This window comes from Cynara cardunculus, unplaced genomic scaffold, assembly GCF_001531365.2.
Source record: "Cynara cardunculus var. scolymus isolate 2C unplaced genomic scaffold, CcrdV1 Un_Scaffold_362, whole genome shotgun sequence".
Lineage (NCBI taxonomy): Eukaryota > Viridiplantae > Streptophyta > Magnoliopsida > Asterales > Asteraceae > Cynara > Cynara cardunculus.
Window position 1 is genome coordinate 45,473 of NW_020200574.1, and position 72,089 is coordinate 117,561.

Here is a 72,089-nt window from a genome sequence, read left to right on the forward strand (position 1 = left end):
AAAGAAGCTTGTTGAGCATGATTGTTTGTCTTGTCCTCATATACACAAAGGACAACCCCATACACTTTCTAAAAGGTGGTACGGTACGGTGCCGATTAGTTGACTCTATTACCCACCAACTTTGTGAAAGGATGTTTGCTCATGAATAGGCTTTTGTACTATTCACTGTAGCAAATGACAAGCCTTCCTCTAAAGGCTTGACACGCGTTCTAACCCTACCATGTTGCATTAAATGTGCATTTTATGCAATGGATATAAATAGATGTGTTCTATCTCCATGCAGAGATACTCCTTACCTCTACCCTGAACTTACTTACACTTAAGTAAAAGAACACACACATCTAAGAACAAATACGCTCATCTTCAAGAGCAAGTTAAAATCTCTTTGTTGTATTCTAAACAGTTGTCTCCTATATAGAACTTACTTTCTTCTAAATCTTTAACAACAAATCTTTTCTTTATTTGCTAAGAATTAGTGTGTAACTTTAGATTGTTTAGATAGGTTTCATTTACCTTATCTTTCCGCAAACAATCTTGTAAAATCTGTATTGATCCTTCTTTATCAATATATATTTTAAATTTGGAAAGTTTTATGTGTTTATATTCATCCCCCCCTACAAACTGTTGTACACATCTTGTAGACCCTAACGAGACCAACAAGTGGTATCAGAGTAGTGTTTTGTCTTCTCTAATTGTTTAGTTGTTTTATGCATTACATTATCTCCTTCTTTAGATAATCTTATTGCTTTTAAATGGCTTTATAAAACACAAACACACACTTTCAAGACAATATTCTCTTGCCAAACCTCCCCGATTTATCCAAGACAACTTTAGTCTCTGGAAAAATAGGATGTCCCTCTTTCTGAAATGTGTGGATCCTGAAATTTCACACTACATAGAAAATGGACCATATGTACCATTTGCTATTTCTCTTGTTGTTCTTGAAACAGCTACGACTGCTGCGATTCCTGAACGGCAGATTCCAAAGCTCCCTCATCAATGGAGCGATGAAGAGAAGAAGAAAATAGCTATAGACACTCGTGCTAGGTCTATAATAGCTATGTCTCTTCCTGATGAGGTTTATCACTCTGTGATGAAACTCAAAACCTCCAAATCCATGTGAGACAGTTTATGTGTTCAATATGAAGGAACCTCTCAGGTTCAAGAATCAAGGAAGATCAACTTAGTAAGACAATATGAAAGCTTTCTATGTGGAAAGACTGAGACATTGTCTGAAGTACATCAACGTTTTAATTATCTTCTTATTGATCTAAGGACTGTAGGCAGGGAATATTCTAATTCTGAAATTTTAACTAAGTTTCTAGAATGTCTTCCTGAATCTTGGGATACTTATTTCATGTGTCTCAAGACGTCCAATGACATATTCTCTCTCTCTCTCTCTCTCTCTCTTTCTACTCTTTACGGGATCTTGCTTAATCATGAGCAATCTCATCAGCTGAAAAGAAATTTGATCAAAGATTCCAGAGAAATGAAGAGCTCTCAGTTGGCTCTGATCTCTGAAGAAGCTTCAGCTGAAACCCCTCCTTCTTCTTCTTCTTTTTCTTCTTCTCTTCCTCTTGTTGTTATTACAGAGTTAGATTCTACTAACTCTGAGGATGTATTAGAATCCGATTTTGCAGATTTTGATGAACCACTGGCATTATTGACTAAATATTTTAGGAGATTCACCAACAAAAGTAACTTCCGCAGATCTCCCTCGCCGACCTTAAAAGAAAAGCCAAAGTCTAATAAAATAGATCAGGCTTCAGCGATCTGCTACAATTGTCACCACACAGGTCACTTTGCTGGTGGATGTAGATCCAAGAAGATTGCGACGCCATCTTCCAAAACCCCATCCTCCTTCAAATCCAGGATGACAAATACCTGAAGCTGAAGGAGAAGTACAATAAGATGAAGAACCACCAGCGAAAGGCCAAGGGTCTTGTCGCTTAAGAGCATGATTGGGCTGATTCATCTGATGAATCATCGTTTGATGAGGAAGATGCGGCCTATCTCTGCTTAATGCCAAGGATGTCAAAGAAGAAGCTTCAGAGACATCAACTTCAAATGATCCCTCATCATCTTCTCCTGCTCAGGTATGTATCCTGAATGAACCCTCTTCTTCTTCTTCTTCTTCTTCTAGCCTTTCTACACTAGACACGCTGACGGTGGACCTTTACAATGACCTTAATGGCAAGTCTAAAGCAGAAATGCTTAATCTTGATCTTCAAGAACAGTTGAAGATTTGCGATTCTAAGATCAAGGAGCTAACCAAAGTTGAAGAAAACCTCAAGGATCAGGTCATTGTAAACCAAGCCATTACTGTTAAACGCGAACAGGCTATAGTTGAGCGTGAGCGAGCAATCGCTGAACTCAAGGCTGAGAAGGCTACCATTGAAGGATGTTGCAAAGCCTCTGTCAAAGCCTCTGAGATCATTAACGCTCAGATCCCGGCCAAGATAAAAACTGGTCTAGGATTTTCCTATGATCAGGAAGAAAGTGTCACTTACAGGTCCATGCTCAAGTTTGGCACCTTTGTCTCTTCCATTCCTGACACTTCTTCCTCTTAGTCTTCTTTAACTGAGAGTCATCTTGATGGAACTCCTTCGAGTTCAGGTTGCAAAGACAAGGGTAATTGTCATAGCACCTCTTTCCAACAAGTCTAACAAGTCTAATAGATCTAAATATATTCCTTTAGCTTGTAAACCTTCTTCTTCTTCAGGGACTAAGAAATCTAAACCCTCTCAGAAGTCTAAGTCTCAGCTCAAGGTGAATGCTTCACCTAAGGACTCCAACGCCTCAAAAGTTCCTCCAAGAACTAATGAGAAGGGAATCCTTGGAGCTGGTCCCTCTTCTAATCTGATACTTCCTGACCCTAAAGCTACCTTCAGCTATAGGAAGTGTAAACAATGTGGTGAAAATACACACATTGCCAGTAAGTGTCCTTTTGCCACCAAGGCTGGTCAACCAGCTAAGGACAAGAAAGTAGCTAAGGCTGAGAAATCAACCAAAGCGAAATCTACCACTAAGGCTGCAAAAGTAACCAAAGTGAAGAAAACCATTGGAGCCTCTTCTTCGGGCTTAGTGAAGACAACAACTGATGCTAAGCCTTCAGCATCAAATGTTGTAGTTCCAACCACTGAAGCCTCTTCATCAGGCTCAGTGAAGACATCCACTGACTCTATCTTACTAGTGTTGGAGGTTGTTACCCTTTCCACTAAAACCTCTCCAGCTTAAGTGAAGCTGTTTGCTGACACTAGTTCTTCAGCATCAGTGGATGAAGCCTCTAACATTGCTAGACCCAAATAGATTGGTACCAAAAGCATTTTTAAACTGTTCTCTTGTGCAGGATGTCAAAGGCATATGGTATCTAGATAGTGGATGCTCAAGGTACATGACGGGAAACAAATCCCTGCCCATCAACTACAAGGAAGAAAGAGGACCTTTCGTAACCTTTGGGGGTAATGGAAAAGGATATACCAGAGGTTTTGGTATATTAACCAATGGTACAACCACATTCAAACGAGTTGCATACATTGAAGGACTGAAGCACAACCTCCTCAGCATCAGTCAGCTGTGTGAGAAAGACTACACGGTGAAATTCTCCAAGAATTCATGTTATGTCTATGACAAAGATGATAAGGTTTCTTGACCGGTTCTCAACTAGAGAATGTCTATATCATCAATATGGATTCTTCTATCACTGAGAACAACTGTTTCTTCTCTAAAGCCTCGTTAGACATCAACTGGCTATAGCACAAACGGCTTTCTCATCTTAACTTCAAGACACTCAGTGAGTTGTTTAGAAATGATCTTGTCACTACTCTTCCTCAACACTCCTTTGCAAAGGAATCTCTTTGCTCAGCGTGTGAGAAAGGAAAACAAACAAGAGCTAGCTTTAAATCAAAGTAAATCTCTTCAGTGACAGCGCCTCTTCAGCTACTGTACATGGATCTCCTTGGTCCAGTCAACGTGCAATCTATCACTGGAAAGAAGTATACATTCGTCATTGTTGATGAGTATTCCAGGTACACATGGGTCTTCTTTATTAGATCCAAAAGTGAAGCACCTGAAGACATTATATCGTTCATCAAGAAAATAAAAGTACTTAACAACATTAAAGTACGATCTATTAGAAGTGACCATGGTACTAAATAAGAAAAGGTTCAGTGATCATTTTTGTTTTAAGATAAGATAAGTATATCATAGAGAGATATACTTGCTTTAAAACGTTCAGCGATAGAAGGAATCACTAAAACAATCTTTTAAAACATTTTGATCACTGAAGATGAAAAGATTCAGTGATAGTTTTAAGTTTTAAAGAGAGAGAATAAGTATACATATCTTAGAGAAAGAAGATATATTTACTCAAGAGTTCAGTGATAGAATAAGAACACTGAATCATTTCACTTACTGAGTAACGTTTATAGCTGAAGAAAATTAATCCTCAGTGTTTAGCATTCCAGGTACATTGATCAAGATGTTGAATCTTGTCTCATCAAGAGGCTTTGTAAAAAGGTCAGTGAATTGGTAGTCATTTGGAATAAAGTGAAGTTCAGTATTACCATTCATAACATGATCTCTGATAAAATGATATCGGATCTCAATATCTTTGGTCTTGGAGTGAAGAATAGGGTTGTTTGCAATGGCAATAGTACTGGTGCTATCGCAATAAATTGGAATTTTAGAAAACTGATGATCATAATCGTTGAGCTGGTTTTCATCCAAAGGACTTGGGCACAACAGCTTCTAGCAGCAACATATTCAGGTTCAGCAGTTGATGTGGACACAAAAATTTGCTTTTTACTTGTCCAGCTTACCAACTTTCCACCTAGAAGTGACAGCCTCCAGTGGTACTTTTCCTATCAATTTTGCAACCTGCAGAATCACTATCTGAATAACCTATTAGGTCAAAACTTGAACCCTTAGGGTACCAGAGACCCAAGTTAGGAGTTCCCTTCAGGTATCTGAATATGCGTTTTACAGCAATCAGATGGGATTCCTTAGGTTCAGATTGATATCATTCACAAAGACAAGTAGAATACATGATATCTTGTTGACTTGCTGTGAGATACAGCAGGGATCCGATCATTCCTCTATAAGTAGTTACGTTTACAGGCTTCCCGTTTGGATCCATGTTTAGAGAGAGAGGAAGAGTCATTGAAGTTTTCATAGATGAGTTGTTGGATAGATCAAACTTTTTCAGCATATCTCGGACATACTTACTTTGGCTGATAAAGATACCTTTATCTGGAGACCTAGAAAATAGGTTAGTTCTCCCATCATACTCATCGAATATTCTTTCTTCATGTGATCAGCAAACCGAAAACACAAAGAGGGATTAGTGGAACCAAATATAATATCATCGACATAAATTTGGACTAGAATGATATGACCTTTAACTTTCCTAAGAAATAAGGTATGGTCAATTTTTCCACCGACAAATTTCTCAGAGATGAGAAATGAAAAGAGGGTATCATATCAGGCACGAGGGGCATGTTTTAACCCGTAAAGAGCTTTATCCACACGATAAACATGGTTTGGATACTTAGGGTCAAGAAACCCGGAGGTTGTTCAACATAAACTTCCTCTTGGATTTTTCCATTTAGGAAAGAACTCTTTACATCCATTTGGTAGACTTTAAAGTCTTTATGGGCAGCAAAGGCTAGGAAGAGTCGAATAACTTCGAGTCTAGCCACTGGTGCAAAGGTTTCGTTATAATCGATTCCTTCTTCTTGTCTATAACCCTGAGCAACAAGGCGAGCCTTGTTACAGGTTACCACACCTTCTTCATCTAACTTATTACGATAAACCCATTTGGTGCCTATCACAATTTTGTCAGACGGATGTGGACAAGGTACCAGATTTATTCCTATCAAACTCAATAAGCTCCTCTTGCATAGCAATGACCTATCTAGGGTCTAAGATAGCATCATTGATTTTATTGGGTTCAACTATAGAAAGAAAGTTCATAAAGAGACAGATATTACCTAGACCACATCATGTCTGAATACCTGCACTTGGACCATCAAGAATTTGATGAATAGGATGGTATTTTGTCCATCGTTGAGCTGGTAGAGGATTGTCATCTGAGCATTGATGTTCAGAAATAGAAGATGAGGCTTCAGCTGTAGATTCTTCAGCAATGGGTAGAATTGCTAAAGGAGCCTCAGTGAGAGATTTAGCGACTGATAGAAGTTCAGATGTTGAAGGCATTTCATTCACTAATTGGTCAGTGTTTGAAGTAGAGTGAGGAATGCAACTAATGGGCATTGCAACAATCTCTGAAGAAGATTCACTTTGGTTATTAGTTATAACTGGAATGATAAGTGGATCATCATCAGCTTCTAGAGTATCAGCATTGGGTTGATTGCTGAAGGAAGCTTCAGGTTGTCCAACATGAGAGAACATCCAGTTTTCTAATTCTTCGTCATCATTACTGATGGGTTTAGAATTAGCTGATTGAGATTCATCAAAGGTGACATGAATAGTTTCTTCTATGGTCTGTCGACGTTTGTTGAATACTCTGAAGGCTTTGGATACTGAAGAATATCCAAGAAATATTCTTTCATCAGCTTTGGGATCGAACTTTCCAAGTTGATCACTATTATTAAGAATAAAACATGTGCAACCAAAAATATGAAGAAAGCTGAGATAAGGCTTTCTGCTATGGAAGAGTTCATAAGCTGTCTTCTTGAATCTCTTAACGATCAGCGACCTGTTTGGAGTGAAACATGCAGTATTGATAGCTTTAGCCCAGAAATGAGTGGGAAGATGAGATTCGCTGAGCATTGATCGAGTAGCCTCAATGATTGTTCGATTTCTCCTTTTAGCAACCCCATTTTGCTGTGGAGTTCTCACAGAAGAGAAGTTGTGAGAGATTCCCTTGTTCTCAAAGAAGCTTTTCATAGTATTGTTTTTTACTTTAGTTCCATGGTCACTTCTAATAGATCGTACCTTATTATTGTTAAGTATTTCTATCCTTTTGATGAACGATATAATTTCTTTAGGTGCTTCACTTTTGGATATGAGAAAGAAGACCCAAGTGTACCTGGAGTACTCATCAACAATGACAAGTGTATATTTCTTTCCAGCTATGGATTGTACGTTAACAGTACCAAAGAGATCCATGTGTAATAGCTGAAGTGGAGATGTCACTAAAGAGATTTGCTTAGACTTGAAGCTAGCTCTTGTCTGTTTTCCTTTTTCACATGTTGAGCAAAGAGATACCTTTGCAAAGGTGTGTTGAGGAAGACCAGTGATGAGATCATTTCGAGATAGTTTACTGAGTGTCTTGAAGTTGAGATGAGAAAGTCGTTTGTGCCACAGCCAGTTGATATCTAACGAAGCTTTTGAGAGAAAATAGTTGTTCTCAGTAAGAGAAGAATCCATGTTGATGATATATACATTCTCTAGACGAGAACCGGTTAGAGCAACCTTATCATCCTAGTCAAAGACGTAACATGAATTATTAAAAAATTTCACTGTGAAATCTTTATCACACAGTTGACTGATACTGAGAAGATTGTGCTTCAGTCCTTCAACATATACAACACGTTTGAAAGTGGTTACACCATTGGTTAATACACCAAAACCTTTAGTATATCCTTTTCCATTTCCTCCAAAGGTTACGGAAGGGCCTCTTTCATCCTTGTAATCGATAAACAGGGATTTGTCTCCAGTCATATGTCTTGAGCATCCACTATCGAGATACCAAATGCCTTTGACTTTCTACACAAGGAAACAGTTTAATATTGCTTTGGTACCCATTTCTATTTGGGTCCAGCAGTGTCAGAGGCAACATCCACTGAAACTAAAGACTCAGTGTCAGCAAAAGGCTTCACTGAACCTGAAGAAGAGGCTTCAGTGGGATTAGGAACAACCTCTTACGCTGAAGGAATAGAGTCAGTAGGTGTCTTCGTTGAGCCTAAAGATGAGGCTTCAGTGGTAAGAGGAACAACAACACCTGACGCTGAAGACTTAGAGTCATTAGTTGTCTTCACTGTGCCTGAAGAAGAGGCTTCAGTGGTTTTCTCCACTTTAGTTGTTTTTACAACCTTAGTGGTAGATTTCACCTTGGTAGATTTCTCAGCCTTGGCTACTTTCTTTCCCTTGGCAGGAGGACCAGCCTTGGCGGCAGAATGACACTTGTTGGCAATATGTGTAGTTTCACCATTGTGTTTGTCTACACTTCCTATAGCTGAAACTAGCTTTAGGGCCAGGAAGTACCAGAGCAGAAGAGAGACAAGCTCCAAGGATTCCCTTATCATTTGTTCTAGAAGAACAACTAAGGATTTAAAGTCCTTAGGTGAAACATTCATTGTAAGCTTAAACTTAGATTTCTGAGAAGATTTAGATATCTTGATCCCTGGGGAAGAAGAAGGTGACTTCTCAGCCTTCTTGGGAAGAGGTGTTATGACAATGGACTTATCTTTGTCTTTGTGTCCTGAACTCAAAGGATTTCTTTCAAGATGACTCTTAGTGATAGAAGACTGAGAGGAAGAAGTGTCAGGAATAGAAGAGACGAAAGTACCAAACTTAAGCATGGACATGTCAGTGACACTATCTTCTTGATCATAGGAAAAGCCTAGACCAATCTTAATCTTGGCAGGGATTTGAGCATTGATGATCTTAGAGGCTTTAACAGAGGCTTTGCACTAGGGATGGTGATTTGTCCCGACCCGGTGGGGAACCCGGTTCACCCGACTCGAACGGGGACGGGGATTCCCTGCTAAAATGGGTCCCGGGGCCGGGGATCCTCGGTAGACTCAAACCGAGGACGGGGCCGGGGATGGGGGATGTTACTCAAACTGGGGCCAGGGTCGGGACCAGGGATCCCCGGTAGAATCAAACTAAAGCATACTTTTTACAATGTTTTGACCGGGGATTGACCGGGGTTTATCGGGTTTTGACCGGGGATTGCTAGAATTTGACCGGGGACGGGATGATAATCCCCGTACCAGCAGGGGACCGGGGCCGGGGCCGGGGGACGGTATTACAAATCGAGGCCGGGGCCGGGGATTACAAAACCCGCCCCATCTCTGCCCCGTTGCCATGCCTACTTTGCACCATCCTTCAATGGTAGCCTTCTCAGCCTTGAGTTCAGCAATAGCTTGCTCACGCTTAGCTATAGCATGTTCACGCTCGATAGTGATGGTCTGGTTCACAATGACATGATCTTTAAGATCTTCTTCGATCTTAGTTAACTCTTTGATCTTAGAATGACAAATCTTCAACTATTCTTGAAGATCAAGATTAAGCATTTCTACTTTTGATTTGCCATTCAGGGCATTGTAAAGGTCAACCATCAACGTATCTAATGATGATAGGCTATCAGGGACAGAAGAAGAAGAAGAAGAAGAAGAAGAAGAAGAAGGTTTATTCAGGGAACATACTTGAGCAAGAGAGGATGATGAGGGATCACTGGAGGTTGATGTATCAGAAGTTTCTTCCTTGACATTCTTGGCCATTAAGCAGAGGTAGGCCGTATCTTCCTCATCTGAGGATGATTCATCAGGAGAATCAGCCCAATCATGTTCTTCAGCGACAAGACCTTTGCCCTTACGATGAGAACTCTTCATGTTCTTATACTTCTCCTTCAGCTTTAGATATTTATCGTCTTTGGATCTGAAGAAGGATGGGGTTTTTAAAGATGGCGTCACAGTCTTCTTTGACCTGCATTCACTCGCAAAGTGACCTTTGCGTTGACAGTTGTAGCAGATCGTTGAAGCCTTGTCAATAAAATCTAACTTTGGCTTATCCTTGAGGGTCAGCGAAGGAGATCTGCGAAAGTTATTTTTCTGAAAAATCTTCTAAAAGACTTGGTTAGAAGAGCGAGTGACTCATCAAATTCTGCAAGATCAAACTCTGACAAATCCTCAGAGTTACTGGAATCTAACTCTGTTAAAGAAACAGAAGAGGCAAGAAGAATAGAAGAAGAATCTTCAGAGATCAAAGCTAACAGAGAGCTTTTCATTTCTCTGGAATCTTTGATGAGATTTCTCTTCATTTGATGAGACTGCTCATGATTAAGCAATATCCTATAGAGAGAACTTAGAGAGAGGGAGGACATATCGTTGGACATTTTGAGAAACATAGAATATGTATCCCATGATTCTGGTAAACATTCCAGAAACTTCGGCAAAGTTTCAGAATTGGAATATTTCTTTCCAACAGTCCTCAAATCAATAAGAAGACAATTAAATCTTTGATATATTTTAGACAATGTTTCATTCTTTCCACAGAGAAAGCTTTCATATTGTCTTACTAGATTAATATTCATTGATTCTTGTACTTGGGAAGTACCTTCATATTAAACACAAAGAGTGTCCCACATGGATTTTGAGGTCCTAAGCTTCATCACAGAATGATAGACCTCATCAGGAAAAGACATGGCTATTATAGATATCACTCGAGTATCTATAGCCACCTTCTTCTTGTCTTCATCACTCCATTGATGAGAGAGCTTAGGAATTTGTCGTTCAGGAATCGCAACAGTCGTAGCTGTTTCAGGAACAACCAAAGATATAGCGTATGGAACATAAGGTCCATTCTCTATATAATGTGGGATCTCAGGATCCACACCTTCCAAGAAAAGAGACATCCGATTTTTCCAGAGACTAAAGTTATCTATTATAAATCGGGGAGGTTTGACAAGAGAGTCATTGTCGTGAAAGTTTGTGTTTGTGTTTTGTAAAGCCATTTGTAAAAGCAGTAAATTATCTAGAGAAATAAGAGATAATAAAATGCAAATAAACAACTAAAAAAGACGATAAGAAAACACTGTTCTGATACAACTTATTGATCCCAGTCGGGTCTACAAGAGTTTAGAGGAACAGTTTGTAGAGGAGGGGATGAATACAAATACATAAAACTTTCTAATTTAAAAATATATATTGATATAGAAGGATCAATACAGATTTTTTACACATTGTTTGCAGAAATAAAAAAGGTAGATAACATATCTAAAACAATCTAAGATTACACAAAAAGATACTTAGTAAATATAAGAAAGTTTCTAAAAAGATAAAGACAGAAAGATGTTCTTCATGGGTAAGCACTTTAGAATTTAGAGAGAAATTCTAACTTGCTTGAAGATAAGCATATGTGTTCTTTTGTATGCTTTAGAGATATGTTTTGCATGAGGAGAGCACTCAGCTATTTATACACACTATATTAAATGCAAATCAGAAGGGTTAGAACACGCGTCAAGCTTTAAGAGAAAAGTTTGTCCTTTTCAACAGTGAATAATACATTTGTCTATTGATTAGCAGACATCCTTTCGTAGAGTGAGCACTAGAGTCGACTAGTCGACTCCGTGTAGTACTATACTCTTGAAAGGGTATGGATTTGTTCTTTGTGTATGGAAGGGCAAGACAAAAACAATCATGCATGGCAAGCTTCATTTGATCGCTGAATGTTGGAATAACGCTGGAGGTCTCTTCAGCATTCACTAAGGCTTGTGCAGTCTTCACACATATTGACCAAGTTGTAATCACTGAATACCGCTTTAATCACAAACGTGTCAGTCACTAATCTTCAGCTTCAGTCTTCAACATTCACTGAAGGTTCTTTGGTGTGAGTTTTGTCTTGAAGTATCGTTGTCGCTGTAAGATTACAATGCGTGTTCGCGATCATTGAACAGATGCAGTGATGATCGCTGGAACTGAAAAGACATAAACAATAATACTTCGAAAGGTAATTATCATCAAATCAATGAGAGAGAGGATCAACAGTTATGAGTAGCTAAATCTCTTAGGTTGGGTGTGAGACGGAAATGGTGAGTTTCTAAATGAAAAGAAAGTAGATTCTTATATGTAACAACAAAGTTTCATTATTTCATTTTAAGTTTCATAAAACCAATAACACTTCTCGACGAGTTGATCACCTGTAAAGTGTTAAAGTGTCATGGACTCTAAGTTGCGCCATTGATTCATTTGATTGCACGTCAATTTGGATGATATAGGAAGTAGACTTGAGAGAGTTGTTGACAAAGAAATTTGTTATCTATGTTTTCCAAATTGGTTAAATTCTCGATAGGTTGATCACTATGAAGTGTTAAAGTGGAATGAACTCATATATGAGGTATTCAAAACACGTCAATTTGAATGACGTGGGAGTGCACTGGAAAAAGTGATTTTTAATAAAGAAATTTGTTTATCCATATATTTTGAGAACATTTATCACTTTCACTGGTCTGGATACCACATACAGATGTGGGTTGAAATCTATAATATCAGTGCAATGGTGAAGTTCGAGAGGAATACCCTCAAAATAAATGATGAAAATAGTTGTTACTAATTGCATGTTGTAGCATTTTGACAACATTGGTCTATTGAAATTTGTATTTACATCTCACCTTAAGTCTTACACTTTGTCTTTCTTTTATCATCTGTTAATTTCTTCAATCACACAAATCAAAGTCTTCAAAGTCGCCGTCTGAAATCCTTCATATTACTTTTATTAAACTTTTACTCTCATCCCTGTAGACAATACTCGGTACTTGTATCATTTTATTACTTGAAAGACAATAGGACTAAATGTATACTTACTTTTGGTCCTGATTATTAAGTGTGTATATGTAAAAAGCTCCTGTCATATTTGTAAGAGAGAACTCCCATTAAGAATTCATTCCAGTCTTAGTTGGGTATAAGTAAAAAAATTAAAAAATAAATGCAATTTAATCCGACGATTTTTTTCATGTTGCAAATAGGGCTGAAAACGAACCGAACGTTCAGCGAACCGTTCATGAATCGTTTGGCGGGAAGTTCGTTTATGTTTGTTTATTTAATAAATGAACGAAAATGAACAAATTTTTTTGTTCGTTTAGTTAAACGAACGAACATGAACAAGAGTCATGTTTGTTCATTTATGTTCATGAACGTTCGTTTGTTTACCGTTCGTTTACGTTCGTTCATTTATGTTCGTTTATATACTAAATTTAATATATAATATTTTGTTTATTTACTTTAAATTCAAATAATATTTATTTATGTTCGTTTAGCTCGTTCGTTTATGTTCGTTCGTTTACGTTCGTTTAGCTTGCTAACGAACGAACATAAACGAACACGAACACACCTGATTTCTAAACGAACGAACACGAACAGAAAGATTTTCGTTCGTTTACTGTTCGTGTTCGTTCGTTTGTTCGGTTAAGTTAAACGAACGAACATGAACAAGCATCCGTTCGTGTTCGTTCGGTTCGTTTACAGCCCTAATTGCAAACCAAGATTGTAACTTTAATATATTAATAATAATGGATTTTTAGGATAACAGAATAGACTTGTGTCAAGTTCTAATTGGTTGATTTTAGATTTTATTAGGATAAAACTTATCTGATTAAAAAGATAATTTTAATAAAAAAATAAAAAATTAAAAAATATACCAAAACTCATATTTTCAATTCCCAACAAATAGAGACTAATATTAACATATTTTCAACACACTAATCTTTCTTTTCATTTCAATACTCTCATCATCTTGAAAATTCTTAATTTTTTTTAAGTTTGTGGTACGGATCCAAACCAGCCAAATTTTTCTTTAACTCTCAACATCCTGATAACTCTCAATATATTCCAAACACAATTTAAAAACTCTAAGTTTTCCCATTATGATAATCTAGTTTTATCCTTAAAAATATCCAAACCTCGCAAAAGGGCCCAAAAGTCAACCATCCATGGGAAAGTAAAGAAGATATGGCTTTAATGTTAGTATGGGACTTTGTTAGCAAAGATGCTACTCGTAGCAAAAACCAATAGAAATAAGCGCTTTTTGCACGAGTAAAAAAAAATACTATGATGCAACTCAAGAAGAAAATCCAGAAGGAATGTGCATCAGGAACGCAAATCAAATGAAAGGTCGTTGGCTTTGACTTAACGAAAATGAAAACAAGTGGATTGATGCGTATAAAGAAGCATATCATCAGAAAATGGAATGAGTATGGCAGATGTTGAGAAAGGAACTCATGCAATTTTATGAGGTGGGTGGAAAAAAGTTTTTGGACTTGCTTGTATTTAACAAAGTTATGTGTAAACATCCCAAGTAGAAATTACAATTAGATCGTAACACAATACGTTCTCGTTCGGAATATGAAGTGAGGGTTGAAAAAAGTGGTGGAAACACGAAAAGATCAAGAACTAAGGAAGAAGAAACCTATCAAGAATCTCCAATTATTGGTGGTTCAACAATTCAGCGTCCTATGAGGTAGAGATGCAACAAAATAAAGAGAAAAATGTAAGGCATCATAATATTCTTCAATTTCTAATGACTTTTTGCAAAACTTCTTGCAATGACGATTACAAGAAACAATGAAGTTGAAATCATGACATAAAAAACTGAACTTTGACAAATAAAAGTTTAAAGTCGAACAACACCACAAAAATCTACATATACTGATGGCGAAAGAACATCTGTCACCAAGAGAGGAAGCGCTGAAAGAACGCCTTTTGGCAATGTTGTATGGATAATGATATTATATATTACTAATTTAGTATTTTGCGTATCTGTTTTTAATTTATGTATTATGTATTAGTAATTTAGTATTCTGTGTATTTTGTTTGTAGTTTATGTTTTATGTATTAGTAATTTATGTTAAAATGAATGGTTATGATTGCTTTGGAAGTTAGCTAAAGTTCACATGTCATTGTCTCCTCATTACGTGTTCTTTCTTTCACTAAAGTTCACATGTTATTGTCTCCTCATTATATGTTGTCTTTATCAACTCAAAGTTGACATGCCATTGTCCCTCACTGACGATTTAAAGTTTTCTTATATATTTGTTGTCATTTAACAAATACTAATTCATACAACATTCCTCAAACAGCCTCAAACATCCTACTAAAATGTCTCTTAATGAAAAATATTCACCAAAGCCATTTGATGAATGGAAATCACGAGTTATTGAACAAAATCAACAACTTGTTTGGAACAAACATAATATGAGACAAATTATGATTACTTGTATCATCATGCACAATATGATAGTTGAAGACGAACGAGATACATACCTCAACTATTATGATCTTGTTGAATTTCTTAACGACATGTCTCCAAATCGACAACAAGGAAGCTCCAAAAGATGATAGTCAACTGCCTGAATTATCCACTGAACGGATTACAAACTTATCAAGTTATATGGCTAATAGGGAATAACTTCGCAATAGGAATACTCATAACGCTCTAAAAATTGATTTGATTGAGCATATACGGAAAAAATTCGGCACTGATAATTAACTATGTTATTTTACGTCTTTTGGTTATGTAATTTCACACTTTTTTTTCTGTAGTTTGTTTTATTTATTTTCAACTGTAAATATTTTATATTTATAGTTACGTTTTAAAATATGAAATTGTTTTTAATTTATTTTTTAATTTAAAATTAATATATATACATATATTGTAAAATATTAAATATATAATTTTTATAATTTTTTTTTAGATTGAGTTAGATTATGAATAATATATAAACAAAAATTAGATTATATTGGAGTTAAGACCATGTTTAACGGCGATCCCAACCACGGGATGTTGAATAGTACAAAGGTTTAAAAAAAACTATTGAAATGGCCAATCTCTTTTGATCTCTATCATCGTCCGAACCAAGATTGTTGGCTTTTCATCTCTTTTTATCTACTACATGAAAGATTCCTATTGGTTAATGTTAGATTTTTTGTGATAAAATTTATCTGATAAAGAAATGACTTTAATAAAAAAAATTAAAAATTGAAAAATACGCTAGAAATCAAGGTTTTCAATTCCTTACAAATATGGCTCAATATTGACATATTTTCACCACAACAATCTTTTTCTTCATCTCAATAACTCTCATTATCTTGCAAATTCCAAAACTTTCAGTTTCTTTCAATTTTAGCTATGATCCAAACTTCCAAAAAAAAATTCAAATTCTCAACATCGTGATAACTCCCAATATCACCCCAACACATAATAGAAAACTCCGAGTTTTTCATCTATAATAAGCAAGTTTCTATCCTTGAAAATGCTCAAACTCTACAAAAGAGTTCAAGAGCATGTAAATGGGAAACTAAAGAAGATATGGTGTTAATGTTAGCATGGATTTACGTCAGTGAGGAACCTACTCGAGGCAAAAACCATAAGAAATGGACGTTTTGATCATGAGTGAAAGAATACTATGATGAAACTCGAGCAGAAAATGCAGAAGGACTGAGAAAGAATACTATGATGAAACTCGAGCAGAAAATGCAGAAGGACTGAGCATCAGGAACCAAAATCAAATGAAAGGTTGTTTTACACGACTTAATGAAAGCACAAACGAATGGGTTGCTGCATACAGAGAAGCATATCAACAAAAAGGAAGTGGAATAAGTATGAAAGATGTTGAAAAAGGAGCTCATGCAATTTATGCAATGGGAGGGAGCAAGTTTAATAACTTGCTTGTATTTAACGAAGTTATGCGTAAACATGCCAAGTGAGATTTACAGTTACAACGTGACATAACACGTTTTCACCCAAAATATGAAGTGGGTAATTACGAAAGTGGTGGTAGAAGCACAAAATGATCAAGAACTATAGAAGAAAGAGATTATTCTGTCGAAACTAAACAAGAATCACCAACTATTGCTGGTTCAACAGTTCAGTGTCCTATGGGTAAAGATGCGACAATGAAAAAAGGAAAAGGTAAGACATCACAATATTCTTCAACTATTGACTATTCTGAAGAATTTCGTGCATTGAACATTACAAGAAACAGTGAAGTTGAAATCATGACTAAAAGACTCGAATTCGAAAAAGAAAAAGAACACCACCAGAATCTACGTGCACTGTTGGCAAAAGAACACCTGTTGTCACCAGGAGAGGAGGCGCTGAAAGAATGTCTTTTGGGAATGTCGTGTGGATAGTGGTTTGTTTGCAATTTAGAATTTTTTATATGTAATTTATTATTCGTGTATCTGTTTGTAACTTGTTTTTCAAGTGTACTATTTGAAATTTATTTTTATGTTATAATGAATGGTTATGATTATCTCCCAATAATGTGTTGTCACTTTTGCTCAGGTTCACATGCCATTGTCTCTCAATCATGTGTTGTCTCTTTCTCTCAGGTTTACATGACAATGTCTCCCAATAACATATTGTCTCTTTCCATCAGGTTCACATGTCATTTTCTCCCAATAATGAGTTGTTTCTTTCACTCAGGTTGACATGTCATTGTCTCCTAATAATATGTTGTATATTTTACTCAATTCACATGTCATTGTCTCCCAATAACGTGTTCTCTTTCACTAAGTTTCATATGTCATTGTCACCCAAATTATTGAAAATTTCCGTACATATTTGTTGTCTTTCAACAAAGACTTGTACACACAATTTTCCTCAAACTCCCATGAAAATGTCTCTCAATGAAAAAACGCCACAAAATCAGTTGAATAATTTGACGAATGACAATCATGAGTTGTTCAACAAAACTAATAACTTGATCCGTCATCAAGGATATTGCTCATAAACTCATCCAATCTGTATATAAGAGATCAATCTCGTGGTGGAGAGAAATTATAATCTTAATAAAAATTCAATTAAAAGAGATCATTGTTAAATGAATCTTTATAAATAATGAATTTGATTGGAGATGCTACTATTTTTGTCCATTTTCACAAACAATGTCGATTGCCTTTAAGAAAAAATGTCGCATCCCCAAAATGCACACTTGCATAAATTAGGGTCGCCCCTCAAATTTGATATCCAGATTGTTCGTAAGCAATGGTAGAGACTCCGGAAGTTCGGTTGAGCTCTAAAATCTCCAAAAACTCATCAAAACGATTTTTGTTTGATAAACGCTACGGCTATGTGTACTTCTCTGTCTCTCTGTCTGGATTCTCCAATTCTACCATTGCAGTGGCTATAAACATTTTTCTTTTTTGCAGATATGATGACTGGAGAGAACCTTCGGAAGTTGCTCTAGCCTATGGCCGTGGAATGTAATTGCTTTTGTCTTCTTCTTGTGATGTCATTCCTTCGTCAATAGTTCCGTAAAACCCACATTTTGAGTATAGAAATCGAACAAACTACCTTTTTGGCTTGAAAATTGATTATAATTATCGAAACTTTAGGTATTTAATAACTAGGTTCGATTGTGTATTGAGTGCTTCAACCACGTAGTATTTGGAAAATTCACATGAGATTTTGATTCTTAAAAGTCAATTACGCACTTGCTTTTACATTTTTTTTCTTGCTTTCCTAACCACGACCCATTTGAGCAGAATTGTTAATTTTCCAGAGAAGAAATTGAGTAATGCTATAACCTCTATGTAATTACTAAAACTTGAAGAAAATTGGTACGAATGAAAGGTAGTTTGCATAAATTTGAATCTTGGAGGTACTAAATTCTGGCATTAATAAAAGCGAAATTGAGTTTTTAAATTTAGGAAGTGTAGAGGCATGTGGGCTGACCAGTTGAGGATGGACATGGCAACTTTGGGCATCTCCGAGGACATGACCTCTTATAGGAGTTCTTGGAGACGCAGGACTAGGGACGAGAGTGGCCGATTTTTAGTAGTATATGGTAGTGGTGATGACAAGGATATTGAGATGCGGGTAAGGAGTAGTCAAATTGGCTCCTTGTGTGGGTTAGCTGCGCATGATGGGACCTTTCTTTCTTGTTTTTCTTAATGGTTACCTGCATGCTTAAGTTGCTATGTACATTCGTTTACTACATGCATTACATATCTTATATGATCACATTGTCTGCTTACCTTTGATTTTGTATTCTACCTATTGTATTTTCCCGATTATCTGTTATAGACTCCTAATACCTATCCTATTGTTTGCTTGCACACACATTTGTTTCATGCACAAGTCGGGAGTTTTCATGGAAACGACCTCTCGATTCTAGTTGTCGGGGGTAAGATCTGCTTACATCCTATCCCTCCCAGACCCTACTACTTTTGAGTGGGATATACCATCTCTATATGGTTTGATTTCAAAATTTGGAAGTGTAGGAATTATCAAAAAGATCATATTTTGTTGCTAGGAAAGTGAAAGGAAGTCATGATAATGTGCTGAAGTTAAAAAAAAATTCTTGTCTGAAGTCTTTTTTTCTTGTTTGAAGGTTTTGCATTGTGCCTCTTGGGAAAGCTTTGTTTAAAATGGTTTCAGAATCGGTATGATTGGCTTTCCTTATATAGTTATTAGTGCATGTATATTCCTTGCTTTTGCTGAATGAAATTTAAAATACCTATTAGTTTGATCTTCTATATTTATACATCTTTAGTTATTTTATCCAAACCAAATGAACTTCATGTGTTGAAATTGAACCATAATGCTAGTTTTTATGCACTTTTATGCCGTAATTCGTCTTGGATATATAATAATTTTTGTTATCATGCTATAGTAGCCTTGTTGAAATTCACCATTAGGATGTGTGTAATAGTTATTCCTTTAATTTACGTGAATAGATATCACAAGTTATTAGGTGATGAAGTGCTTAGTGTTTACTTCTATTACATACAATTTAAATATTGCAGTTGGGAGTCAAATTTTAGGGTCTTGATGCTAATCAAATCAAATGATCCAGAAGCATGGGTAAATCTACGCAAGATAGACGATTTTAACAAATCCAATAAATCCCAGCGAGGTTAGGGGGTTAGTATGTATGTAGACCTTGACTCAACCCCAAGGGGTAGAGAGATTGTTTCAGTGAAGGCACTTCACTTGTAAAACAAAAAATAGAAGAAACAAAAGAGCAATTAGAGATAAGAGTATGCAATCAAGCATTAGGTCAATTTAAAAAACAATGCAAGGTAAAGGGAAAAATAAGTTAAAACAATCAAGGAAGCACAAAAACGCAAACTAACAACTACTAATACAAGAATAAAAGCTAACACTAGAAGTAGGAAAAATAAGGCATCCCTCTATATGACGTAATACTCACGTAATGTAATGACCACCTCGCTACCCCCTTTGTCTCAACCTCTAACTTCTCCAAACTCCATCCTCTTGTCCAAGCTACAGGTCCTACCCATAGACTGTATTGTGTTACCGTGGTCCCACATCTCCAAGAAGTGCTATCAGAGGTCATGTTCTCTAAAACATCTAATGCCGCCAAGGCCATCCTCAATTGCTCATCACATGTTTTCCTCGCCTGCCTCCTCACCCCTTTGACAGTCATACTCTTTACCATCCTCGCTGGTGCCATAGCCGACATTCTGCACATGCCTAAACAAACATAATCTTTCCTCCCTCAATGTATTTGTGACGGGTGCAACACCTAGCTATGCCTGAAAGACATTGTTTGGTATCCCGTCCAACTGTCACACCCCTAATTCCCATTAGAGATATATGACACCTTACTTAACTCGTAAAGGAAAATACAACCTTCCTTTAGTTCAAGCTCACATCACTAGATGACCTTAGTTACACTTGAAAGCAAATACAACCATAGGCTTATTGGCTAAAGTACTACGCTTCACAACATAATTGAAAGTGTCAAGTTATATATGAAATAGTTAGCTAATGTTGTCTAAAGTCCGCTAGACGTGACTTTTCCCCTTATCAACTCATGCCAATCCCGATCCTACTTTGCACCATGCTAGTCAGCTTCATGGCTCAGTGAGACCACATTTATAACAATAATCTCAACGGTAAAGTAACATGCTATAAGATAATTCTCACTTATTAGCACTTACTTTGAGATAGAGGGAGTACTTGTTAAAAAAAATAATAATAAAATCTTTATATATTAATTACATATATTAAAAAAAATTTAGGCAACTGATGATGATTCTAAATATAATTTAAATATGTATTACATGTTTATAAATATTTTTATTTCTTTTTAGTTTCCGCCTCGAGGCGTAAGGAAAACGCCTCGAGGCCTGATTCTGCTTTTTAAAACCTAAAACCTTGGATTGACCTAGAAAGGGGTAGTAACAAGTAGTGCGTGCTAATATTGCAATGACCATTAAATACGATAATTTGATAGTGAAGTTGCTTTGTGACTTCACACTGCACTTATTCTAATCCTGTCTGCATGGAACGACCACCTCCTCAACAACAAAGCCGGATGGCTGAACCATTTATGGTTTCTTTGAGAAAGACATTCTTATTATCTAACCAATTAGTGGCGTATGATGAGTGATCAATGGAACACAAATGCAAGACATACACCATTTTGGCCACGGGTGCGGAAGTGTTTTCATAATCAATTCACTAAGCTTGAGGATAACCCTTATCCACTAGACGGGCTTTTATGTGATGTAAAGGAGGATGAGATCCCTACTTGTATTCAACATGTTGACTTGAAGGAAGAGATTCCAAGGCCCCTTATTTCTATGAAGGGAATTAATCTCTCTAATCTCTTGTATGGCTTTGTGCTATCTTGGATAAATTGCCTCTTCTAATTAATTAGAATTTGATTGAATCCATATCATATGTTGAGCATAAGGGAGAAAGGGTGATATAAGCCTTGTTATATAGTTTTATCATGGCAAAGGGAGCAACTGAAAGAGTCGTACACATGTCACTTATGGAGAAATGTTGATGGAGATACTTTACAAGGTTTCGGGCTGAGTAATGGTGAAGATTGAGGCTTAAGTGTAGTAGGGCAGCCATTGACCTCATGATGCAGAGATGGAGTGTTATTAGCTTGTACAAATGTCATATAATTGTCGAGCATAAACCTATGTGATTAGAGCGCTAGTGATTTCGTGGATTCTAGTGACTTTGTCGAAGGAAAGGAATTGGGAATACCCACTTAGACTCTTAAAGGGAGTTCAGTAATGACCAAATGAGAACTTTGAAAAGAAAACTACAACATGAATAATGAATTCATAAAAGGTGAAATCAAGGGAAGTAAAATATTTATGGGGAGAAGGATTATGGCATGTACATCATTTCTAAACACGGAATTAACCAAGGAACATACACTTTACCTATTGACGATCAAGCTTAGTGTCTCTAGGACAGGCACGTGTGGGGCATATGGCGACCAATGCCGTGGCTTCATGATTTTGTCATAGTGGAAAAAACTTATGTTTCTGAAGGGTGCCAACATATTGTTTTGTTATGTATGCTCTTATATTTCTTGAAACTTAACTTATGACAGAAGTTTGTGGTGGCTTAGTTAGTCTAAGGCGTTGGATTAATGTATCTTGTTTGAAAGGGTGTGGCTTCTAATTATGCTTTTAGCAAATTTTCAGTTCTTCAGCTATTATAGCGTTTGTTTTTTAAGCAAATTGTTTGGAGGAAAGGATATGAAAGGGGTCAAATCCATAACCCTTGCTAAAGCAGGCACCCAAACAACAAATGGTCAAATGATGCCGCTGCTTGAAAATTTTTATGGGTCAGGGCTGGGCCTACCTCCATCCCTAGAGGAGCCGTATGAGGCGGAAGCTCCACGTACGGTTTTGAAGCCGAGCCCTCTGCTTATGCTGTAGGACACAAATCTTGGAGGTAACAAACACAACAATGTTTTTAGCATAAACTAGGAACATGGATGCTTAAGGAAACAATAGGAAGAAGGGGATTTTCTTGTGTAGGACAATTTAGGGCATATAATTTAAGGTAATTGACAAACAATGAGGGACATGGCGATGAATTGACATTATGCATGCTATTAGACTGAATGTACTTCAAGTGTAATTAGTATAATGTAGAGGGCACTCCTATGTAATTAGTATCTCTATACCCACAGACCTATTGTAATTAGGTTACACATGAAAATCAATACCCAAAAATCCTTTTGGTTTATCTCGGTATCAAAGCCAAGTTACCAAAACCCTACCTGCTCTCTTTGTATTGTCTACCCCAACTCAAGTCTATCAATAAAATCGCTTTTGTTGTTAATCGTGCATCCTCTACCATTTGGCATAGGCGGCTTGGTCATCCACATCAACGTCTTTTTCATTTATTGCTTTCTAGATTTTCTATTCCTGCTACAACTAAGACATTACCTTTTTGTACGTCCTATCAAATGGGCAAATCATCAAAAAATTCATTACTTGTTTCTTCCTTTTGAACTAATAAAATTTTAGATTTGGTTTATTGTGATGTCTGGTCTTGCACCGTTATATCTTTTGAAGATCATCATTACTTTATGCTATGTGTTGATCATCATTCTCGTTATATGTGGATCTACCCATTAGCTCAAAAATAGATGTCTACAACACCTTCAAAGGTTTTCTTACCATGGTTGAAAGACAATTTACTACAAAGGTAAAAAACGTTCAAACTGACTGGGTGGTGAATTCCAAAATCTATCTTCTTCTCATCCCTTGGCATTGTTCATCGCCGTTCATGTCATCACACCAGTGAGCAAAACGGTTTCGTGGAACGACGTAATTGACATGCCATTGAAACTAGTCTCACTCTGCTTGCTCCATCAGTGTTCCTCAACGTTTTAGACATTACGCCTTCGATACAACTGTATACCTAATCAATTGCTCATGATACTAATGATGTAAGTGGGTTTACTGGATAAAACAGGACAAGGCAGGTGCCATTACTCGTTACAAAGCGAGACTCGTCGCAAAAGGTTTTCGGCAACAAACTTGGCATTGATTTTCACGAAATCTTCAGTCCTGTTGTCAAGACCACTACCATCAGGGTTGTTTTACCGCTTACAGTTTCTCAGAAATGGTTGCTTAGGCAACTTGATGTTCAAAATGCTTTTCTTCATGGCCACCTTACTGAAACAGTCTATATGAAGCACCCTCCAGGCTTTATTGACCCACAACGATCAGATCATATTTTTCTACTCCACAAGTCCATTTATGGCCTCAAGCAGCCCCCACGGGCTTGGTTTCACTGCCTTTCCAAGGCTCTTCATACCCTTGGCTTTATAGGCTCCAAGACTGATCCTTCACTGTTAATTTTCAGTCATGCTGGCACTCTTTTATACATCTTAGTGTATGTTGACGGCATCATCATCATGGGAAACAATACTTCTGCTATCGACGCCGTCGTTCAACAACTGGGCTCAACTTTTGCGATAAAGGATCTAGGCCCTCTAAACTACTTCTTGGGTATTGAGATCGTCCCTTAAGGACCATACGTCATCCTTTTCAAAAGAAGTACATTTTGGAGCTCTTACAACGAGCAGACCTCTCATACTCTAAGCCCATGCTTTCCCCCATGACCTCGTTCAGTTCCCTATCTTTAGCTGACAGTCTTGCTTTTTCTGACCCAGTTAAATACAGACAGGTCGTTGGTGTTGTTCATTATGTTACTCTTTCTCGGCCAGATATCGCTTTTGCAGTTAATAGAGTGTGTCGGTTCATGCATCCCCTACTGAATCACATTGGTGTGTGGTCAAACGGATTTCACACTATCTTCGGGGCACTGTTGACTGTGGCTTACTCATTCGCCAGGCATCTACTCTATCTCTCCAAGCCTTCTCCGATGCTGATCAGTCTCTCCAAGCGTTCTCTGATGCTGATTGGGCTAGGTGTCTAGATGATCGTCGGTCCACAGGGGGATTTGCCATCTATTTGGGTTCTAACCTTGTATCTTGGACCGCTCGCAAACAACGCACTGTTTCTCAAACCTCTATTGAGTGGAATACAAAGCTTTGGCTGATACTGTAGTTGAACTTACCTGGCTTCAAGCTCTCCTTCGTGAACTTGGCGTTCATGGCCAATCAACTCCAATGTTTTGGTGTGACAATCTAGGTGCAACCTATCTATCAGCCAACCCGATCTTTCATGCACGAACAAAGCATGTGGAAGTTGATTTTCATTTTGTCAGAGAAAAGGTTGCTCAAGGAGACCTTCGTGTATAATTCATTTCCACAAAAGAGCAGATTGCTGATATTTTCACGAAGCCGTTGTGGACTCCTAGATTTCTATTTGTACGATCCAAGCTATAGGTCGTTACCCTTCCTTAACTTGTGGGAGCGTATTAGACTGAATGTACTTAAGCGTAATTAGTATAATGTAGAGGGCACTCTTATGTAATTAGTATCTCTATATATAGAGACCTGTAATTAGGCTACACATGAAAATCAATGCACAAAAACCCTTTTGGTTTATCTCATGCCATATCTAGCAAATAATGGTTCACTTTCAGCGAGGACAAATTGCTGTGGTCTGTAAGCACATGTGGACTCATGCATCAATCAGAAATTTGTTAAAATGTGAAATAACTGAATTTATTTTGATAAATATTAAAAAATTATTATTAATATATACATGAAATTAAAAAAAGATGATTGTATTAGCAAATAACCCATGTTAATCGAGAGTGATCATCCACAAATGTTGTGAATTATTTTAATGTACATCGGTAAATATGCAGTGAAATTGGCACATATATAAATTTTATTTGGATGGAATCTAATCATTTAACAAGGGGTTTTCTAGCTTTTGAGAGACCACAACTCTCCACAAGACTCACGTCTAATTAGTGTCTACAAAATAGTATACCTTCTCCTGAACCCTTGTATTCTTATTTATACTAGACCCATGCATTACCATCTTGTATGCTTTATGCATTAATTACTTGTATGCTACTAGTATAAGGTATAACAATTCCTGCCCCAAACTTCCACCTTGTCCTCAAGGTGGAATGAACATAACTTGATTATGCCGCAATATCCTCTCTCTGACAGGCTTCCTTTATAAGTAAATCTCTCGAAACCGACATCTTCGTCCACTCGTTGAAGCCTATTGTGCATGTAGAAGCATGTTTGAGGGGACAGTAATACAACTCCAAACAGATGCTCAGGCCTAAAGGCTTCTAAAAAAACAAGACTTGGTCGGCCGAACTCCATAATCTCCCAAATGGTGTTCATTGATGCTCGGCCAAACTCCATATACATGCTCGGTCTTTGGAAGAAATCAATGGTCTTTGGTCGGCCGAGCTCCTCAAAACAAACTCCAAAGAGCATTGATTTCTTCCTGTTGTCTTTTGATGTGCGACCCCAACCAAAGCACGATAAATAATTAGAAGAACCTGTTGTTATTTACAATTATTTTCCCTTCTACGGTCAAAAAGGAAGCCATTTGGAATCTCTTCACCCCCTTGAAGCTTTCTTTGGAGAATTCTATCATTCGAAGATAGTGAATGAATTCTTCAAGTTCAACTTCCGCCTTGTATACACCCTTCATATCACTAAGACCAATATTATGCTATACATTCTAGAAGGGGGGATAGAAGGGGTATTGGTGTAATTATAAATAAACTGATAGTAAAAATAGGCGTGTGGCGGGAGAATAGAGGTATCCAAAAAATTGTCCATTGTCTTGTATAGGAGAGACTAGCCTCTCGAATGCTAGATGTTCCCTACTAACTTCCATTTAATCATACAATCGATTACTTCTTTCCTTTGATCTGATTGTTATTGAGAGCTTGGTTCATAACAAATTATTATTGAGAGCTTGGTTCATAACAAATTGGTATCAAAGCTGCCTGAGTCCCGAGCTCTTGATACTAGTTTCGAGAGGGTTGATTCTGCGAAGAAGGTGATCAAAATCAAATCCATAGTTTCCAATTTTCAACAACAGATCCGAGATCAAATGAGGATATTCAGTCAGGTCCTCAATCAGAATTGACAGAGATGGTGGTAGAAAATGCCCAATTACATGCGATTCTTCGTGAAGAGGTACGTAACACTCTATCCAAAACATTCCTCTACATTGCTCTTCCATCTAATTCAGGGCAGTCTTCCACCATCGGAGTTCATATCTGGTGCGAAAAAAATGGAGGAAAATAAGGCGAGGACTGAAATAATGGAGATTCAGTCGATCATTGTGGAAGCTGTTCCATTCGGTTTGAATAAAGACTACGGTCAGAACCGATTCAGTCGGTTGTTTATCCACAGCCACCACTGATTTCTCCAAACAGTGAATCGAGCAAATCAATCATTGGGATAGGCCACAACATATCTCAAACCTAGCCTGCTGTTACGTTTTCCTCCACCATTGATGAGAGCAAAAGCCGCAAAGAAATGATCAAGCGCTGGATTTGGATTCCAGTCCATTATAAGATGTGGGTCCAGTTGAAGAAAGAAAAAGGGGAGAAATTTAGAAAACCCATGTTAATGATTCTTTTGCTGGTTATATTAAATTGGCCCAAGGCTGAACCAATTATTATATATTGGCCCAAGTCTACGCCCAACTTAGTACGTATTTTCACTTTACCAACATACTCCATAAAGTTGACGACCTATAGGAAAGATGGTTGGAGCAACGATCAATGGAAGCCGCTGCCACTGCTACCACCACCACCATCATCCATGGAAGGCGAAGCTAGGTTTAAGACACGAATCAACATTAGAGTTTATTTGGATCAGTTCGTGCTGATTTTCGAAGAAAAATAGAGCGCGAACACAGTGTATGAAGATTTGGGGGATAGTATGGTGTTGGCAAGGTATAAATGGTTATGGCCAAGACATTGGGATGGAAATTCACAGGTTGATGCCCCCCCCCCCCCCTCTCCTTTGTCAGCCTGTTGGAGAATGGTGAACTTCCATATCCAAATTACGGGCATGTCAGCTTAATCGATCATTCAACCATCCTATTTTATCCGATCAATAGCACTCAAAATTTGTTCTCTGGTTACTAATGGGAAAATGGCTATCATACTCTCTAATATGGGTGTGTTACAATATGGATGTGTTATAGCTCTTGCGTGATTTGATTGCACTCTCCAAGTATCTAGAACCATTCTCCATCTTAGGTAAGGCAATGGCATCTATCATATATATGTTAGTAGGGGATTTATACAAGATTCTTTGTGCTTCTGATGAAACAATGGAGGAAATGTAGGAAGCTTGCTTCGACTATTTACGCTTTGGAGGTGGTTGTGCAACTGGGCCTGTTCCTCTCCTCTCTAGGCAAAACCCGAATCCACTTAGCTTAATTCTTCATTTTGCAGTGGTTATAGATGGTGTTGGACATCGATTTCTTTTTGGGTCAGCATATCACCATACTACCGACTTGTTTTGCTGCGGGTGTTGCAACAATTTCTTTCCATATAAGATATTGGGAATCATATTCAGTCTCGTTCAAGTAGATTGTTAGTCCTTTATGAGATCAATCTTCATACAAGCTTCAACATTCATGGCAGATCTGTATTTATTCTTCAAGAACATGAGATGGAGAAGAGAGAAAAAGTCAAGTCTTCAAATATGGTCAAACTCTCTATTACGTATTCTGGATTTTACAATTGAGCATTCTCCTAAAGATTACAAAGAAACACCCTATTTATAGGGTCAAACAAACTAAACAAGGTCAAAGTCAACATCTCTAAGAAAAGTCAAACACGCTGACTTTTACACAATTATAGACAAAATTAACTTTCAAGACGAATACAATTATACACTGAATTTTAGTCCTAACATTCTCCCCCTTTGTATTCAGACTTGAAAGAATTTGTGCGCGTTGAGCCTCATTTGAACTTTGAAACTTTAAGCACACAATGTCTTCTTCAAAAACAAACTTCAACTCGAAATCTTCAGACAATCAATTGTTGAAAAAGATCTTCTAGCATTCTCCCCCTCGAATGTAGAACCGCGATGATCTTCTCTTTTTGACAATGTAGAACAGAAACAATAACGAACAAATTTTAAACATTCTCCCCAATAATGAATTTCTTCAGATAAGATCACAAACATTCTTTTACGACGCAAAATCTCTATTAATAAACTGTTGAAATGATGAACTTCACATTCAACAACTCTCAGATATTGTAGCATCGGAATAATCTTCGTAATCATCTCTAGTCGCACTCCTTTCGAGTCTTTTGCCAAATTTGAAGTTACTTCCCCTTGATGTTTACATCAAATTCCCTTTATAATGTTCGGAATTAGACATTTCATTCATTATTACATACTCCCCCTTATGATGWAATGAGAATCATTCCATCATACACAAGAATGAATGAAATCCTCCGTGTAAGCTGTCAATTCATAAAATAGTAAGTAGATCTTTGCAAATCCACTTATTTAATCTTTTCATATTAAGGGAATGGGAAGATAACAGCCAATTTCAACGTATGAAATTGTTTTCATTCTTATAGGAAGATTGGCCTGTGAGTATAACAGATATACTCAGTACAACGGATGTACTGTATATATGAGACTTTTGATGCTCATCTCACTAGGTCTTCCATTCAATCACCGATAGCTTAAAATTAGCATATCTATGAATGTTTTGGCAAAATAACAGATAAAATGCAAAATCTGTGTAGTGAAGAAAGATAAAGCAACGTATGCTTCTGTTTAGGCTCAAAAAGATAAATCATGTGGACTACACAAATTTATCAGACTCAATTAGTGATCAAAAAGACTTGAAGGGGGGACATATATCCTTCTGATTCAATATCAACTTTCTCCGAATGAGAAATTAATAGTTGATGAGCTGCGTGCCCCAACTGTTATTGAAACACTTATCTGTTGAGAAACAAATGAGTAGCTGGTGGGGTTGTGACAAGAATTGGCCTAGGCTTTGCCTTTTTCAATATTAGTCTCGAAAGAATTGAGAACTAATAGATTATGTGGTATGCCCGGATTTTAGAAGTTTGGAACAGGATTCTTATATTCTTTTAATCCTGACACAACTCTCGTCAATTCTTTTAGCTCACAACAGCTACCCCTCTCATTTTCATTTTAGTCTCAGCACACAAACCCTTTTGTATATAAAGCTCACTCAGATATGGTTGTTCTCATGGGTAGGTTTGTCGGTTCTGACATTCCATTGAGGTATTTTTGATAAGCACTCAGTCCCTCCCAAAATTTACAGTATGCTCATATGGTCACAAGAATTGATTAAAAATAGTATTGCAAGTAAGGCACAATGATCAGATAAAAAATTTGATCAATAAATTTGGCTTTAAGCACAATCAATAAGGAATGATGCGACAATGATCAGATTATTCGGTATGCGAGAGAAATGAATGAAGATCTGTAAGAACGAGTTTACAGATTCTGATATTAAAAAAAATATGAAATGTATATCAATCAAAGTAAAAAAATATCAGAAAACAAACTTTGAATACAAACGAGCGCATTATCACCGAAAATGATTTTTTTATAAGAGACGCGATAATAACAGTTTGAAGAATAGCTAAAACAGGTATTGGAGTTATGTACGATGAGAAATTACACAAGTAAAATCTCAGGAAATACCTGTTCAGAAAATGTACTCGTTTTCCCAAAACAAATTATTTTCCAAAAACATTTATTAAAAACTTCTAGAGACTCCCCCTAGAAAGTTGATTTCAGTAATGTTTCAGTTTAGCTCAAAAGAATAAAAAATTGAAACAGGTTTAGCACGGGTCCTAAACTGTGTGTTTAGAAACCACACTCGGTAAAGCACGGGTTCTGAACTGAAATGTTCAGAAGCCTCATTTGGAATAGATTACAACTCCCCCTGCATCGGTGTATCACTGATATGATATTCTGATCAGCACAAAATTGACACACCTGCAAAACCAAACCAGATTAAGTAGATTTTGGTACCCAAACGAACTTGGGTCCTATTTTCTTAGAATCGGGTTGGGGTATGTTGTAACTACCAAACCATCTATTCATATTAGATATATTCTTTTTAGCACTTTGAACAGTATGACCCATACCAGTTATTGTGATCATACATGTTCTTACCTTTTCAACTGTTCTGATTGCTGTTATCTCCATGCCACCTGTTGAACCTTTTCTTATTGACAAAATCATTGGTTCTGCATGTTGAGCACATAATTCTTCTTTTGCTAAGATTGATCAGATCATTAGTGGATCTCACAATGCAAGGAAGAACAGAGTTAGTAATAACAGGTGTATGAGATGAAACAGAATCAACTTTATTAACCCAAATGCTTTTAGTCTTAGAAAATTTATTGGGTGATCCAATGACATACCCTTGATAAAACTGTTTTGAAGAATGAGACTTGTTCTTAGAAAAAGTCGATCTAGGACTGCTTGAATAACTGTTGGATTTAACACTGGAACAATTATAAAAGCAAGTTTTACTTGAGATTGAGAACCAGTTAAGCTTTCAGTTCTTGAAAATTCTGATACTTTCTTAAGTAACTGATCTCTCTCATCAGCAACTAAATCATACTTCTTAAGTTCAGTTCTCGTGTTCAATTCAGACTCAAGTCTCTAGATCAGACAACTTCTTTGAAGTATCCAAAAATTTACCTTCTAATTCTTTCTTCATCTTTTCAAACACTTTTCTTTCTTTCTCAAACTTCTTTCTTTCTTCATCTGAACTTTCCTTATCATTCTCCGAAGCAATGTCAAGCCATTTCTTTTTCTCAGTAAGCTCTTTGGCAATTGCAACATGTTTCTTGACAGCACTTCTCTTCTCAAGAACAAACAATCTTTTCTCTTCATCTAGAGCTTTTTGCTTTTGTTCAACCTCTTTCTTTTCTTTATCAACCGTGGCTTGTTCCAAGATGATAAGTTGTTCAAAATCTGAAATTTGATTTAAAAGAAATTTAGCATTCAGCTCAAGAGAATTAATCTTATTTTCATAAGATTCACGTTCAGCTCCAAATCTTCTTTCAACTTCTATTATCTTATTCTTCTCTTTCTCCAAAACTTTCCTTTTAGCATTAAAATTCTTTTCCACTTCTAAAACCTTTTCTTTCTCTAAATTCAGAAGTTTTATTAGCTCAATCAGGTCACTTTCAGATTTATGAGATTTATCAGTTAAGTCATCAGTTTCATTATGCTTTCTACCTGAAGAATCTCTTTCAGCTCTTAATTCATTCTGAACTTCTTGGAGTTTGTTGAAAAGATCTTTATTAGCWTTAYTCCATATTTTYAATTCATTATCAAAATCTTTTCTAACATTATCCAAAGAATTTTCAAGTTTATTAATTTGATACTCGGAATCATTCTCAATTCTTTCTAATGCTCTGTTATGATCTTTTTGTAGGTTTGCAATAAATTCCACATTTGAATGATTTTCACAAAAAATGTTTATGTATTTATCTTTATAGTTCATAATGCTCTTCTCCAATTCAGCAATCTGAGCTCTCATCTCTTTATTCTCCTTATGTAGAATATCTGCCATTTAAAAAAAAATAGTACAATCCACTATTGCTATCAAGGGAACTGGTGGGAAGTTTGATGATGTTCTCGAGTTAGGTTGCCACTTTGTGCCTTGGATTTTCGGAAGTTTGGCCATTGTTTTGTTAGGAGAGACTAGCCTCTCGAATGCTAGATGTTATGAGTTACGTTCCATTTAATCATGCAATCGATTATTTCTCTGTTTTGATCCCGTTAACCAATTGAGAGCTTGGTTCATAACAACTGCACGTCTGCACCTTGCCATGTAGTCCCAGTTCCATAATCTAAGCTTTGTCCCTCCGCTTGGGAAGCACAATCCACTCATCATCCACTGCTATAAACCAATGGTGGTCGAGTCTCATGCCATATCATGCACGTGAATACAAAATGTTGGCATTCTTCTCACATCTTCAACAATAGAAATTTTGTGTTGAGGACGAGCCATGTATAAGGCCATTAACCAACATCAAATCATCCAAAACATCATCGGTTCTCGGCCCAAAATTCTCATTGTAGATTCTAACTACCTCCCCATGCCCATAGTTGAGAATTGAGATGGTGAAATTTCAACATCTAATGATAACCTTGTTCTCGAGAGTGAAAGTAATGATTACCCTTCCCATCAAACATATGTATGTCGTATAAAGTGTTGCTTCATGAATGGTGATGTATATATCTATGGGAACAACCAATCACCACTCCCTCGCTTTATCTTTCATAGATTTCAGATCATCTAGAGCACCATTAGCAACAACCCACCTAAGAATTGTCGACGTTAGCCGAGGATGCCTTTCAAATCCATAAGAAAAACCCAAGGCTGCTGGGAAATGGCAACTGCGGCAACTCCGCCAACTCAACATCCACAAATATCAGGGAGCGAGATTGATGGGAAAGTTTGTTGAACAATCCTCCCACCATTCTTACTTTGGTTATTCTTCAGTTTGTCTGCAATTGGAACCTTTACTTCAAGACAGTGTCCAGCCATTGAACCCTTGTAATTACATGAGATTTCCTCAACAAATTGATGAAAGTTCATCCATGATTTCACCCCCGTTGAATACATTGTTTAACTCCCTTACAAATGCTTATTCTTTTCTCAACCTCTCTTCTTCACATAGTGAACTTATTCTCGTTGGTACTACTTATCAGCAACTGAAACTTCTCAACTGATTTTTTTTTTAAAGAAATTGTGGGTGAAACCAGTCTAAGTGAGTACACTACCTAAGCCCCTTAATAACGCCCACTAACTTCATTGTTTTTGGATTAATTAATCCTACCACGTGATTCAAATGTACCTGAATTTTTGGTTCCTGGTCCCATATCTGGGGCTCCACCACCGTCCAGTAGCTCTAATTTCTCCTTTATATTCTTAATGAACCCTTCCCCCTTCGATATCCAATTGAAGGCTTGATGGTATCCCCTTGTTTTAAGGCTAGCAGCAGTGATCATTGTGAGGACATCGAGCGTTAGGGAGACAGTGGCCATGGTGGAGGCGTTAGTAGGGTCGGTACTAGTGGCAGTAATGGTGGGGGGTCATAGTAGCCGTGGAGGTTTCTGACGACCATCACCCAACCAAGCTCCCTGTAACATTGTCCTCGACGTTGTGAAAGTAGACTCCGGTTTGATCGATCCATTTAAGTCCATTATGGGCTTGGGCCATAATAGAACCCCTAGAATGGGCTTTTGATGGTATCTCTGCTTTTTCCTTCTTGGCCGCACTCTTTTGGTCAGTACCCTTTCTGTGGCATTTACTTCTATCAATGATGAGGAAAAGACCATAATGGGGCCTCCGATGACGCAGTGATGCTGGTGAGCGTGGAGAGAATGATGACGACGTCAATGGTGGTGAGATCGGCAACGGCGGTGGTGCTCCCCAGTGATGGATTTGATATGATCGATTTTCATCTCTTTAAAGTGTAATTTCTCTCTTCTCTTCCGTTTTAACATCACGAACATGTTGATTCCTCTCTGTATCTTCTACCTGAGGTGGAACTGTGGCAGTGCTAATATTTAGCAGCTCGTCATAAAGCTTGATTAGTCTGTTTATCATCGCATTGACAATCTCCATATCCTTCCTCATTTGAAATCATCACATATCATCACGATTTTTGCCTCCTCTCGTCCTTGTTTCGTACCCAATTGTGTACACCGGTGGAAACACACAGTGAAATTGGTACACATGTAAATTCTAATTGGATAAAATCAAATGATTTAACAAGAGGTTTTTTGGCTTTCGAGAGGCTCGACAGGACTCGCACAAACTCCTTTTTGATCCTCACACTCTTATTTATACTAGACCCATGCATTACCAACATGTGCACTTTACGTATTAACTACTTGTATAAGATATTTCAAATTCAAAGTAAACTTGGTGTGGTAAGATTCCTAAACATCATAATGTACTAATTTAAATAAAGAACTAACATGTCTAGACTCTTTGTAGAGAATAAATTTGGTTTCAACTTCTTTGTATATGGTTTGCTCACGGATATGACATAATAATTCGAGAATAGAGGAAATTTTGGTTTCAACTTCTTTGACGTGGTTAAAGAACAATGCCCTATGGTCATGGCCTCATGGGCATCCTTTATGCTCATGTCATTGAAAAATACGAGTAGGGGAAAATGCTTTTGAACAACTATGATGATATATTATCTTGCTAGTAGATATGGGATTATATGTGAACATGGAAATATGGAACTTTAGGTAGATTCAACTTTTGTAAGGCATTCTATGCTACTAGCTCAAGATGTGTCATTGGCAAGGGAATAGGAGGGCAAAGTACTAAGGGGGCATTTGGTTCTCAGAATGGAATTTGGAGGAATTGAAATCCATCAAAGGAAGTTGATTTTGAAGGAATTGGAATGGAATTTGATCACGCGTTTGGTTAGCAAAAATTGGAATGGAATCTCAAAAGAATTTGGAATCTGCATGCTGGTAGGGGTGGTGGTCGGTGTGGGTGAGGTGGGTGTGTGGCGGCTGTGACGGCGACAGTAGTATTGTGGTGGCGAAAGCGGTGGTTTGTGGGGGTGGAGAGGGTGGCGGCTGTGACGGTGTCAATAGTACCGTGTTGGCGGCGGCGGAGGTTTGTGTGGTGGGGTGGGTTGTAGTAGTGATGTGGTGGTTGTGACAGCGTCAACATGGTGTGGTTGTGGCAGCGATGTTTGCGGGGGGTGGATGAGTAGTGGCTGTGACGGCAACAATCCTACTATGATGGTGGCAACGACGGTGGTTTTTTGGGGGTTGGGGGGAAATGTGATGGGTAACAGTGGTGGCGGCGGTGGCAGTGGGGTAGTGGGAGTGGGTGGGGTGGTGGTGTTGGTTAAATTGGATGCAAATGTTATTTTTGTTGTTTAAAAATCAAATTATGAAATTTGTTACATTTGCCAAGGAATGGAATTCAATTCCTTGACTTATGGGAATGAATGATCAAATCTCTTTTCAAGAAGTGAAGGAACCAAACAAAAGATTTGGTATTTGGTCAAATTAATTGACCATTTCATTCCCCTTGAAGAAATCCCATGGATTCCATGATACCAAACAGCACCTAATGGTTGTTAATGGTCATGCAATGTGTGACACCGATATCAATCACCTAAGATGAAGAGCATGCGTGCATGTCAGTGTTATATTTACACTGGGAATGCATAAGACCTGATTTAGGTGACCAAGATCGAGAGCATCACTAGGATTTATTTAGGAGAATGACCATATGATAGATCTTTTTAAATGCATGACCTTCTGAACAACTTTGCTTAACAGAAGGATGCCCCTTCCTAACACAAAAACATCTAAAAATAATAATTGTTAGGGGTTGTTTGGCAGTTGCTGAACAGTTTGGTACATAATGATTAAGTAGTCAGAATGATTAAGAGACTCTTATGATACAACGTAAAATGAAATATGATTATTTGGTAATTGTTAAGAGTAAAATTAGGGCGCTGAATGGTTAAGGGAGGCCCAAGATACAAAATCGTTCAGAGGGTTTTAGAACCATTAAGATGTAGACCTTTTCTTTGCCAAACAAAATTCACTTCTTAACGATTCAAAAGCTGCCTCTTAATAGAACTATTAAGAGGTAAACAAACAACCCTTAAGGTTAAAACCTAAATAACTTGATCCTGTTTCTGGGAACAGCTATCAGACCCATAGACATGTATCAGAGGGATGCATATAGAGAGGAAATGATGGGGTAGTAGGGAGAGTCCCCAAGGAATGTCGATAAATCATGTCGTTCTTCCAACGCTGTATGTACTCATCAAACAGGTGAAATGCTAAACCTATCTGCCTTGTTATTCTATATTATCCCATCTCCTGTAACCCTAGTTTTCATCAATCCGTTATGTTGGGAAAAATGCTGCTGATTTTTTTTTGCAATGAACCCATTTTATATGATCATAGGGCTTTAGCCTATGTGGCATCAGTTGATTTTGATTGACATTTTTCCATATAATCCAAAATCACAATTTAACTTGACAACTTGTCATCGACATCATCTTGGTTACAAGATCTACTGGTTACCGGTCAAAATGGGTACCAAATAGGGAAAATTTGATCATAGTTACATAAAATAAGAATCAAGGCAGAGTTCGTTGCATTTTGGTAATCTATATTCTACTGCGTTATATTTAGAAAAATCAGAGTAATCAAACTTGAACTTCTAATGATGGTGTTTCACAGGTGAACCTTGCAGCAAGCCGAACCATTGAAGTTCTTGCGCAACCAGGTCAGCTTTCACCTCGATCACTGCAGGCCAATCTCAACAACCAGCTTCGTCAAGCGATAGTTTCTATAAAGAATGTGCAATCAGATACATTTAGGCTCAAAGGGATTTCACATACGCGTACCGAAAGCCATGAATAGTGTGCATATTCTGTCTCATCACATAAACTCCATTCATCCTATTATGTCAGATGGATATTTGTGTAAGAAAACGAGTACATGTTCGGAATTTTTTTTTGAACATGCTTTGGATTTAAGGCGCGCGTATAAGCCAAAAACCTTGTAACACGTATCTATTCATGCGTTTAGATGAGTGTTTTACCTTATGTCCGTGCTCCATATTTGCACGTTGCTATGCTACTTTTCTCATGTGTCTTGTATTTGTGTTTTTGTTTTGCAAAATGGGGTCTTCACAAGAACAAACTTTGTAAGGGCAAAGGCGAGGTCCGTCTACCTCTACTATCGACACTAATTCTGTCTCTGTGTGCGATATATTGGGTTCGTGTTCAAGAAATTACGTTTCATCAAAGACAAAGGTCTGAAGCACATATTCATGCCTCGAGATGAATCGAGTTGCTATTTTATAAAGGCGGGTGTTAAATCAAACGCTACACATTGATACACACGTATTTTGTGATGTTGAACCCTTTCGATGAAGACTGGTTACCAGAATACAGCTAGATCAATTACCATTTGGTATAAAGAGATTTGTTTTGCAAGTTTGCCATTATCACATGCTATCTGGATACATTAAGCTTTCTTACAAATACAATTAGTGGTTTTTGTAGCACGAAAAATGAAAAATAGCATATTTTGTGGGTTTTAGAGAAATAACATCCAATCAATCGTGTTAATTGGCGGAATCCACTTTTTGTTTAGATGGTGGGTCTAAATATGTAAAAAGTCGAATTTCCTGAAAGTTCAAAATTTCACCACTTTGGGGGAAGACGTCTACGAGAATACATGTCTCGGAGTCTGAATGGTTGACGGAGAAACCTTGCAATTTGTTCTAATTTTTAGGCTAAACTAAAATATCTTGAATTATCATGATTTACAACTTTTTTTAAGGAACAAAGTATTTAACTTTTTTCATTTTAAATGATTAAGTTCAGTAACGATTTTTTTAATAATCAAAATCATACTTTAAATTTTGGTTACCTACATCATTTTAACCCAAAAGAACTAAGAACGTCTCTAACAAATCCTCTAAAATGAAGATTTTGAGGAATATTTTACTCTCACAGATCGTCCAAAATGGAGAAACACATGAGAGGAAGTGTAAAATCCTCTAAATTTGAAGAACTCTTCAAAAATGATTACTATGAGATGGACATTTTTTTAATTATATTTCCACCAATAAAATATGTTATTGTTAAATGTTAATGAGAGAGAAATGATATTTTATTTTATTAATGTATAAAATATTTCAATAATATAATAAATGTTGTAATCTCTAAAATAGAGAATCTGTTCGAGTTGATTGTAATTTTTTTTGGAGATTTTGAGATTTGATTTTCCATTTTGTAGAATCCATTGGAGAGGATCTAAATGTAACCAACTATGAAGATGTTAAAGCAAAAACGCCTAAACCAATTTTATCGTTCTCATACTTTACGTCATTCAGACCTCTTGCATCCAACGATATCGCTCCCCCTCCCCCTTCTCGGTCGCTCCATCATAATCTATTCTCCATTCTGTCTGGGGGAAGCAATGTCATTGGGTGCGAGGAGTTCAAATGACATAAAGTTTGAGAAAAATAAAACTGATTAAGTTTTCATTTTATTTAAAACCTTCCTACTCAGTTAATAGTATTTTTTTGGGTTAAAATAGATATAAATAACCGATTTCTAAAAGTTCAATGATTTATTTATTTAAAGAATTGTTTGAGAGGGTTAAAGAAGATGTAAATAACTAATTTCTAACAATTCAATGATTTATTTATTAAAAAAATGTTTGAGAGACTTGATCATTCAAAATGAAAAAGTTTAATGTTTTATTCATTCATAAAAAAATCATGGACTTGATCATTTAAAATGGAAAAATTAGTTGAAGTTTTTAGAAAATTTCCCTATTTTTTTTATGATACCTTTAAATCCCGTTTGGTTTGCTGGAATGGATTTAAAAAGATTTGGATTTCAAATATATTCTAATTCCATATTTGGTTTGTTGAATTATCCGGATTTGAAATCCTACAAACATTGGATTTTGAAATCCTTAGGGGATATTCGGGATTTCATGGAATTTTGTAGAATTGTATGAAATAAGGTTTAAAACAAATATTAAAAACATTTGTTTTGTAATAATCGATTAATAAAAACGTAATTTTTTTATAAATTATTGATAAATATTTGAATCTAATTCCATTCCAATTTCTACAACCCAAACAAACCAATGATTTCAAATCCATTGCAATCTAAATTCCTCCATGAATCCAAATCACTCAAAAACAATCTTACAAATTAAACGGACCCTTAAAGTTATTGGTACTATGCATAGGAATGAGACACGATTGAGACTCGGAGATTCCCAAAAAACAGGGATCGAGTAGGGATGGGGATCCGAACCCTATTCTCATGCCTGATTATGTATGGTGCTGTAATTTTTTGGATATTACTTGATGTGTTATGATTAATGTAGGTGGACATTGACACATGATATTACTGTGGAGTTCCTTTTGGTGTTAGTTTTACATGTTGACATATGAATATTTAATAGTTAATACTCTATAAAAATAAAATTTTGAAAATGTCCAAGATGTAAACATGAAACATTTCAAATCGAATGTGATATTTTACCATATTTGATTTAAAATATCTCATATAAACGGAAAAAAGATCCCAAATCCCCATTAACGATCCCCTTTTCGATCGGGAAGGGTATGTGAAAAGAAAATCCCAGATCCCTATTTTTCAAACGGAAAAGGTATGTGAAAAGAAAATCCCAGATCCCCGTTTTCGATCGAGAAGAGGAGAGGGATGGGGATCGCGTATGCATAATCAGTACTGAAAACGTGTATTTAAGAAATTTAAGTGGTTGTTTTCCAAATGACATGTAAATGCATCAATAAACAAATTTTATTTTGATTACATGTAAAACTTGTGATGCCTATAAAACCACCACTCATCATCTTCTCTTCTCTTCTCTTCTTATCCTGAAGAATCCAAACTCAAATCGAATTGAGAACTGAAATCACCCACTTCAAATGCGCATCCTCCCGAGGCCACCGTGCCTCCCATCATCATCTCAATCAATCAGCAGACCCAACTTCCATTTCTCAATCTCAACTTATTCTGCTTCTTCTTCATGTTCATCGTCATCATCTTCCTTTACTTTCTTTAGCTTTAAACCCTTCAATAAGCGCTTTCATTTCTTGAGCCCACCTCGTTCTTCCCTCAAACAATCCAAAAAACGCCAACGGACCCTTCAAACTAATGCACCACCACCGCCGCAGAGCAGCATCAGGAGACTCTTGAACTTGAACAATAACCCTAAAGATGATGATGGCGATGGTGGTGGTGATGGTGATGATGAGAACGGGACTGCGATTAAAGGGACGATTATAGCTGGTTTGTTGCTTGTTGGTGTTGTTGGTGGGTTTGGTTCTGTTGGGTACATCTATAGAGACCAGATCAATGTTTTCTTATCTCAGTTTTCTAGCTTCATTGAAGGTATGACATTATTTGATGACTCCCAATTCAATTATATTTTTGGGATTTAGGAATTGATGAAACAGTGGATGCTATTGCAATTCCTTTGAAGTAAAGGTCAAGCTTCTTCTTGAGGGATTTAGCTAAGACTGTTTGAACTAGAAATAGGTTTAATTTTATGCATCAAATAAAAGAAACGTTGTTAAAGATATAAATCCCACTGATGTTCACTGCCTTAATGTTATAACTCATATTGGCAAATATACTTGATCTTAGCTTCTCCGGGAAGTAGGATAGATTTTAAACACTATTATAATGATCTGTTTTCAGTTGGTTTTTGTAAGATTTGACCAAGAGAAAGTGGAAGAGGAGAAACTTGTATGAGAAAAATGACTTGTTTGATTACTTGCAATTGGGTTGCAATGGTTTACAAAGAGGAAGGGTATAAATAGGCGGGGAAGTTCCGTTAGAAACCCAAAATTGATTAGGAATCCGGATATCGATCACAGTTGGCAATATGTTCCTCTACAGGATGAATATTCATCATGAATAACACATTCATGATGAATAACAAGTCCATATTCCTGATGAATATGCCACTTCTCGCGCTATGGGCGGTCCCCCCGGTTCCTAATCAATTATAGGGACCGTTATATATAGGCGCCCTTGGTACATTCATGAATAGATTGTAAGTGATGTACGTAAATATCGTTATTAAAATTTCATCCAGTAAACATAGAATCAGAAAGCATATATCTAGAAATATAAGATAATAGATACAACTTCAGCTTTCCAAAAAGGAATCTAAAGCCTTTAAGTCACTTTTTGAAACCATTCTGAGCTTGCTATAAACTAACTAGAACTGTCATTTGGAAGACATGTGGTGAACATTATTGTTACTTTTTATTGAATCAACCTTAATCGAATTATCACAAATGAAGCAATGCTGTATCTCAATATGATTGGTCCGTACCAGATAACCAACAATAAAAGAGAAAGACCTTAACCCTCTTCATGAAACAAACTCATTAAGAGCATAAGTTAATGTACTTCAACATGTTCTTGGCTGCCCCCAAGTGACTTGTTTGGCTATTGTATAGAACAAGTTATAAGGCCAAAAATAGATGAAAAATGAAATATTAGGCCTTCTGATAGTCCAATAAATAAAGCTTCCAGCAAATTTCCAATTAGCTTGAGGGTTCGCCAACTGGGATCCAACATCTTTAGAATTTGTATCAAGCGGCGAAGAACATTTGTTTAAGTCCTAACCTTGCAAGAAGCTTCTTTGTGACAAAAAATTCCCTCTACGTTTCCAACCCCCAAGCTCAGAAGATAGTTCAAATTCCCCAACTTTTTCAATTCGAACCTCACTGAAAGTTCTTCTTGAAGTTAGGTTACTTCTCATTCACGATTGTTTGTCATCGACATACAAGAGAACCACCATATTCTAATTATTATTTGCTTTTCATAAACATGCTTTCATCATGAATTGAAGCAACATAACCACAAAACTTTAGGTACTCGACGATCTTACTCATACCATGTTCTCAAGGCTTTTGCATTAAAATATGGTTTTTTAAGATGAAACATAAGATTGTGGATGCTCTATGTGAAGATCTCAATAAAAGAAAATAACTTGACATCAAGCTCCAGTAATAGCACTACTCATTGGGATGTACGTGGGTTGGGTTGGGTGGTTTGAGACATTTATAAAACCCAAGCCAATTGTGGCGGTTTGGAAAAATCTCAACCAACCCAACCCATTCAATAGTATAACCTAATCCAACTCTTGTGGGTTGGGTTTCCAGGTTAGTAGTATACATATATTTGATGAATGAAATATGATAAGTATTACTAAAAATATACTGAATGAAGTTATTACATTCATCCAAATATATATTTAAACCCTAAACCCATTTAATGGAAAAGTTGTGCTTACAACTAGGTCCAAAGGTCCGTCATAATCTTGCCTTTACTAATTACTCATGTGAAAAGCCACAAGCAACAAGAAGGAAAACATCAAGAAACTAGATAGAAAGAAACCATGCTTCATAGGCTATCTGAGGGAAGTTGCTTAGTTTATAGATTTGTCTTCATCTATGTGGATCATGATCCGAATTGGATATTGCATAAAATCATACGAAAATCAAGTCCTAGGATACCAAGGAATCCTTGGGGTAATAAAATCACATGGGATGAAAGAAACTAGCTTCACCTCCAGTTCCGGAGAGGTAGACCTTGTCCATGGTGGCTAGAGAATTGGAAGTCACATGATAAAATGTCTCGACGCCCAGTGTTGACTATAGAACTTCACGAGTTGCTTGCCATCACCAAAAATTACAAATCCTTACCAAGTGCCTGAGATTGGGTTGGAACTTTTGTTGAAGCATCATGCATGACATCCCAATGCGAGCATAGGCCACACAAACTCAATCCAATTTTCAACGTATTCCTGGCGAACTTAATGATCTGATTCATAACATAGTCCAAGAGAACTCAATAACCCGAATTCTAAAACTGTGCCCAGTCAGCTATACCAGATCAAACACTTATCACCACTTTACGGACTTGAGTCAAAAGCAATGCTTGTATTTCCAAGTGCTTGCCCGCATGCCCGTAAAGTCCATCTAGATTCCGTAAAGGTAAAAGGGTAGTTTACCTAGGGTTGGCATTGGCATATAACAAAAAGATGGACACCTAAACCCTTCTTAGAGTCAATAGTTAAATAAATATAACAAAAAGATGGACACTGAAACCCTTCTTAAAGTCAACAGTTAAATTGTATGGTAGTCTTTCAGCTCATATTACTCATACTCCAACATCTTCACTGTAAATTGGGAGCAACTCCAAAAAGTGAAGGCTTCCTAAATAACTAATGAGCTTTTAATAGCTTAACAACACTAGAAAAACAAGTGAAGTATGGTTGCCCACTGACCTAATCCAACCCTTTTTTCTTTATTGACCCTTTCTAAGCTCTTGGATCCTGCCATGTCCATCTCTAGCATTCACAATCACTCGTAATTGGTATATCTATGTAGTGGTTGGCCTTCTAGAAGCTTATTGCTTTAATGCAAAGTTTGAAGTATGTATAAATATTTACTAATATAAGGGTTGTAGATTTAACTTGGTCTAAATCACAGAACCATCAATTGCGCTTTGATATTTCTCTTAATTCTGTAATGTGCACAGGTTATGGCCCTGCTGGATATGCGCTTTTTGTTGCAGTTTATGCTGGCCTGGAAGTAAGCAACTGACTCTCTTGTGTGTATCAATGAATTTCAGTTTCGTGTTTTAAAGATGGTTTTCTTGTGTTCGATCATTCTCAGTAACAAATATCAAGCCTTGTACTAATTTACAAACCACTGATGGTTTCTTACATTTTCCTTTTATTTGTTTCCCTTTTTTTGTTTGATATTGGACATAACCGATGCAAATAAGCTTTTTCTTGGTAGGTACTTGCAATACCAGCCATTCCACTTACGATGTCAGCTGGTCTTCTATTTGGCCCTCTCACCGGCACAATCCTTGTCTCTATAAGTGGGACTGTAAGTTACTGAACAAGATGTTTACAAAACCACTGATATTGTAGACAAATAAATAACTGTGACTTTGCATCTTTTGTAGATAGCAGCAAGTGTTGCATTTCTAATCGCTAGATATTTTGCTCGTGAACGAATACTTAAAATGGTCGAAGGGAACAAGAAATTTCTTGCAATTGATAAAGCAATTGGAGAAAATGCTTTCAGAGTTGTTACACTTCTCCGGTTGAGCCCATTGCTCCCATTTTCTCTTGGAAATTACTTATATGGACTTACATCGGTCAAGTTTGTCCCATACGTCTTGGGAAGGTTAGCCTTTAAGTTAATTGTTTGTACGATTTTTGTTTCTTTTTCTATTTTCTCATATTCTATGAAAATTTCAACACTTCCCAGAATTGCAACATTTCATTATTTGGAATGTTTTCATGTTAAAATAAAAAACAGTGTACATGGATATTGTTCACCATCCTCCCATTAAATGTTATGCAGTTGGTTGGGGATGCTGCCTGGAACATGGGCGTATGTTAGTGCCGGTGCATTTGGTCGAGCAATCATTGTGAGTTTATTCTTTCTTTTCCAATTCTAAATTCTACCTTAAAATGAGAACAGTTTCTTTTATATTTAAAATGGAAAACCAAATTGATATTTGTTTGCAGCAAGAAGAATCAAATGTGGGTTTAGCAGGTGGGAGTAATCAGTTGGTGACTCTGGGTGTGGGATTACTAGCAACAGCCCTGGCTGCAACATACGTCACACGGTTAGCCAAGGTTAGACATTTGCATGACGACCTCATGATTTTTGATTTATTATTGTCTTCAATTCACAAAAACCATGGATGGGTGATTGCAGGATGCCATGGAAGACATTGAATAAGACCATATTAGTCTGTTGGATAATCAATCTAAGAGTTTCAATGGCTATGGCTATCACCATTAGTTTCGGCTCTATGTAAATTCGAAACGACCACTTGTTGAAGCAAATGTAAATTCAAGCACAAACCCTTTTTAAGCATTTCTTAAGATGTGGTTTAAAAATAGTAATATTTGTATCAGATTTTGCAGTTGAAAGAAGGAAGTTATACCTGTTTTTCTGTAATGGGTTGTTGAATATTAGCTTTCTTCTCCATCAGCTATCATCGTCAACGTTGGCAATCATACTCCAGCGAGACACTATCTTGTATCAGGTCGAAGTTAGCAAGAATCATTTGTTTTGATATAATTATTGGATTCTTTGGATGTGTTCTCTGAGGAAGATGCAGAACAATTTTTGAAGTCGTAAGTCTGATCCTTTGAATCAGAGTTAGCTTTCATAGACTCAGATATCTGATTACAAAGCCCAAAACTGATTGGGAAGGTCAGAGTTAAAACTTATATTTTCATACTCTATCTGATTCTTAGAATTGTAGTTACATTTTGGGGTCATTTACCAAATACTTACCCGACTGGTAAAATTAAACTATCATTTACTTAACGAGATAGATTTTAGTTCACCAAAACGGTATCGTATGCATCAATTTACCTGGTAAGCGCTTCCCATGGTAAGAGTCCGCGCTCACTTACCGGGTAAGACTCTTGGTCCTTATCTCGCTCTTACCCGGTAAGATTCTTGGTCCTCACCGTATTCATCCGGTAAGGTAATATGACTTGGTAAGCACTTACCCGGGTAAGCGTTTGGTAAACGACCCCTTGGTCGAGTAAGATATCTGATTATACTGTTCAAAACTTTGAGTAGGAGGATTAAAGTTAGAGCATGTGTTTTCCTTTTGAATCAGATTTGTGAACTATATAGGCTTAGACTTGGACAAAATCTCTTTTTTCCTGCTAGGAAACCTTTCAACTACATTTTCATTCATAATATTTGTATTTAAGCATTTAGCCTTGGTATCTTCAACATTCATCTTTGAAAAGTTATAAAGATTAGTTATACAAGCTTTCTTTAACACAATCTGTTCGGTTATACCAAGACCAAGCTTTAGGATTGTAAAATCTAGTGTCTTTGTAGGCAAATTTAAGGTATGTTCCGTCTGTTCTCTTTTAAAATTCAAATCCTCGAGCTGTTTGATCTTCCTGTAGAGATCAATTCTTTCTTTGGACATTTTAAGCCTAAAATCTTTGTCATCATCTCCAACTTTGACAGAATCTTTTTCGAGTTATGATATCTTGGCTTGAAATCTTGCTTAAGATTCAAGAGAATGATTTACCTGTGAAGATTTAGAATTAGTTGCTTTAGATGCAGCTTGATCAGACTTGGAATTTGTTGTGGAACCAGACTTAACCACTAAGCCCATTAGACAAAATTGTACTTCATCTTCATCTGAAGAAAGAAAAGACTCATCAATCAAGTTTTGTTGTTCAACCATCAGACTCTCTCTTTGTTTCTTGAATAATATTCTAAATTTTTTACCTTTTTTGCTCATAATGGCCAGGTTTGCTACAATTGTAGCACTTAGAGACTTCAACCTCATCTTTCTTTATTGGAGTTGCTCTTCTTGTACAAATGGCCCTGTATGAATTAACAGTTTTTGATCCTTCTAACCCTGTTCTTGATCCAATGTGGAGACAGGGTCTCGTTTAGAAATAACCAATTCATGGGGCGGTTGGAGTAGGTTTTACAAAACCTCAAAAGGCTTTGGTAACTGATGCCAAATTTTCAGCTACTTTCTTTAATTCAACATCAGAGTCATTGTGTTCAGAGTCAGAGCTGGTGAAGTTTGATAACCTTCGAAGTACATCTTGAGATTTAAGCACTAGTTTTGTGCTTCTTTTCAGAAACAAGTGCTAGTGATTGATTTAGTGACAACCTTCTTCTCAAGCTATTCTTTCTTTAACTTTGTCTTTGTGATGATTCAGAATACTAAAAAATTATCATGGATTGTTCAAATTATTGGTAATCTAAAGACTCTGAAAAGTTGTCCCTAAAATCTCTTATATTATTTTCATTGTTAGTTTTATGAACTTGATTTCTTCGTAGATCAGTTAATATATCATTAAATCTTTTATATGAATTCCGACTCTTTTGCTTTAAATGCTTCATATGCTACAATGCAAGTCTGCATAGCCTTAACGCTTCCTTGCATCTGTGCTTCAACTTCGTCCCACATTTCTTTTGCAGACTTTAAACCGTCAACCCTAATATAAATATTTCGTCTCCAAGGGCCATAGTCATATTAATAAAACCTTCATATGGCCCATAAGTGATAGATCTCATAAATTCCTCATGTTGTCGAGAAATTGAACCATTCTGATTCTCCATTGATGATAATCCCCATTAAAGAGTAGTACCTCCCTGCCTTCCTTCCTAGTGCTTGCGAGATGGACTCTTTCATCGGAGTGCATCGACCTGGTACAAAATGGCCATCTTACTGAATCCGAAAGGGGTTTTGTCTTGGATCTGATGCTAACAACTTACTTTGATGTCTTTAGATCTTGAATGTAATCGATCGGATTTTGGCAAAGGTCAAGTAATTTGATCAAGATTGATCAAAGAAGGATCGCTAAACCTTCAGCAACTTTTGATCAAGATAGAACAAGAATAAACCATAATTTCTTCCAAAAATTCAATCGTTGGCTCTGATACCAATTGTAACTTCCAGTGTAAGTTATTATATGTCCACGACATGTGTCACACAAGAATTCTGCCAAACAATATGTAAACCTAAGGTAGCACAACAAGAATACATTTGTCTCAATTTGAAACACGATCAGGTCCATTTCTGATATTTTTTGGACCCTGGGCGATTTGTGAATTTTGGGCCCTCTATATGTACAAAAAAATCTTAAATAAATGTTTTTAATCATTAAAAAAACAAACTTTCATACAATAATACTAATAATTCATACAAAACAACTTCTTCGAGTATTTCGGATACAAAATCATCAATAATAGCATCTAATTCATACAAAACAACTTATTCAGAGTATTTTTGGATGCAAAATCATCAATAATAACATCTAAATCAATATTATCAAGCATGTCTTTTTCAATGCACAATATTGCTAATCCATTCAATCTTTCTAGTGACATTGATGACCTCAAGTACGTCTTCAATAACTTCAATTTTGAAAAACTCCTTTCCGCAGATGCTACGGTCACAGGTATTGTCAACATAATTCGATAAGCAACCGAAACATTAGGGTAACAATCTACAGCTTTGATAAACTCAAGAATTTCAACTGCTGTCATTGATTTATTTGGCAAAGTCACCTGCAACACCTTTAATTCAGAATAAAGATCATTTACATCCACATCCGCCACGGTATTATGATAAAAGGTATCACCAAAATGAACACAAGATCTCATCAATTCATTTTCATCCAATGATTTTAGTTTATCAGAATCGAATAAGAATGCAAAAATACTTTCAAATTTCTTTAATTGTTCAAATCTATTATTCAATGAATAAATTACCATGTCCACAATGGTTAGAAAATAATTAATTCTAAAAGCCTCCTCTTTCAATGCTTGCATTTCTTCTTCACTGTTATTTTCATCAAATTGTTTTTTCCTAATAATACGACGTTTAATTAAAAATGTAGGATCTATATTCATTTCACATGCTATTGTTTTAGCAGTATCCAACTATCCATACTTGATGCAAACCTTTCATTCTTATACTTTTCAAAATACTTCACTACACCATAGATTTTAATTACAACCTTTTACTAACCATGTTTATTGCAAATAAAACATCATACCAAATAATCATACCAAGAAAAAACTCAAAATTTTCAATTGCACTTACCAAACTTTCCGCTTCACTTTTCGTCTTGGCATCATCACATGATTTGCATAATTCAAGCAAAGCCGATCTTGTTTGAGGAGTTTGAAATCTAATTGCCTTGACACTTTTTATTCTACTTTCCCAACATGTGTTGCACAAAGATTTTATAGTTAAGTTTGACACATTATCAAGTAACACTTTCCACCTTTTTGTAGAACTAGAAAATAATGTGTATATGCATTGAATAATTCCAAAAACTGAACAACTTTAACACAAGAATGAGCCATATAACTAAGAGTAAGATTAAGGCTATGACAAACACATGTCATATATAACACTTTTGGATTTACTTCAAGTAATCGATTTTGTACCTCTTGGTGTTTTCCTTCATGTTAGAACCATTATCATAACCTTGACCCCTCACATCATCAACACTAAGATCGAGAGATTTAAGTACATATAATAATTCATTGAACAACCCAAAACCAGACGTATCATCAACCTTTAAAAACTTTATAAAATACTCCTCTATTTTTATTTTATCACCGGACATATTCACACATCGTATGATTAAACTCATTTGCTCTTGATGGCTCACATCTGGTGTACAATCAAAAATTACAGAAAAATATTTAGCATCTCTAATAATTTTCATGATAGAACTTTTAACATTATGAGCAAAAAAAAAAAAATTATTTTGAATTCTAGGGCCAGGATAATGATAATGAATTTCATGATTTTGAAAGCGTCTAATATGATCTAGAATTATCACATCAAATTCTCCAATCATTTCAATTAACCCCAAAAATTTCCATTGCTACATTGATACAACTTCTCATTTGAATATCTAAAAGGCAAAGAATACTTAGAAAGACACTTCACAACGACAATTATTCTTACTAAAACTTGCCTCCAACATTCTTTCTCTTTTACAATATCTTGTTGCAAGTCTTTATCGATTATTTGGTTTGTGTTCAGTTTTACTTTTAGTTCATTCCAAGATAACATGTTATTCATATGTTCAATACTATTTTCATGTTCTTTAACTCTCTCACCAAGATGCTTCCAATCTCTAAATTCTTCGTTAGCTATTGCATTTCTATAATTCTTAGACTTGAACAACTTACAAAAAAAAAAAAAAAATACACTTTATCCTCATATTTTGAATAAAGTAACCATTTTCGATCACTAGTTTCACCATTACTTAACTTTATACCATAATAAGCATATGAAAAAAATGTCTAGACATGTTATCTAAAGGAAACACGATACCCAATTCTCTAATAGGTTCTTTTTCAACTAGGATGTCTCTTGATTTAGTATCAAGATTATCCCAATTTCTTGGATTCACAAATATCAAAAAACGGAATTTGATTGTTCATCAATGGATAATTTTTCAGTATTATTGGGGACCTCATGTTCACTCACACCATCAATCATTTCATTATCTTCACTCATATTTGGATGTTCAACATCTTATTCATCAATGTCATCTAACTCTAGATTAGAAGAACCTACAGTCTTTACAAACTTTTTCATGACTCCTTTTTGTGATTGTTTCAATTGTTCAACTTTCTTTTTTTCCTTTTCTCACTTCCAGACAAGTATTTATACTTTTTAGGCAACATGATCAATATTTAACACTCACAACAATTCGACAAAATCAATATAAAGATGAACAGAGGCACCTGAGTGGCTGAATGGTTGAATCTGAGTTTGGATTATGGAATACCGAAGAATGAAGAAGTCAACTTCTTTTTTAATAAATTGTAGTCGGCCATTTAAAAAAGTTGAAACATAATTAGTAAGCAAATAAGTCAATCATGTATTACATTATTATGTATATAAATTACACCAAATTTGCTAAATACCAATTGGAAAAACACATGGAAATAATAACTGTTATCCCTATGTGATTCTTGATCTTTTGCTAGTTAATAATATGGTTGAATTGATACACTAAAGGTTGTATGACTTCACACAGACATGCCACATTGCAGAAAATATCAAAATATGAAAAAGATTGTTCACATCAATGTCTAAGCGTTCTATAATTCTGTGTATTATGATTAACATATATTTATATCTGCATAAGTGCAAAAAAATAGATTTTTGACATGGCCCTGTATTATGGGATAATTGGCATTATGACTTGTTCTAAATTCCCCTCTAGAGTTTCAAGAAAGGCAGACTGCACTCACTTTAGAACTTCCATGGGTTCTTGATTCATTGGTTCACTTATATCTTCCCTAAACAGTGATCTAACTAATGCCTAACTTTAAACGTTATCGGCAAAACTGTTGAACAAAATGTTCAATGTTCGAATATCTATGGTGATAAATACGAATCTTATCATGACAAATAAAAATAAGTTGTACACATAAATAGAAAATAGATACCTTTTTGTTGCTGCCATACACCCACCGAGTGAATGATGATGAACTTGAACAACAATTGAAATAAATCTTGAACTCGAAATTAGAACATAACCGTGAGAATTGAGAAACAGTGAACCCAAAATCATAACAATTAACACATTACACATATAAACTAGAATTGAGATTTGAGAAACATGAACAGATGAACTGAAAGTGAAACTGTGAAGGTTTGAGTTTAACTTGTTCGAATTTTGAAATTAACCTTAAGTCGACGGTGACGCATTGGAAACTTCATCCTAAAATCGCCAGTTGAGCCGCTTGCCGAGTTACCATTGGATTGTTGGAATCAAATCGCATGTAGATGAATCGTCGGCTCGTCGCTCATTGACTCTTGCTCTCGTCGCTCTCGCTCAAGAAGTCTGCCGATCTAGAAGACTAGAATGGATCTGGAGGATAGAATGGATTGATGGATTGTTGAAGAGTTGGACTTGGGCCTCTATGTCTTTTATTAAATTTGGGCCTCTTTATTTTGTAAAATTTGGGCTTCAACTTAATCATTTCATATTGGTTTTTCTAAACCTAATAATATTAAAAAAAAATTGTGCCCCTAAACTTTTTGGGTGCTGGGCAGGTGCCTGCCCTCCCTCAAGGACGACCCTGAACCCGATTTAAATAATGTTGATTGATGAAATAATTATTTATGGAGGATAATTATGAAAATATGCTTTAAAGTGTAATTATGATAATTACAAGGTATTATATAAATGTATATAATTTATGATAATTACATGGTATTATTTATAAAGTCGGGTTCATACGAGAATGATATGTATTTAAAAAAAATAAAATAAGAGAATGAATATGGACCATACATTTCATAAATAATACCTTAAATAATTAATTCCAAAAATAAGTAAACTAAGACATAAAAATAATTTAGTTATATATAAGTTATTTAAGGCATTTATTACCATATTTATGATTTTATATTTATTACTTTTAGGATAAGCATATTTAATTTTCATTTAAAAGAATTTATTTTTTATTTAAAGTAATATTTAAAAAGATACAATTTTCGACAAAATTACATGTGATTCAGAATTACTTAATTTTTTTTCAAAATGTTTTCCTAATCATATGTGATTTAAGGCTTGAAAAGCAATGATTCAAGTTAAACATTAAAAAAAGAAAAATAATGAAAACATAATCACATATGATTATGTAGCAAAACACATTTAAAATGTATAAGATTACATGTAATTCAAAACGTCATTTATAATTACATATATCACATGTAATGTTGTAGATAATCAATATCACATATGATACATTGACGAAAATTAAATATTCTTTTTTGGAAAAAAATTTCGATCAATTGTGGATATCATATATGATTTTTGCGAAAATTATAAAAGATTCTTAAATAAACTACTTCAATAAAAATAAATATTTTAAATGAAAAACTAAATCACACTTTTTTTAAATGTTGTAAGAAATAAAAAATTAATCATGCTTAAATCACAAAAACTATAAAAATCCATGAATAAGTACTTAATTAAATGTATTAAATGATCTTTATAAAAATAAATGAATTTCCATATATAATCTGTATACAACAAATGACATACATGCCATTTTAGACGATTTTTTAGAAAGTTTTATTTAAGGCATTATTCAAATAAATAATTGATCTAGAATTATTCTCTTATTTTCTTAAATACGTACCATTCTCGTATTAACTTCCCTCGTTATCTATAAATGTATATAATTATATTAAAGTTTAAAATAATTATATAAATGTTAAGATAATTACAAATCCTTATTTTGAATTATAGTTTATCTATTATTCAGATCATATAAATAATGTGATAGACTAAATCAATTTTAAGTGATTGAATTCTTTTTTTTTCTTTTTTTTATTAACCTTGATATCCAACCCACTATGCGAGCCGACTAATCCCAGGACGACCACCTGCTTTGCAGATAGCCCGGAGTCACCGCATTTGAACCTCCGTGGCCACAAGAGGACTTTATTCCTCCTTGGATTTGAACCTGGGACCTCCTGGTACTTTTGACCTTTGGACCAAGCTCAAACCAATCAGGCACCACCCTTGTGGTTAGCGATTGAATGCTTTTAGTATTAGCTATTCGAGAAAATACAGACAAAAAAACATTTTCTTTTATGTAATACACATATAGATTTAAGCTATGTTTGAGAAACTAGCTAATAAACTAGCTGGTGACAAATAAAATAGTTGGTGGCTGATAAGGAAGTTGGTAGCTGATAAACTTGTTAGACCCCATCTTGTAAAAGTGTAAGTAAGAAGTCTCTTACTCTAGTTTGTAAGACTTAGTCTTTTGAAGCAGTCTGGACCAAGAGCTCTAATGCAGAAGACATCAAGAGACAGAGCTCTTACTCAAGAGCAAAGCGTCTCATATAGAGCTCGCGCTCTATTCCATGGAAGATCAAGCCTTAAGAGCCAAAAAGATTAAGTGCTTGATGCAGAGCTTCACTCCAGATACAGAACCTCTGCATAATACATGCAAAGTCTCTGAGTCTCCTACTCCTATGGAATGCGCGCACAGTTCAGACTTTCCCGCAAGACTCCTAATAAATTGTAGAAGGCTTGACTCAGTCCGCTCCACTTTCCAAGGAACGTGAACGATAAGAACGCAGAACAAGAACTCAGAGTTTTAAGCCAAGATTCTAGGAGATTCTGTTTAGCTTAGTCGTATATAAGGAGGCATCCTCCTCAGGTCAAGTTACCTGAAAGTGCCGAATTAGACTATAGCAATATCTTGTGAGAATACAAATTAGATTGAGAGTGTAACTGCTTATTCTTTCGATCTAATAAAAGCTTCCGACTTATTCAAGTTGTTCTTGCATTCATATTTGATCTTGAATAATCGTTAAACCTTTGCAGCAACATAGTTTTATTTCACTCATACTCATTTTATTTGTGCTTTATGAAATTAAGAGCAATGGTTTCCAACAATTGGTATCAGAGCCTGCTAATCAAATCTATTGATTAGTCAATCGATATCCAAAAGGATACTTCTCTTAATTTGGTTATTTGTTTTTAAAAACGTATTTCATTCCGATTTTTGATCAATTCTATTTTAAAAACGTTTGCTTTTCGTATTCTCAAAATTTGTCAAAAAACTCAACAATTCTCACTTTCTTGTCAAACTCTTTTCAAATCTTTCTAAGAAATGTCTAATAATCGTGGAACTCGATGTACAGTGCCAGTTCCCTCACAAAACCTCCTATTCTCATTCGGGAAGAATATCCCCAATGGAAGATTAGGATGATCAATTTTTATGAAGGTCTCGACCTTGAATTGTATGAATCTATTTTAAATGGTCCTTTTGTACCTATAACTCTTATCCCTAGAAATCCTGCTGCTGGTGACACGGTCGAAGTACCCGCCAGACGAGTTTCCAAGCTCCGCATAAATTGGGACGATGAAGACAAAAGAAGGGTGGAGATTGATCAAAAAGCCAAGAGGCTTTTAATCATGGCTCTTCCCAACAAGATTTTTCAATTTCTTGATGCCTGTGATTTTTCCAAAGATCTATGGGATCAATTGGCAAACCAGCTTGAAGGGGGGATAAAGATGAAGAAGAACAGACGTGCTCAATGTCTAAACGAGTACAACAGTTTCCAAGCTCTCCCAGATAAGTCTCTCGAGCAAACTTATCACCGTTTCAACACCCCAATCAACAAATGTAGGAAGTGCGATGTGATCAAGACACAAGAGGAAAACAACATGCTTTTCTTGAAGAGGTTGAATGCTGAATGGGGGAACTTGTCCATGTCCCTCCAAGCGAATCAAGACCTGGAACAGTGGAGTCTTCATGATGTGTATGGCACCTTGCAAGCGTAGGAGTAAGAGGTACAGAAGGCCAAGGTCGCTCTGGGTGGACCTCTGGCTCTGGTCTCTGACTCCAAAGAGACTGGGTCCAGTCAACCACTCAGAGAATGGAGATCGAATGAGGATAGAAGAAGAGGGAAGAAGGCTCTTGTTGTAGAGAGCGACGATGAAGACATAGCTTCAAGCTCTGAGGATGATGACATAAGTGCGTTTGCACATTCCTTGGCTCTAATTAGCAAGGAATTTCAAAGGAATTCTGAAAAGAAGATATTCGACAAGAGAGGAAGTCGAGTGACAAGGGAAGAAGCAGAGGATTCGAAGGAAGGAACCCTTCTTCTTTACAAAACAAGAAGGAGGAAGAACAATCAGATCAGAAGAAGCATGCTGTAAGATGCTTCTTATGTGGTAAAATAGGCCACTACTCCAAGGAGTGCAAAGGCCTTTTGGTGAAAGATGAACTGTACTACAAGAATAAGTACAAGTACAATCGATCCCAGAGTAGCCTCATGGCCGAGCAAGAAAACTGGGTCTCTAACTCCACGTCTGAAGAAGAAGATCAAAGCTCACTTATGTGGCATGGCTGATAATGATGCAGAAGAGTCTGGATCTGGCTACTCTCAGGTATGTTCTAACTCTGGTTATTCTCATTCCGATCTAGAAGAAAGTATCTCTGCTTTAACCCATGATTTTCTAAATCTACAGCAAAAACTCTCTGTTGAAAAGTCAAAAAGAAAATCTTTAGAAAAAGAAAAATCGTTCTTTGAACGAGAAACATAGTTGTTATCTGTAGAAAAACAAGAGCTTTCAGTGGAAAAAGAAAAACTTTTAGAAATAAAATGTTCCACTGAAAATAATCTTAAATCAGAGTGCTTTGAACTAAAAGTGGCCATACGTAAAAGGATAAAGAAATTTTAGAGAAAGAGCGTGATAGGTTAAATTCTGAAGCCTTGAAAAATTATTTTCAAAAGGAAAGGGAATTCCTACACTAGAGCTTGCAAAGAAAATAACTCTTGATTAAAAAGTATCAAGATGCTCACCAGGTGTATGAAAAGATAATTTCTCAACAGGATAGAGCATGGATAGGTTATACAGAGCTAAACCTCACCTAGAAGAAAAAAATCTACTATTCAGTCTGTGTTTAGGTTAGGGGTAGAGCAAAAACCTGATTTTCTAGCTTTACCTAAAAACTCACCTTTTAAAAGATGTAAACTTGAAAATGGGGCTAGAACTCAAAAACTGAAATTTGAAAATATTTCTTACTCAAAAGGTATGCAACCAGTTGATTTAAAAAGCATACAGAAGACAGAAGGAATTTTTTGTTTTGGCTCTCATAATCCTGAACATCTTAAAACAAATGGTGATGAAGTTAAACCCGAACCAGATGAAACCAGGAGTTCATCGAAAGATGATTTTGTTAAAACTATGGATCCAAAATTAATATGATTTCACAGAGACGGTGAGACAAGTCTTGAAGCATCATCTGCTTGAGACCTTGAATTATCCCTCTGTAGGTCATGCAGATAATTTTGAGAGTAATTCCTCAGATACTTTTAGAAGTTTCTCATCAATGCCACATAAGTATGAAGGCACTAGTGCATGTTCACGAGAATCTCAAACTCTCAATGATACCTCTGCAACTGAAAGTCCACACAAGGATTTTCTTGACTCTGACTCCGAATCAAAGGTGGACTCGAGTGAAGAGCAAGTTGAGACAGAGATAGTGGCGCCAGGACCAGAGGTTGTTAAACTTCCAAGTGGGATATCGAATAAATTTGTTTCAGCAATGGAGCAGAGAAAAAATATTCCCATAAGTCCTGATTTCGTGGACATGTGCTTAAGAGCTAAATCTTCTCTAGAGCTTGAGAAGGAGAACAAGGCTAAGAAACCTAAACTTGTTACCTCTGCATCAAAAAAGTTTCTAAACCTAACTCTTTAAAACCTATAAAGTTCACTCCGGAATAGAAAGAAAAATCCTCTGTTAATTCTGTATTAAATTCCTCTGTTTTAGAGAGGCCTCTTGTTATATCCCAGATCTGACAATAGAACAATTTTAAGAAGGAAATCAAGAGAAATTTGTAGAAGAAGAAGAAGATGAAATAGATATCGATGGTGCTTTCTTTATTGAATGGAAAATTACAAACTCTCAAGAACCCTAATCGACTCTCATGTAATGTATCTGAATCTATGTTTACAATGAATTTTCTATTTGCTCTCGTTCACTATTTTCTATACCTGAACCACTACTTATATAGGCAGAAATTCAACAAATCTGAATAAGATAGGCATTATCCAGAATAGGATTAGCCTTATCCAGAATAGGATTGGTGAAGATAGTCGTCTGAAAGACCAGAGGATAGATCAGTCACAGAGGCTCTGTCAAAACAGCAAGAAGCTCTGTCAATACAACCAGAGGCTCTGGTCATTCACACTTAGTCGAATTTATAACTTAGAGAACAGAGACTCTGGTGTATCTGACAGAGGCTCTGGTGCTAATCACAGAGGCTCTGGTCTCATAGAGGCTCTGGTGCTAAACACAGAGGCTCTGGTCGACCAGACTTGGACGTTTTGGCACAGCGGCTGGTCTTCTTCCAGACTTAGACGTTTTTGGCACAACATCATCTTCATTTGTTCCATCTTTATCCCCGATTGCTTAAGAAAACTTTTTGAGATAATTATTAGTATCAATTTGATGCTAACAATCTCCCCCCAAAGTTTTATGAAGCAAGCATCTTCATGAAGTCTTCATGTCTTCTCCCCTCTGCTTTCTTCAGAAAAGCTTTAGTGTGCTTGGTATGAATGGAATATTCAAGCTCCCCCCTGAATGTAGCTCTTTGTTCTTCATTTTCAACTCTTGGATCAAATCAGATTCAATGTGAATGCAGCACCACTGATTGCACACGATGCAGCTATAATCTGCTCACAATTCAGCACATACTTTGATGCACAAAATAGCCACTCACCCCAAGAGTAGCAAATTCATCCAAAAAGGGATAGATAAATGTGTGAATTACTTGACAAAACAGTGCAAACAGTCTTATGACAAAGAAACTTTCATTAAACCGCAAGTTGAGTAGGAATTCAGCTTTAGAGCTTGATTCAATTGAAGATAACTTGAATAACCGAACCAAACACCATTGGAATTGAGAACCGGAGAGATAAATTAACATTTAAGCTTTAAGACTTCAAGAAACAGCAGATCAATTTATAAGAAAATCGACATAATTGCTGTTAATGCTTCTAAGGGCAAAACATGAAGGAATTTTGCCATAAACATGTAGAATTGGTGAGAACAGGCAAGAAAAAGTTTAAGCTATTATAGATTCAAATCCACAAAGAGAGAAGATGAAAGAATACTCAAGATATTGGTGATAAAAATATGTTTGGCAAATAAACCACCGATTGCCTTAGGCTGAGTACCATGAACTCTTGCTAAAACGCCTACGCGTAGATTTGACAAAATCAAAGTTCAATAAGTCGACTGACTCCAAGAAACTCTATTGATCTCAAGATCAAAAAGGTTCGAATTCATCCAAGAACAAATCCCTTAAAAAGGAATTTGATTAAACGTTTAAACATATGATGAAATCAGAGTTTTTGGGACCAAACTGCAGTCGAACAAGAAGCAGTTCATGAGAGTATCTTTCAGTAAAATTGAATCTACTGCCAGAAATATTGTATCGATAGAAATTAATCGATTTGGCTCTGATACCACTTGTTATATCCCAGATCTGACAATAGAACAATTTTAAGAAGGAAATCAAGAGAAATTTGTAGAAGAAGAAGATGAAATAGAAATCGAAGGCGCTTTCTTTATTGAATGGAAAATTACAAACTCTCAAGAACCCTAATCGAGTCTCACGTAATGTATCTGAATCTATGTTTACAATGAATTTTCTATTTGCTCTCGTTCACTATTTTCTATACCTGAACCACTACTTATATAGGCAGAAATTCAACAAATCTGAATAAGATAGGCATTATCCAGAATAGGATTAGCCTTATCCAGAATAGGATTGGTGAAGATAGTCGTCTGAAAGACCAAAGGATAGATCAGTCACAGAGGCTCTGTCAAAACAGCAAGAAGCTCTGTCAATACAACCAGAGGCTCTGGTCATTCACACTTAGTCGAATTTAGAACTTAGAGAACAGAGACTCTGGTGTCTCTGACAGAGGCTCTGGTGCTAAACACAGAGGCTCTGGTCGACCAGACTTGGACGTTTTGGCACAGCGGCTGGTCTTCTTCCAGGCTTAGACGTTTTTGGCAGAACATCATCTTCATTTGTTCCATCTTTAGCCCCGATTGCTTAATAAATTTTTTTGAGATAATTATTAGTATCAATTTGATGCTAACACCTCTGAAGGCCAAAAGAGTAAGAAGGGACAAAGGAAGGACAGAGCAGACTAAATCTAAAAATTCTAAACAATCAGAACTAGATAGGAAGTTCGTTCGAACTAACAAAACTAGGAATGCTTGTAATAAGCTATTTCATGAATCTAATAAACCTTTTTGTCATCAAAATTGTGTTTATACTTGTGAATGTCTCTCTCTACTAAAAAATTAAAGCAACACCTTCCTAATCCTAACTGCATTCTCTCTGGTTCATGAAAGAGTAATTCCAATAAGACCTAGTAGAAAAAGAATACTCCTAAGGCCAAATCTGGCAAACCAGACCATAAGTCTGGTAAATCAGGTGTTGAGACAGATGCTCTCCCTCAATCTACAGGAAAATCTCCTAAGCCTAATCATCGAGGACCCATCATGAAATGAGTACCTAAATCCCTATAATTTGTTTTGCAGAAGCCGCATGTGGATATTTGGTATCTTGACTCTGGATGCTCAAGACACATGACCGGCAATAAAAGGCTACTCTCCTCATACAGAGAGAAAATTGGAGGACGAGTAACCTTTAGGGATAACATGCAAGGAGAAATAAAAGGCTATGGAGATCTTCACCAAGGTAAGGTTTCTGTCTCCAAGGTTTCTTATATCTGTGGGCTTAAACCTAATCTCTTGAGCATAAGTCAACTTTGTGATTCTGGCTATAATGTCAAGTTCCAAAAGGAAGCTTGCTTAATTATGTTAGAATCAGGTCAGGAGTTGCTAAGAGCCAAACGTAAGGGTAATCTATACCTTATGAACTTCTCACCAAGAGATAATTCGAAGAAACTCTGTCTTGTATCTCGTAAGTGTGAAGAGTCATGGCTCTGGCATCACAAGCTGTCTCACTTGAATTTTCAAAACATAGAGAAGCTTGTGAAAAACAATCTGGTTGCGGACTACCAACAATAAAGTTTGAAAAGGACCATCTCTGTCTTGCTTGTGAAATGGGAAAACTCAAAAGAGCATCCCACAAGACAAAGACAGATGTGTCATGTGTTAGACCTCTGCATATGCTTCATGTGGACCTCTGTGGTCCAATCTCTGTGCAGAGTCTGTCTGGCAAAAAGTATATCCTTGTGCTTATTGATGAATTTACAAGATATACTTGGATTGAATTTGTAAGGAAGAAGTCAGATGTCTCAGAGCTGCTGATCAAGCTAATGACAAAGATTCAAGTCCTTCTATAGAGCAGAATTCAAAAGCTGAGAAGTGATAATGGAACTGAGTTCAAGAACACAAAAATCGATGCATACTTGGACAAGGAGGGCATATCTCAAAACTTCTCTGCTACAAGAACACCACAACAAAATGGTGTAGTAGAAAGAAAGAATCGTACATTAGTTGAAGAATGCTTGCAGACTCTAGTCTTCCAACCCATTTTTGGGCAGAAGCTATCTCAACCGCATGCTTTATTCAAAATAGAGCAACGGTGGTTAAGAGACACATGAAGACTCCTTATGAGCTCATTAACCAAAGAAAGCTTAACGTTAAATTTTTGCACATCTTTGGTTGCAGATGCTTTATCTTAAATGACCATGATCATCTTGGCAAGTTCCATAAGAAGGTCTATGAAGGCAAATTTCTTGGATACTCTACACATGCCAAGGTATACAGAGTCTTCAACCTACGAACCAAGACTGTCATGGAGAGCATCAACGTCTCGTTCGATGATAAAGAGCTCGTGACTTCAGAGTACCTCAACTCTGGACTCGATCTAAACTCGACGACTTCCATTTCTCTATTGAAGTCAAGGGAATTGGAACTCAGGAAATTATTTGAAGACTTCTTTGGTGATGAGGACATCTCTGTGTGTGAACCCAGAGATGACTCTGCACGTGTTCATGAAGAGCCACAAACTGCAAGTACATCAATCTCTGGCCCTTCTCATACTTCTGCTTCCTCTGGTGATCAAGCTAATCCACAACCAGAGCCCTCCAGCTTTGGATCAGAACCCAGTCCTTTAGAGCCAGAGCAAAATATCTCTGTCTCTGAACCTGGTTCCTCTTTACCATCATCCGAGGGGGAGCAAGCAGAGCCTTCATCACCTTCCATGAGCCGAATGCAAAACATATCCACAGAACATGATCCAATTTCTGTTCCAGTCCCAACGACAAGATGGACAAAAGATCATCCTCTTCATCAAATCATTGGTGAAGCTTCAAGTGGTGGTAAAGACAAGAGCTGCCACTGCAAATGAATGTTTATTCGTAAAATTTCTAAGCATGGTAGAGCCAATGAAAGTTCATGAAGCCCTACAGGACCCTAGTTGGTTGATGCCATGCAAGAAGAGCTCCAACAGTTCGAATGAAACAAGGTATGGACTCTTGTTCCCTTACCAAGAGATAAAATTGCAATTGGCTGTAAGTGGGTTTTCAGGATCAAGAAGGATGAGGATGGCATCGTAGTAAAAAACAAAGCCAAACTCGTTACAAAAGGCTACTGCCAAGAAGAGGGCATAGATTATGATGAGACCTTTGTGCCAGTTATAAGGCTAAAGGCTATACGCTTATTTCTAGCCTTTTATGCAGATAAGGGATTCCGAGTCTATCAAATGGACGTCAAGCCAGCCTTCCTAAATGGTAAGCTGAAGGAGGAAGTCTACGTTCAACAACCTCCGGGGTTTGAAAGTTCCACACACCCATAGTATATCTACTTCTTAGGCAAAGCTCTATATGGACTTAAACAAGCTCCACGAGCCTGGTATGAACGTCTTTCGTCTTTTCTTTTATCAAATGGTTTTGAAAAAATAAAATCAACACCATTTTGTTTATTAAGAGGCATAAAGGTGAGATGCTTCTAGTCTAGATTTATTTGGGCGACATCATATTTGGTTTAACGAACCAGAGACACTGTGATAAGTTCTTTGCTTTAATGAAGAGTGAGTTTGAAATGAGCATGATGGGAGAATTAACATTCTTCCTCGGCTTGCAAGTAAAACAAAGGAAAGATGGTATATTTATCAACCAATCTAAGTATGTCCCTGGCATATTAAATAAGTACCAACTTCATAACTCTTCAGTCATGAGTACACCAATCGCAATGGGGACTAAGCTTGACGCTGATTCATCTGGAAAACCGGTGGATGTCAAGACTTACCGTGGCATGATTGGATCACTGCTATATCTCACGGCTAGTCGACCAGATATCATGTTTGCTACTTGTCTCTATGCTAGATATCAAGAAAATCCTAAGGAATCTCATCTATCTGCTGTAAAAAGGATCTTTCAATATCTAAAAGGGACTTAATTTTTGGGTCTCTCGTATCCTAAGCATTCTAGGTTTGATCTTATCGCGTATACAAACTCTGATCATGCAGGATGCAAACTTGACCGAAAGAGTACTTCAGGGAGCTGTCAACTGCTTGGCGACAAGCTCATCAGCTGGACATCCAAGAAGCAGAACTGCGTATCTACTTCAACTGCGGAAATAGAGTATGTAGCCACAACAAGCTGCTGTTCTCAAGTAATTTGGATGAAGATTCAACTCAAAGACTATGACGTTGAGTTTGACAAAATTCCAATCCTCTGTGACTCTGAAAGCGAGATTGCGATCACAGTAAATCCAATACAACACTAAAAAATGAAGCACATCGATGTACGTTACCATTTCATCAAAGACCATGTAGAGAAAGGTACGATTGAAATGTTCTTTGTCATACAAATCATCAACTTGGTGACATTTTTACTAAGGATCTTGATGAAAAGAGGTTCAATTTCTTAGTCATTAATTCAGACAGAGCCTCTGTATGTACTATACAGAGCCTCTGCATCCTTCTCGAGCATATTTCTGTTTGATACATGGTTCCTTTCTTTTGACTATGAGACAGAGCTTTTGCATTTTCTATGCAGAGTCTCTTGCTTGTTTCTTGTCTTTTTGTCATATAGAGCTTCTATATATTCTATACAGAGTCTCTATACCTTGTTCACCATGCTTGTACACTCCTTATGATTTTCTGATCCAAGCATAGTTCAAGGGGGAAAAAGCACTGCTAGCTTAACTCAAGGGGGAGCACCGGATCATCCACCATACAGAGCCTCTGTATGTACTATACAGAGTGTATGTCTTTAAAACTTCACGTTTATAAGAAAGAAGATCTGTATAATCCAACCATGAATTTCTGTATAAGTTCCTAAGGTATGTAATCTTTCTCATAACCATACTCTGGTTTCCTTTCTTAACCCATGTTCAACTCTCGTGTACAACAACTCTGTATCCCATATATAGAGCATCTGTCTCAAGATGGTTGTTATCCTTCTCTTTGACCCAGAGTATGTGTTCTCCTCTTTCTCTAAGTGTTTTTGAAAAACTCTTATCTTTTAATTGAAGGCATACAAACTTATTTAATTTTTAATATAAGCTATCATTTACAGAAGCTTACTGCCCGTATCCCTAATTTTTCAAATAAGGGAGGCGGAATTTACAGCCTGTCAAGCCACATGGCTTCTCCCCACAGGCTTGTGCATAACCGCTTCAGTTTTTGATGCTTTGGGTACCACCAAGAAATTTAGTACCCGTCGCAGTATCATCGACAGTTCCTGCCACCAATGTGGAAGACTATGTTCACATTGGTAAACGTTCGCTGACAGGAAAAATCGGCAGCCTCGACATGTGCTCGACCAACATTCTGCAAATCGTGTACGGGATATTCTTTGATCTATCCCTCGACCATTCGTTGATCCTCTACACGGAGTTCAAAGCTGCATTCATCAAGAAGAACCTTAACATCTCAAAGGGGAAGGACTTGCCAGCTCTGCTCTTCCCACGCTTTCTAGGTCTTCTTTTAAGAACTAGTATTGATGAGCACAACATCGACATTGCAAACTTTCCTGTGCACAAGGTAAACGTCCTCTCAACGTACAAGCCTACTGTGCACAAGGATGGTTACTCTACTGAAAGGCCAATTCCATTGAAACTCATGGCCTATATGAAGACGAGGGAGGTCAGGAGAACGTACAGACGTGTATGCGAGGCACTAAAACCAGTGCCTCGAATCCCAACGCTCTTAGGAACAAACATAGAGGGAGAGGGAGCAAAAGAGGCGGAAAGGCCTTTACCTGAGGAGGAGGGGGTAAGGAAGGAGAGGGAGAGGGAGCAGAAGAGGAAGAGGTTAGAGGCCAAGAAACAAAGAGAGAGGGAAAAAAGAGAGAAAGCAAAGAAGGCAGAGGAAAAGAGAGAAGAAAAAGAAAGGCAAGAGAGAAAGAGAGAGTAAGAAAGGAGGAGCAAGAGAGGAGAAGAAAAGAAGAGGCTCTGCGTCAACTAGGACTACTTTCAAGTTCTGATGCAGAGGGATCTGAGGAAGAGCAAGAGCATAGTGAGACTGAGCTCTTCCTCATCTGATGGTGAAGAGGGTGATGAGGGAGGAGTGGGAGCAGCTGCTTTGGCTCCGGAAGAGCCAAAGCAGCCTAGGACTTTAAATAGGCATACTTATACTCCAAGCCTAACTCTCAGTGCAAGCACATCATCTGACTCTGTTGGTCGAGCAACAAGAGTCATTGAACAAGAGGCGCATACCTCGAACCCTGACCAGCCTACCCAGCCAGAGGTCGCATCTGCCTCTGGCCAAGCAAGCCAAAGGTAAACCACATTTCAGGGATCACCTTCTCAAAAGGGTGACACCTTTGAAAATATAAGTGGCATATCTCCCCATGCCACGCACTTTCCCATACAGAGGAATTCGTTTCCTCTGCACTAGACATTTCCCAACCTTGTTTAGAGCAAGGATTAGGTGCATATGGCTTGGAGACTCTCGACCGGTCTCTTAGTCCAATCATAGAGGGTTCCTTTGCAGACTCTGAATCTACTGAGGGAACTCCTCTTGACAGAACGACTGTAGTGTCTTCTCCTCTAAGAGAGACACGAGGATCGGCCAAAAATCCTTCCTCGACCAACATCAAACAAGTCGAGAAAGAAGGTGTCCAAGGAACACGGACTGAACCTGGCTCATGTGTTGAGCCAGAGGTTACCCATATAGCGTATGTCACAAAGGATGAGTTCCAATCCTTTGCCACCAATGTGTTGTGCTCCTTAGAAGAGCTAAAAATCAACATGGTCCGTGTAGAGCCATCTCCTTCTGCATCTTCTCTGGATGAAGTTCAATCATCCTTAGCAGCATTGAGAGCTGAGTCTTCGATAAATGCTACTCATTTCGAACACCTCCAAGAATTGACGGCTAGAAACGCAGAGACCCTGCAGAGGGTCCTTGCGCACATTCAGAGGGATGCTGTGTCTTCTTCATCCCAAACAGAACTCCATGAACCAGAAACCACCCAAATCGAACCTAATGAACCAGAACCAACCCAAGCCGAATCAACCCAACGAGAAACCATACCTTCACCAACACATACACAACCCTCAACCCAACCACTCGTGGTACAAACGGATGTTCCCTCTTTGTCAAGGCAACCTACGCAGAGCCTGGTCGATGAAATTATACAGATAATAGAGTCGCTACGGAGACGTCCAGAGTTGCCACCCAAGGAACCCATTATGATGGAAAATATCCATCAACACTTATATCATGACCGCGATGAAAGTTTGACCATCAATCCTCCGATTTTATCACCAGAGTCCATGGACCTCCTACACCATAGGTTTATTAGACAGACCACCCAAGCACCCCAGGCTGTCTTCTCAAATGATGGGATAAGGAGGGTCATGGATCTAAAAGTGAGGACTTTCGCCAATAGAGCCATATGATACATCGAGTTCACAGTGGAAAGAGCACATGGTCAAATTAGCGTGTTTAACGAAAATGACCTCATCAACCTCAATCCCTATGACTTGATCAAACTTTATGCGTAAACGGCTCAGAGACAGGATCATGGCATCAGATTTGGGATGGCGAACAGAGCAGTGGTGAAGACAATGGAGACCCTGGTAAACCATCGAGCCAAGAGTGATTTTGAAATTACTCTTCACTTAGGCATAGAAAGACTCTCCTGCGCTCCACCAAATGATTCAGAGCAAATAAATTCTTTAGACTACTGAGGCATTCAAGTATTCATCGGATACACTTGAATGGTTTCAGAAAGTCATCAGAGAAAGACTTGGTAGAAATCACGTGCCAAGAGAAGAAGGGAGTCAACTCATCCATGAGATATCGATAGTCATCGGCTATCGAAGACTGCTTATGCGCTTCAGGGAAATATTTCAAGGTAGATCATGATGAGTTGTAAATTCTTGCCTTAATATGTCTTTTGATTCCAGTATTGTAAGAATTTCATCATCCAATGAAAATTTGGAATTTGATGTTTTTCTATTAGATTAGTCTTTGTTCTTCCCAATTGTTTCTAGATTAGTTTATGTTTGTTCTTTCATTACTTAGGGGGAGATTGTTAAACCCCATAATTCATAAAGTGAAAAAGTAATGAAAAACATAAGTGATGAAGAACCAGAAGACCGATGAAGGCATCAAGGCAGAATTGGCTAAGTCTGGAGAACAACCAGAGGGTCGATGAACAACCAGGGATGCGATGGAAAGAGTGTCTTCATCGCCCCTCTGGTCAACAACACTTAGAGAATTCTTCAGCAATTCAACCAGAGGCATACGATGAAGATTTTAAGATAAGGTTGATTCATCATACAATGGAAGACAGCTGGAGATGACAAGTCGACAGCTACACTTCAAGTTTATCTTAATATTAAAGCTTATCCATAGTTTAGATAAACATTATCTATTAATAGAAGATTAGCTAAAAAGTCTCAATAGATAGTTATCTTTAATTAGCTTACTAGTATAAATAGGTGATTAGGCCTATTGTACTAAATGTCGCTTTTACGTTTTTCTCATTAATAAAGTGAAACCTTTGACGCTCAAGATTGTTCTTTATTGTTTATAATTTATTCTTGAGTGTTCATCACTTTCTCCATTAAAACACTATAATTTGGTTATTCTTAACTAGATTATTAGTGTTATTGAGAGATTTGAGATCAATATATTATGTGAACCAAACATGGGCTTTGGAATTTTGTCAAAGATTTGGACATTCCAATTCCTTCCAATTCCACCAAATTCCATGAACCAAACACCCCCTAAGGTTCTGTCAAAACCATTTCCAGACCTAAAAGGTACATATTTTTAACACCCTATGGTGTGTTTTAGTTTGTTTTAATATGTCATTGGATCCGACTTAAGTTTTAACTTAAAAGAAAAGTTTTCTGTACTTGTAACCTAAATTAATTTTCTATCGCGTTTTAAATGGTTACAAATTGTTTTACAATGTTATCAGAGCTACTTTGATTATTAAAATATTTAATCAAATTAGAATTAAAACAAAAACATAAAACAAGATGTTTTTCTGGACGGTGACGTACTCTAAGATTTAGAGCCAAGCACCTTGCCCTGAACCATATGTTCCTTGCTAGCGACCCTCGTGCCACTGTCCACGGATGTTTCTAGCCAACGCTTATTACCGTTCACATATGTTGCTATTTCTCGGATACAACCAGCATTGTTGGGGCTCGACCATGCCGCCACACCATCGTACCCGAGAAGTGGCCTTGCCACAACTGACAACGCGGTTGGGCTGAATACCGTACCTCAGTTCACCCCATGCCATGGCATTGGTGCTGTCATCATTGCTAGTTGGTGCTTTCTTGACTACTATCGTATGGAACACCACCGAGGATGGTTCTTTGACCGGTTGTTGCTGCTTGTTCTTGAACCACGCAATCATGCTACCTGATCCAGTTGTTGCACCATGGTATAACCACTGCTGTTGTCGATATAATGCCGTGGGTGTTGCTCTGGATTGTCCTATCCTGTGATTAGGTCTGAGCCATTAGTCACATTTTTGGTCGAGATGTTTTTTCGGTTGTGCTACCCATGACGGGTGCGACCGATGATGGGTGATTGCTTTACAGTGCACGACTCATGCCGTGAAGGGCTTGAGGTTTGGTACCGTTGCCCTCGATTCGTGGCCTGTCCCAAAATTGGGTTGGGTTGTTTTGGGCCATTTTTTGAATCATAATTTTACACCCTTGTTAGGACTTTTTAGTTAACCCATGAGTATCCCAAGTTAAACCCATGAGTATCCCGTTCTTCGAATTTCTCGTTGTTAATTATTTTATGTTTAAAATTATCAAATAATATATGGTTTGCCTCGAAAGGCCATAGTTATGATTTTTAGTTGTTCTATTTAGTTTAAAAAATTAAAATGTATTAAATTACAATGGGTTGTAGTTTTTAATTTTCTAGATAGGAATGATAGTATACTAGAATATGACATGTTGTATTTTGTATTTTAAATTGTAAACCAAATCTGAAGACGACTTTCCAAGAAGTCAAAACAGAGCCTTCGGAGTTCACCAATACGACGAGGCTAGTGGGAGCGTGAAGACGTCCTTATATTGACCATGGTTATTGTGTTGGCTAATAGCACCACATTAAGGTAAAACCATATTTATTTTGCAATTTTATCTATTTATTTGCTTACAGTTATTGTTATAATGTTTGCAAAACATTTTTAAATAAATTCAAAACATAAATTTTTTAAATTGATTTTTGGATAAGCTTTTAAAAAAACAAAATTTTAACTAGAACTAAAATCAAACGTTTTTAAATGTAACATCCCCGTCCCCGTGGTTCGGAACGGGCGATGTCACTAACGGGACTTAATTCAAAGACACAAACATTGCAGAGCTACTAATAAACTCCAAACGTAGATTAACTTCTAAAACATGTTTTACAATCCAAAATATTACATTCTAACAACTATTTAAGCTTAGAATATATACATCTACAAATGAGTTTACCAACTCCAAAAAAATCAAATGCTCGATCTCAAGTCCCATCCCTTATTAGTATCACTTGGAACCTGCCGTGTCAGAAAACAAGAACACCGCTGAGCACGGGGCTCAGTGAACAAATTGTAATATAAATTTGAAATAATAATATGTAACATCGATAATAAAGCGGAAGACTTAAAAATCAATTAAACTGAATTCATAAATATCAAGATGTTTCATAGTTCTCATTTCAAAACATCATTTAAACACAATCTGTCAATTCCTGTAGTGTTCGTAGGATGGCCAAACCAAACGAACTATTGGGCCGGTGTGCGGGCACACACCCCGAGTCCCCCATGAATTTAACCACGGTCACATGGTGGGTAATCCTAGGATCGATCCATCCGCCCTAGAGCCAATAAAATCGGCCTAGTCCACAAAGTGGGTTCACGTAAGCCACTATTGGGCTTAACCTTGTGGACCGAGTTCACCTGCAGGACACCATGACTAAAAAGCCGCCATAGAAGGCATCCCAAATAATGTGTCCATTAATTGGGTTGTTCTGAAAACCAATAAAACTAAATATGTGCCACTACCCGGATGACGTTCATAAAAATTCAACCTTGAAAGTACTTCATAAAACTCGAAACTACTTCAAAATATGAAAATCAATTTAACAAACTTGAAAGATTCAAACATACAATTCAATGGACTAAAATCAAGTGTTCACGATAAATATTCAAGAGTTTACGACAAAGATCCAAGAGTTTATATATATATATATATACGTAATTTATTGACCACTTTTAAGTGATCAATCACAAAGTGGTGAACCACCGTTACGAAGGGTCAACTATCACAACTAGTTGCCCAAGAGTCAAAGAAAGTGAAATTCGTACCTTAGGCAGAATAGAGAAGTAAACACGATTAAACGGGATTCACGGTAAAGTTCGATTTGCTCGCGTGCCTAACGAATGTGCAAATCGGTTATTACTTAAATAACGTAAAATCATATCCTAGTTCTAATAATAAATTACTTAGGTCCTACATGTTTATAAACAACTTAAACTTCAAACGGGACGGCCGGATATGCATTAAGAAATCGACTCAACACTTAGCTTTATATAATTCCGTTTCGACTTTTAATAGCTTTTGACCCTCATTTTCGGGAGCATTGTTCCCTCACTTAGATATCAATAAAGAAAATACTATCTAAATGAAAGTTACAGTATGATATGTGTTGAAACTACTGGTTTTCGAATCACCTCATTTGGATTATCCATCTATTTTATACGGATTTTATAAAACAACAGATCAATCCTAAATACATTGCAAACAGCCCCGAAAACACACTATTTCGAGCCACTTAGATTCATAACTGGATTTTTAATCCTACATGAAAGTTGTAGTATGCATTAAGGGCTTTCTAACTGCAAAATATGAGCATATTCCGACTTACGGTTTGTAAGTTATACACTATCAAAGTATAGACCTGCATAGTCGGTAAAATCCGATTCCGCAATTCCCGACTAAATTTTATAACCCAACTTTCATGATTCACTACATTTACGTGCTATAAAAATACTTCAACATAGTAAACCATAAAACAAGTCCAATGGTAGTTAACCTAAGCTTAATCATGCAATTTTATTCTTTTCGGCATTATATCGAACAATTGGTGTGCGGTTAAACATATACACCAAATGTAACCATAATAAAACCATAATTTACCCTTTTAATTTCTACATCAATTTAACCAATCCTAACATTCTAAACATGAAATAATCATACTTATAACAATATCCATCCGTAAACTTAGACATAACATAATTTATAAACCAGTCTAAAAAATGCTAACATAAATATCATAATAAAAGTGAATGAAATTTATACCTTTATGAAGGGTTCGAAGAGTGAATTCCGAATATATAATCGTTACTTCAATTGTTTCAACGATTTGAGAAATATCTTAGAGAGAATAAAAAGTTAGACAGAGATATGAGAGGCGATTCAGATGAAAGAAGAAGCAGCGATGGTATGTGTTTTTTATTACATTTATATATATATATATAGATATATATATATATATATATATATTATAATAAGTTTATTAATTTGACAGTTTTAACCACTTAATAATTATCAACCGTTGTTTAAGTACGATACAATTTGGGTAAGCTAACGAGAATGTGTTTTTTCTTAAAACTCGGGTCTTACAATTCTCCCCCCCTTAAAAGGAGATTTCATCCCCGAAATCGACTTTAGAGATAGAAAACTTACATTAGTTTGAGAATTCTGGGTACTCCCGCCTTATATGTTCTTCAGTTTCCCACGTCGCCTCACGTTCCGAGTGATTCTTCCAAAGAATTTTTACAAAAGGGATCACTCTCTTTCGTGTACCTCTCTCATCGTGATCAAGAATTGTCTCAGGCTCCTCGTGATAAGATAGATCTGGCTCTATGTGCTCCAAAGGATATTCAATGACGTGTAGGGGATGATAGTTGTATCATCGCAACGAAGAGACATGAAACGCATTATGTACATGGGACAATTGTGGCGGTAGAGCTAACTTGTAGGCCACAGCTCCGACCCTTTCCAGAATTTCAGAAGGGCCAATATATCTCGGGTTGAGCTTCCCTTTGAGACCAAAACGTCTAATACCACGAGTCGGGGGAAACTTTCAAGAAGACTTTCTCACCTGATTGGAACTCGATAGGTCGTCGTCGCTAGTGGGCGTAGCTCTTTTGACGAGGCTAAGCCTCTTTCATCATTTGACGTGCAATTTCGACCTTCTCGGTAGTAACTTGTACTATTTTTGGGTCTTCTAAAATATGTTCTCCAACTTCATTCCAACAAGTCGGTGTTCGAAGTTTTCGGCCATAAAGTGTTTCATACGGGGCCATGTCGATACTCGACTGCTAACTATTATTATAGGAGAACTCAATTAGGTACAAGTAGTTATCCCAACTTCCATGCCATTCCAACGCACATGCTCGGAGCATATCCTTCAATGTTTGAATTGTGCGTTCAGATTGCCCATCAGTTTGTGGATGAAAGGCTGTACTAAAATTCAAACGTGTGCCCCAAGTTTTATGTAAACCATCCCAAATTCGAGATGTAAAA

General features: G+C 36.8%; 2 protein-coding genes across 5 annotated transcripts; both read left to right on the top strand.

Annotated features, from left to right (window-relative positions):
• Positions 1–17,613: 17,613 nt before the first annotated feature.
• Positions 17,614–37,098, top strand: LOC112501638. Of its 2 annotated transcripts, none has more exons than XM_025105326.1 (4): positions 17,614–17,819; positions 17,895–17,948; positions 19,079–19,130; positions 36,659–37,098. In XM_025105326.1, exons 1-4 carry the CDS (start codon positions 17,731–17,733, stop codon positions 36,839–36,841), a joined length of 378 nt encoding a protein of 125 aa, XP_024961094.1. In that variant the 5' UTR covers positions 17,614–17,730; the 3' UTR covers positions 36,842–37,098. The 2 variants fall into 2 exon arrangements, with proteins under 2 accessions (XP_024961094.1, XP_024961095.1); XM_025105327.1 differs by having other exon boundaries at positions 17,661–17,819; positions 36,672–37,098.
• Positions 37,099–39,847: 2,749 nt separating this feature from the next.
• Positions 39,848–46,394, top strand: LOC112501634 (TVP38/TMEM64 family membrane protein slr0305). 3 transcript variants are annotated; one of them, XR_003067537.1, is made up of 9 exons: positions 39,848–40,368; positions 43,537–43,589; positions 43,800–43,892; positions 43,972–44,195; positions 44,376–44,442; positions 44,543–44,653; positions 44,736–44,867; positions 44,939–45,239; positions 46,312–46,394. XR_003067537.1 is itself a non-coding variant. In XM_025105321.1 (7 exons), exons 1-7 carry the CDS (start codon positions 39,903–39,905, stop codon positions 44,757–44,759), a joined length of 1,038 nt encoding a protein of 345 aa, XP_024961089.1. In that variant the 5' UTR covers positions 39,848–39,902; the 3' UTR covers positions 44,760–44,981. The 3 variants fall into 3 exon arrangements, 1 of the variants encoding a protein (XP_024961089.1); XR_003067538.1 differs by having other exon boundaries at positions 44,948–45,239; positions 46,312–46,393; XM_025105321.1 differs by lacking the exon at positions 46,312–46,394 and having other exon boundaries at positions 44,736–44,981.
• Positions 46,395–72,089: the final 25,695 nt, after the last annotated feature.

Coding starts and splice junctions, on each gene's coding strand:
- LOC112501634 (XM_025105321.1), top strand. CDS start 39,903: ATGCGCATCCTCCCGAGGCCACCGTGCCTCCCATCATCATCTCAATCA. Junction 44,196..44,375: donor GTCCCATACGTCTTGGGAAG/GTTAGCCTTTAA, acceptor AATGTTATGCAG/TTGGTTGGGGATGCTGCCTG. Junction 44,654..44,735: donor ACGTCACACGGTTAGCCAAG/GTTAGACATTTG, acceptor GGGTGATTGCAG/GATGCCATGGAAGACATTGA.
- LOC112501638 (XM_025105326.1), top strand. CDS start 17,731: ATGGTAGAGACTCCGGAAGTTCGGTTGAGCTCTAAAATCTCCAAAAAC. Junction 17,949..19,078: donor CTAGCCTATGGCCGTGGAAT/GTAATTGCTTTT, acceptor TCTTGTTTGAAG/GTTTTGCATTGTGCCTCTTG. Junction 19,131..36,658: donor TTAAAATGGTTTCAGAATCG/GTATGATTGGCT, acceptor GGTGTTTCACAG/GTGAACCTTGCAGCAAGCCG.